Genomic DNA, 72,089 nt, shown 5'->3' with positions numbered 1-72,089 from the left:
CCTTCCTCCTGAAAGGGAGATTGAGTTTAGCATTGATGTGTTGCCTGACACTCAACCGATCTCTATTCCTCCATACAGAATGGCCCCGGCAGAGTTGCGAGAGTTGAAGGTGCAGTTGAAGGACTTGCTAGATAAGGGCTTTATTAGGCCTAGCACTTCACCTTGGGGTGCACCAGTCCTATTCGTGCGGAAGAAAGACGGGTCGTTACGGATGTGTATCGACTATCGACAGTTGAATAAGTCTACTATAAAGAACAAGTATCCACTTCCAAGAATTGATGACCTGTTTGACCAACTCCAGGGTGCCAAGTATTTCTCTAAGATTGATTTACGTTCAGGGTATCATCAGGTGAGGGTTAGGGAGAAGGATATTCCAAAGACGGCCTTCCGGACAAGATATGGGCACTTTGAGTTCTTGGTGATGTCGTTCGGGCTAACAAATGCCCCAGCAGCTTTTATGGATCTCATGAATACTATATTCAGGCCCTATCTTGATGTGTTCGTGATTGTATTCATTGATGACATTCTAGTATATTCTCGTTCGGAGGCGGAACATGCGGGCCACTTGCGGATAGTATTACAGACGCTTCAGGATCGTAAGTTATATGCTAAGCTCTCCAAATGTGAATTCTGGCTGAACTCAGTAGCATTCCTTGGCCATGTGATATCTGATGAGGGTATTAGTGTCGACACTCAGAAGATCGATGCAGTAAAGAATTGGCCGAGACCTACAACACCATCAGAAGTCCGCAGCTTCCTAGGGCTAGCAGGATATTATAGGCGGTTTGTAGAAGGATTTTCCTCTATATCATCACCATTGACTAAGTTAACACAAAAAGCTACCAAATTCCAGTGGTCTGACACTTGTGAACGTAGTTTTCAGGAGTTGAAGAATCGATTGACATCTGCACCAGTGCTCACTCTTCCTGAAGGAACAGAAGGTTATGTGGTATATTGTGATGCCTCAGGTATAGGTTTGGGGTGCGTATTGATGCAGCGTGGGAATGTGATTGCTTATGCATCAAGACAATTGAAGAAGCATGAAAAGAATTATCCAACCCATGATTTGGAATTGGCTGCAGTAATATATGCTTTGAAGATATGGCGGCACTACTTATACGGCGTCCATGTTGACATCTACACAGATCACAAGAGTTTACAATACATCTTCAAGCAGAAAGAGTTGAATTTGAGGCAGCGTAGGTGGCTTGAATTATTGAAAGACTACGACGTCGAGATATTGTATCATCCCGGTAAAGCCAATGTTGTGGCAGACGCTCTCAGCCGTAAATCAATGGGAAGCTTAGTACATATTGAGGCAGGTAGATGGGGGTTGATTAAAGAGCTTCATCAGCTAGCCAATATGAGAATCAGATTGTTAGACTCTGATGACGGAGGTGTTACTGTACAGAATACATCAGAATCATCTTTGGTAGCCGAGGTAAAAGCACGACAATATGAAGATCCTATCTTAGTACGATTAAGAGAAAGCATTCAACAGTGTAAAAGTATGGCTTTTGGGATCGGAAAAGATGGGGCACTGAGATACCAGAGCCGATTGTGTGTGCCTAATGTGGCAGGGTTGCGAGAGAAGATTATGAATGAGATTCATCAATCCCGATATTCCATCCATCCCGGCTCGACAAAGATGTATCATGATGTCAAGGAGCAGTATTGGTGGGATAATATGAAGAAGTCTATTGCAGAATTTGTAGCCCAGTGTCCCAATTGTCAACAAGTAAAGATAGAACATCAGAAACCCGGTGGATTGCTTCAAAATATAGAGATTCCGACCTGGAAGTGGGAGGTGATTAATATGGACTTCATTATTGGATTACCTCGCTCTTATCATAAGTTTGACTCCATCTGGGTGATAATTGATCGACTTACAAAATGTGCCCATTTTCTGCCAGTGAAGACAACTTACACGGCTGAAGATTATGCAAAGTTGTATATCAAGGAGATTGTTAGGCTTCATGGTGTGCCCATATCTATTATATCAGACCGAGGAGCTCAATTTACGGCTAACTTTTGGAGGTCTTTCCAGAAGGGTTTAGGCACACAAGTAAATCTCAGCACTGCATTTCATCCGCAGACTGACGGACAGGCTGAACGTACCATTCAGACACTGGAAGATATGCTACGAGCATGTGTTCTAGATTTTAAGGGGAATTGGGATGATCATCTTCCACTCATAGAATTCGCCTATAACAATAGCTACCATTCCAGTATTAAAATGGCCCCATACGAGGCACTATACGGGAGGAGATGTAGATCACCAGTTGGATGGTTCGAAGTCGGTGAAACAGAATTATATGGGCCAGATTTGATTCACCAAGCTATTGAGAAGGTGAAAGTGATACAGGAGCGATTGAGGACGGCACAAAGCAGGCAAAAATCTTATTCTGATGTCCGACGTCGTGATCTAGAGTTTGAGGTTGGTGATTGGGTTTTCCTGAGGATCTCACCAATGAAGGGTATTATGCGTTTTGGGAAGAAAGGTAAGCTGAGTCCAAGGTATATCGGGCCGTATAAAATTCTTCGACGGATTGGACAGGTTGCTTATGAGTTAGAATTGCCATCCGAATTGGAATTTGTCCACCCGGTATTCCATGTATCTATGTTGAGAAAATGTATTGGAGACCCTTCTCGAGTCGTCCCTATCAAAGATGTACAAGTTACAGAGGACCTATCATATGAAGAAGTGCCAGTGGCGATATTAGATCGGCAAGTCCGCAAGCTGAGAACAAAAGATGTAGCTTCCGTCAAAGTATTATGGAGGAACAAAAATATGGAAGAAATGACATGGGAAGCAGAAGAGGAGATGAAGTCTAAATACCCTTACTTATTCCAGAATGAAGATAACAAGGATGCTGGTGGAAGACAGGATACATTGGAAGGTGAAACGGCTCTATGAGGTAAGCAATAATTTGAGAATACTCCTCCTTAATACAAAATGGTGATATGTAGATAATGTAAATACGCATAATGCTTTGTGTAACCTTGTGAAGCCATATGTTGGGCTTAATTACTTGCAAGTTTTGCTAGTGACCATTTTATAGGGGAAAATTGATCGGAAATTTCCATTGGAATCCACGATGATTTAAACTCCCCATAAACCCTTACATTCGAGGACGAATGTTCCTAAGGGGGGGAGGGTGTTACAACCCATATCCACATGTGTTAGTTCATGCCATATATTAGTTAACATAAATCCAAGAAGGAATTATCTTTTAGATGATAAGAAGTCAATCCTATTGGTCTTAAGTGATACAAGAGTGTATAAGGGTGATTAACCAGTATTAGAAGTTAAACGAATCAAGGATGTTGTAACTCGTATTTTCAGGTAATCTAGCGGTGCTTAATACACTCAAGAGGTAATTTATTAAGGTATTTTAATCATATAATATCCGTATCATAAGTCTTGAAGTCAAACGAGTTATGAAACAAAAGTCGACAAAAGTTGTCGCAACTTAGGTTCATAATTTTACTTAAACATTGGGTCAAATGTTTCTAATCTTTTCTCATAATTTACAAGGAATTACGGGGTGATCTACCAACAAAATTAAAGATCTAGGAGTCTAGTTTCCAACTCATTAAACCGTTCATCGATACGATCTCGGAGTAGAGAGATATTCGCGTTTTCGCGAGACTGCGCCAAGCACCTCTCTATGGGGCCCACTAAGTCGGTTTAAGATATTTGGACCTATATAGGATGACTCCAACCCGTTTTAAGTCATTTATTTTCACTATTTTCAGACCTTAGAACCCTAGGAACATCCTCTCAAGGTTCTCTCAAGATTCAAGACCCAAAAAAGGGCAAACAACACAAATCAAGTGTCGGGAATTCCGTGGCGCTAGTAAGTCTCTTGTTCTTCTTGTTGTTGCTCATTTTTGTGTCGTTCCAGCTCGTGTGGGAGGTTGTTTTAAAGGGTTTATGTTCTGTAAATACTCCCTAATGTTCTTAATATCAATCCTAGGTGATTTCAAGCCTTCTAAAGTGATTCTAGTACCGAAAAACACTAATTGATCGCTAGTTTCGCTTTTTTGTTGTTGTGGCAGCATTGGAGGGATATTTCATGGAAATTTAAGGTCAAATTGGAGTTGTTATTTCTGTATAAAGGTAAGGAACCTCTTACTCTATATGTATTTAAGATTATCCAAGTTGCGGCTAAGCCATTGAAGCTAGAACTTGTGAGATATATATCGAAAGGCTTGGTAGTAATGTTATTGTTTTGTGGACTGTTTTGCGTTGTTGTTGGGCTGCGTATTTTACTACTATCTTGTGGAGTTTTGGAGGAGGAAGGGTGTGGAGAAACACCATATATATGTAGGGTTATGGGCTGATAGTTATTCGTAACATTTCCAGGTTGTTTGACACGACTACGGTGGTCGTCGTATGTATGGAGTGATTAGGCTGTGTGTGGACTATTTTGGGAGGCTCAATATGTTTATTATTGATGTTGTTTGGGCTGTTTGGTGACTGTTTTGAATGGTGTGAGGTCATATATATAGGGGAGGTGCTGTCCGTTTCATCGTAAAATAGGTTGTGGTCGATACATAATAGTTATGACGCTTAAATGATAACGATAGTATCGTTTCTCTTATTGTAGACTAAGGAGTTTTGACAATTGCATAGCTTGAGATTGGGGCAGTATATACAAGGTATGTGAGGCTATCCCTTTCCTTCTTTTTCACGACTCCGATTGCACATAATGTAATGAACGATCTTCCAAGATACTCTACTCTTAGAAGCTAGCAGTACTTACATTGTTTTCCCTCTTATGGAACGATTGATGTTAATGTTGCTTCTCTTAGTCTTATGTTATCAATGTTGTTGGTACTTCCTGATTCTTATAAGGTTCATAGTGAAGAGTTAGTCCTAATAACGTGTACAGAGGATACCGACCTTACGTCACTCCGAAAGGTTTAGAATGTGATTCCATGAGTCGAGCATGCATTATATATATGTATCTATTTTACTCTACCGAGCCACGCTATAGTTGGCCGGGTACGGCACCTATTGTGCAACCACTGATCAGTTGGGTTTTACCGAGCTCCACGTGGCCGGGTACGATTCTACCGAGCCTATTATGGCCGGGTACGATATGATGATGATGATGCCCACAGAGGCAAATGCTTTAAAGGTTTATGTATTTATACATATGTATCATGCATTTCATGTAAGTAGCCCTCAGAGGTACTAAGATGTTACAGGTTGTATATTCTCTATCCTTGCTTACATTACTGATCGTATTTATGGTTCCTTGCCTTACATACTCAGTACTTTATTCGTACTGACGTCCTTTTATTTGTGGACGCTGCATGTCGTGCTGCAGGTCCTGATAGACAGGCAGGTGCAGCTCCCCCACCACAGTAGACTGTCCAGTTCAGCGGTGATTGGCGAGATCCCTTCTCCGGACTTGCCTTGGTCTTGGTATGCAATTTTTGTTATAGACATTATGGGTATGTCGGGGCCCTGTTCCGGCTATGTTGCAACACTTATGTTCTTTTAGAGGCTCATAGACAGGTGTCGGCTCATGTATAGTTTGGTATGCCTTGTCGGCTAGTTTTTGTTGTATAGTCTTTCATAGTAGCGTGGTAGCTCATACCTTATACGTAGTTTCTTGATTGTCTGGTCATCCCCTGCTATGTATGTTCATGCCGTCATATTTTATTGCTGGTTGTCCATGATCTAGGTCTACCATTTATATTGATCTCGTCAGCCTTAAAAGATAATAATGAAGGTTAGATGAAATGTACGTTGGTGCTCGGCAAGTGTGGTCGGGTTCTAGTCATGGCCCTTCAGTTTGGGTCGTGACAGATATGATGCTTGGGTTGTAGGAGCCCCTCCGGAGTCTGTACACCCCTAGTGAGTGTGGTCGACTATACATTATGGATCTGGCTGCATACCGCAACAGTTACTATGATTGTTATGAGATATATATTGAGCCGGAGTGCTGAGTGTAAGTACTGATTGACGAAAGCTGAATCACGAGTGGCTAGAGGCTTGCCCGAGAGGCTATACTTATGAGTGATACCTTGCCCGAGGGGCCTGTTTATGACATTTTCTCTATTTTCACTCTTCTTTTTATACTGAGCCTTTGTTGAAAAACGCTGAATAAATGTTTTCAAAGGATATTTAACTGGAACTGGAGTTTTACAAGATACTGACTATTGAACTGCAGATTTTGACTTGATATTTTTGTTGAGATTTCTTATATGATTTTAAATGATCGTCATTGCACTCAGGCCTTATTTACCTTAGTTACTTACTGAGCTGGCGTACTCACGTTACTCCTTGCACCTTGTGTGCAGATCCAAGTGCCCGAGCATCAGAGTGAGAGCTTCCAGCACTCTCAGAGTTTTATCTGGAGATTGCAAAGTAGTTGCACGGCGTTCGCAACCCTGCTTTCCTCCTTCCTATTTTAGTATTGTGTATTTCAGACTTATTTTGTATTATTCAGACAATGTTTTGGTTGTACTTAGAGGCTCATGACTAGTAACACCAGATTCGAGTTGTGTTAGTATATTTTGTACTGCTTTTCCACGTATTTCTATTGATTTTTATATTACATATTAAAGATTTAAGACTTACTCGGTTTTAGAAAAAATGATTTATTGAAAATAATTCGATGTGGTAAATGTTGGTTCGGCTTGTCTAGTACTGTGATTGGCGCCATCACGACGGGGATGGTTTGGGGTCATGACACTTGAGGCATGCTATAGTTAAGGAGGGAGTAGTGCAGCAGGGTGAATGGGTGCATAAGAAAGCTTTTTGAGTTGGTGAACAAGGTCATGCTTCCTTGCGCTGAGAGGAGGTCCATCACATCCAAGGCTGATCTATATCTGATGGAAGCAATGGATGAGTTCCAAATTGTTAATCTTCTAGTCATAATGATTGAGCATATGCAAAAGGTTTGCAGCATTCAAAGATAGAAATCATGGCCTCCCCAATGGATTTCTCCTCACGTGAGTCTTCAAATTCTTTAATGCTCCTTTGGAATAGCCTAAGATGGGGACCAAGAAGCAGACTATCTCTAAAACTACTCTAGAGGAATGTGAGTGTATCGACAAAATTGGAGGGGTAGTAAGCACTTCAACGATCTCCGAGCTTATAAATGCTTAAAATAGTGCTTCTGAAGAGATCAAAAAGTTGAAAGCAAGGAATGCCATATTAGAGACTCAACTCAGTCACGCTTAAAAGGCACTAGGGTCCTCCAGTTCTTCAAATGCAAAGGTTGCTCGTGTGACTAAGGAAGATGGTGATCTTAGGCAACAAGTTGAGAACCTGAGGGAGAAACTGTTCGCTAAGCAAATGTCCGCCAATGCTCGGATAGATCTCGTTCTCAACACACTTGTTGCCTCTTCCAAGCCCTCTTCCTCTAATATCCCCTAGGCATATCTCTTAGTGACCAGTGTCCAGTTTATCTCTTTTGATAGTGTTTCGATGATGTTGTGGTAGTTGTGTTTGTTTTCTTTTAGTTTGTGGATGGAAATCACTAGTACTACTCCCGTGCAAATACTCCAAATCTGCTTTAATGAGAACTCTTTTTCTTTTGATGTAAATGCTTATGTGTTTTTGCTTCTCTTTTCTATCATATTTGTGCACGCACACAAGTGGCATGAGTTAACTAGGCTAGACTTCTTTATGCTATTTGCTTGTTTGTATGTTTTTGATGATTCCAAAAGAGGGAAAGTAGATAAATTGAATAAATTGAAGTAGTTAAGAAGAAGCAAGGACTGATTAAGGGGGAACCACAAAGTCAGGGGGAACTTGTGAAGTTCCTATTACTTTATCTGGTTTTTGTTGCTCTGAATATGATTGTCAATTTTTAAGTTTGCCATCATCAAAAAGGGGAAAATCGATGGGTTTATAGTACCTTAGCTTCATGTTTTGATGATCTAACAAACTTACTATCAAAGAACCAGATAAGGAACCTGATACAATTGGTACACAACTCAATCAACGGACTCAAGCTAATGTGAGTTGATATGACTTCAGAAGATAAAGAATCAACACAGGGACTTGATCCCATTGGGTTCTCCTAACAGCAGTACAAAATCAACTCTCTATAGCTGGAAAGTGACTGCCTGCACTGTACATGCAAACAGTGCAGCACAGTGCATCAGTCACTTCTCATTGACCAACCAAGTGATTACATCATTCAAGTGATGTCATCCAATTTGCAATAACAATAAAAATTACAACAAAACATCACTTGAATACTTGAGAATTCATTCAAGCATTCTAAGATCTGACAATCAAGCATTCAATTCTCAAGTGCGTCAAGAACAAAGTGCAACACATTACGGACCAGTTCCTACAACAAGTCTCTTGTATGTCCTTAGTTGAGTTGTAACTTTGTAATTGTTCTTCATTGCAATTCCTACTTTGCTTACCTAGAAGCTTTAATTAGGAACCCTTTGTAAACCATAAACCTTTAGTGTTTGTGTCGTGACTAAAGTTAGTCATGAATTGAAGTCTTTGTAATATGTGTATTGCAAAGTGGCTTGTAATAGGTGTATTACAAGTTAGTGAGGGAGTAAGAGTTTAATTCCTAGGTTGCATAGGCTGTAATCTAAAGATTGCTCATAGTGAAGTTGAAATCCTACTAGTGTAGGTCGTGGTTTATTTATCCCCTTGAGTAGGGATTTTTCCATGTAAAAGTTCTCTGTTCCATTTACTTACTGTTGGATTAGCCTTATCTGTGGAAACCTATATAGGACTGGTCTAATATAGTTTTATGGACTCATATATTCTATCAAATTTGTACAAAGTGCATTTTATTCTAATGATAAAAATATTTTTCTTATTAAATGGACTATTATTACCATTGGGTTTATAACCATGTGTTTTAGAAGAATCAAATCATCTTTTATTGGATGCTCTTCTTTGTTTTCGATATGAAGTAATAAGTCACTAAATGCTGGATCTGTTCTTACTTTTATATTTTTATTAGTTAAATCATTTTCATTTGAGGCCATAAGTATAATTTTGGAAAGTTAGCTTTTACAGTAAATGCTTTCATCGATTTTGAGATTACTTGTAGTACTTGACAGAAATCACCTCCCAAACCATTACTTTTTCATCAAACAGTTCACTAATATCCAATATATCTCTAAAACTCCGGGCAATTATTTCGATCATTTTATGCTCAGCCATTAGCACTCCATCCCATATTTTCAATTTTACTTTCCTTATAAATTTAGCATCATTTTTCTGCTTTGATATTTGTGATAGTTATTTCAGTTTTTTGAAGAGATATATCAAATCTAAAATGAGTTGTATGACCTCATAATAAAATTGTTGTTGGTACACCACTTGTTATTATTGCTAACAGTTTCATGCCTCATGATATGATATTTGAAAGTAATGCATGACATAGCAATATTATTTCGATTCTGTCGGAGGCATCTACAAAGGATAATATCGGCCCGCTATACCAGAATGGACTCTTTATAATATAATTTTAAAAGCTTATTCTTGTTCAGGATTTAGCTTTGATTGTGCTTCCTCAAACACTTGAATGACCTTTTGATTCTTAATACTATACTAACTTTTTTGACTTTGTGTTCTAACCTTTTTAATTTCTAACACTCTTTTTATTGGAATAAATTTATGTGCCCTAAGATTTTTTTTAACTCTAAAAATAATTTTACTCATAAAGTATAATTTATTTCATGTTTCAGAGTCTTAATATTAGTTCACCTCTTGTTTTGAATATTTAATCGTAATTATAATTTTATCCACCATAAATTTTATTTTCAAAAAGTAAAAAGATCGATTTGACATTTCACTTTTAGATCTTTATGTTTGTGGAAGCATTAGTGGGATTGACTTTGACCAACCATTTTTCTTTCTTTTTCTCACACATTTATATTCTTAAATATATTCTTAGTTTTTCTTTAATAATTGGGTATATTTTTTAATATTACACAAAAAATTAATAATAAAAAAGATTACTTGGGTGGGAAAGCATTTCAAATATAATATGAAATATATTATCGTGGGGATATTTTTTTCTCAATTTCAACACTTTATGCAATCTATTTAATATTTCTTTTATTTTTTCTTGGTATGAGACACTATGGAATGGTAATGTAATGCCAATATGGAGGATTCTTATGAAAATAATTTTATTAAACCTTAATACATATTTTTAATAAGAATTTAATAGATAATATTATTAATTTTAAACTCTTAAATATTAAAAAATATTAACATAGAAGGTATTGTCATATAAAAAATAGGTTATTACATTTATGTCATTTCCCTTTGAGTTCTTCTATTTGATATTTTAGGGCTATTTGATCTATCAATTTTGTATTTGTACTTTTATAATAAATAGAGGCTCTCTGTCACGACCCTAAAATCGACCCGGTCGTGATGGCGCCTATCGTGAAACTAGGCTAGCCGACAAAATTCTCGAATTAAACCATTATTCTATAAAAGTCATTTTTAAGCCATTAATTAATAAGAAATCTGATAATATAAGTCTAAATAACCAGTGCGGAATAAATACATAAGCCCGACATCGGGGTGTCACCAGTCATGAGCAACTACAAACCCGTCTAACTACAAGAAAGGCTAACATAGTCCGGAAATAATATACTAAGACAGTCTGAGTAAGGTAAGAAGGAGAAGTGCAGGGCTGCAAACGCCAAGCAGCTACCTAGCCAACTCCGGAGACCCGCTGGAAGACTGATCAGCACTCATTGTCGTGTCCCGAGACTCCTGAATCTGCACACAAGGTGCAGGGAGTAACGTGAGTATACCAACCCAGTAAGTAATAAAAGTAAAAGCCGTTGAGCAGTAAGAAAAGAGGTAATTCCACGTCATAACACTGCAGCAAAACAATATATGTCCAAAACAATACAGAAATCAATTAACTCGTAAAAATAACTCAGTTTCAGTAAAACCTTTTTCTTTTAAAAACATCTTTCAGTAGTTTCAAACAAGTGGTGAAACAGTGAGCAGAAATGATAAAAACGTAAACAGCCCCTCGGGCAAAACATGTACCATAAACCGCCCTTCGGGCAAAATATCAACAGAACCAGCCCCTCGGGCTACCTCACAGTCACTCGTAATCAGCCCTTCGGGCTACATCACATCACTCACACTGGGTACCCGCGCTCACTGGGGGTGTTCAGACTCCGGAGGGGATCCTACAGCCTAAGCATTATCACAAGCCATCTCGTGGCATAATAAATCAAGCCCTCAGCCTCTCATATATCACAAACAACATGTTATGGCGCATAACCCGATCCCACGATATCCTCACAACACATGCCCTCGGCCTCACTCAGTCAAAAATCTCTCAAACCACTCAGGCAACAGTAAAATAGAATGCTCGGCCCAAAATATCATTTAATGTATCGAAATAGAGTAAATACGGTTGAGCTGTGAAATCAGTAAAACACAACATAACTGAGTATAGATATTAAGCTAAAACAGTAAGGAATAGTAGTAAAAACCCCTAAGGGTCTAAACGGGGCCCAAATATGGCATTCAGCTCAAAACATAGTAATAGTTTCCAGAACACAATAGTATCAAATAGTTTTCAATCAAATACGTGACTTAATAGTCGTACGGGATGGACCAAGTCACAATCCCCAATGGTACACGTTCCCATGCTTGTCATCTAGCGTGTGCGTCACCTCAAAGTAGCACCACGATGTGAAATTCGGGGTTTCATACCCTCAAAATAACATTTACAATCATTACTTACCTCAAACCAGTCCAAAATCTTGCCTGTGATGCCGTTGCCTCTTGATTCGGCCTCCAATGCTCCGAATCTAACCAAAACCAGATTCATGCCGTCAATATAAGATAAAGGAACAAAGCCCACACAAAAATAATCAAATTACATCAAAAATCCCGAAATTGGCCAAACCCGACCCCCGGGCCCACGTCTTGAAATTCGATAAAAATCATATTACTCGAATTCTTATCTTCCCACGAGTCTATACATACCAAGAACATCAAAATTGGACCTCAAATGGCCCCTCAAATTCCCAATGAAGACTTTCCAATTTCAAGCCCTAATTCTCCAATTTTAAACCCTTAAATCCCATAAATTTCATTTACAATCAATTAGAAATCACCATAGAATCGAGTATTGAGTTAAAAAATATTACCTCCAAGTGTTACCTCTTGAATCCCTCTTCGAATCCTCTCAAAAAGCTCCAATACCGTCTCAAAATGGTGAAACAAGGCTGAAAATCGCGAAGGGAAACTTATATAGTTTTCTGACCCAAGGATCCCGCATCTGCGGTCCCATAAGCGCACTTGCATTGCCGCTTCTGCGGTTTTCACTTAAGAGGCCAACTTCCGCACCTACGCCCCAGGCCTCGCACCTGCGGGCCCGCAGGTGCGGTTATCCATCCGCTTCTTTGACTAAAACCGCTCCTGCGGTTAGCCTTATGCACCTACGATTATCCCAGCTGCGGTCCCCAATCCGTAGGTGCAGAAACAATAGAAGCAGCAAATTCTGCGACACAACTCCAAGTCCAAACTTTCCGACAATCACCCAAATCAATCCCGAGGCCCTCGGGACCTCGACCAAACATGTCAACAAGTCACATATCACCATTCAAACTCATACCAACCCTCGAAACATTCAAAACAACGCCGAAACACCAAATCACCCTCGGATTCAAGCCTAAGGATTCCAAAACTTCCGAATTCCGCCATCTATCAAAAAGTCTACCAAACCTCATCCGAATGACTTGAAATTTTGCACACACGTCTCAAATGACACAACGAACATACTTTAATTTCTGGAATTCCAATCCGACCCCACTATCAAAATTTTCACTACCAACCGGAAAATGCCAAAACTCCAATTTCGCCAATTCAAGCCTAAATCTATCACGGAACTCCAAAATACATTCCGATCATGCTCCTATGTCCCAAATCAGCTCACGAAGCTATCTGAACCATAAAAACCAAGTTCCGAGATCATTTACTCACGAGTCAACTTCCGGTTGACTTTTCCAACTAAAGCTTCCCAAAAAGAGACTAAGTGTCTCATTTCTCTACAAAACCACTCCGAACCCAAACCAACCAATGTGATATGATGAAATGTAGCTGAACAACACATAAAGAAGCAGAAATGGGGAAAACGGAGCAGGAACTCATGAAACGACCGGCCGGGTCGTTACACTATCCTTTTTTTGTAAATGGATTTGGACAATACAATACATTCTCAAATTAAATAAGTAATAAGACAATATAATATGTTTCCAAATTAAATTAGTAATAGAAATTTTTAAGAAGTCTATCGAAAGTGATTATACTAATAGGAATCTTAACATGTTCCTAAAGGTTAAAGTTTACATGCTAACATGTAGTATTATATGTATATGCCCGAAAGTAATTATACTAAAAGAATTCCTAAAGGTAATAATGTAGGATTCCTAACGTGTAATATTATGTCCTAAAAGTAATAGGATTATATGGTTAATGTTTAGAATTCCGGTTATGTCATTTTATTGTGAGTTATTATGCCTAATATTATAAGGTTATTTTTGTAAAGCAACATCATATTCATACTTTTATAATAATACTAGTCTCAATGTACGTGCATTGCACGTAAATGTTTGATCAATTAAAGGGTAGCTCGATGCACAAGGCATCCCGCATTCAGGCAAGGTCTAGAGATGGACCGCACCTCAATGGGTGTGATGTAGACAACATGCTCTAATACAAGCATTATTTTTTATAATAAAAGATGTATATATCGCTTGTTGTAAAGCAATTAATGTAGAAAAAATAAAATAAAAAATTAAATGCAAAATATCATTGTCATTACATGAAGAAAAAAAACCAAACATCGTCTAAACTTGCCTATATAATCAATTTAATTATGTTAGACAGTATTTATATTTATTGATAGTGTAGAAATATGCAATATGCTCATATCTTATTTAATATATTTATTTAATTTAAAAACATGCAATGATCAAGTAATATTAATTTTAGGTAGGACAAAATTATATAAAAAGATAAATTAATCTTGGATATTTAAAGGCAAACTCGCAGAAGATTTTTTTTTTTTTTTAATAAAGTAGTATTTTTCAAGAAGGAATTAAATTGTGTTTAATGTAAGAAAATACATTCCTAAAATTCCTAACCTAAACTGAATAAAAAGGTTTAAAAACATCCCTAAAATTTCTAACACAAATAAAAAAGGAAAATATATTTTTAAAAAGGAATCAAATATATATATTCAATTCCAAGAATTCGTAATGTAAATAAAAGAGGAAATTACCTTCTTAAGAAAGAATCAATTGTGTTCCATTCCTAAGAACATAACAAATAAAGAAAAACAAATATTTGCACCTAAATATAAATAAGAGAACGAAAAATAGTGGCTCTACAGAAAGAGTCCTGTTAAACTGTTGCCCTCTAGAGCTTGATTTTTCCATCCGAAGTAATTTTAAGTTTTTTTTTCTGTCTAGTGCTTTAGAGTTTAGACTATATAATAAAGAGGTCAATGTACTATTTTGACTTTTCATTCCATTTTGTGATTATAGTAATTTTTGATTCCAGTACTCTCTGCGAAAACAGTTTTATTACGTGAATTTATCAAAAATTACTGCTTCTATGAATACACAATTTGGTAATGTAAATATACATATGAATAATAACTTTGGAAGTTTATTTATTTATGAGATTGATTTTTCCGCTGCTATAAGACGTGTTTATTGTTAAAGTTATTTTGGCCGTAAACAATTGAAGAAGTTCTTCAAGTCTCAAACACTGTAACAAAAATTACTTAAATAAAAATAATAATAAAGTGACAAGAGACTATGATTAGCAGCATCAATGGAAAGAAAGTTTTAGATAACAGGACAAAACAAATATGAAGTTTAGTTATAACACTACATAAACTACCTTTTGGTCTCGTACCTCTTGGTCTCGTACAAATTGGCGGAGAGATCGCTACAGCTCACCTTGTAAAACTACAAGAGGAATGTAATTTATATCACTTTATATAGTAATTTAATAGTGTGTGATTTGTGCGTCTTCGCTAATAGGTAGGACACTTGATTGGTATTAGAATCCTATACCAATTAAATTATACTTGCCTTCAAAGACCATAAATATCAGGAATTCAATTAGCGATTGTTACTATTCTCTCCCAGATGCAATGAAGCTTAATTTAGTTTCTTAAGGTTAAAAGAATCGATCAATATTTTAAGGATATTTTTGTCGTTCAACATTTAGTGTGCAACATTCATGCTTTTGTATGGGTCCAATATTGGCAATTACGACAGTCACCGAACAGGACAAGGAGCGAGGTTATCACGACGCAACATCTGATGGTCGTCGTGGCGAAGGACGACGACCAAGAGCGGTCAGTCGAAATAGGATGTCAATGGCAGTGTAAACTTAGTAGGAGACAGTAAGAAGATGCTTTTCAAATATTCTTTATGATTGTACTTTTTAGGGTTTTATGGGGGATTGTCCCTTATAAATAGGAAGAGTTAATAAAGAAGTTGGGGGTGAGGAAAAAGAAAAAAAGAACACTTTGTAAAAGATTCATCCGAGAGAAAATACAAGAGTAGTCTTGTTCATTGATTATACAACCAAAACATGTATCGTTATTCGATATTGATAAGATCCAAGGGTTCCACAGTCATCTCATACTTATTTCCTTTTTGCGTCGGTTGCATCCATTTAGATCGATTGTGCATTTGAGTTGTTGCATTTATGAACATTTAATTGATTTCAACATATTAGCTAACGCCATTCATCTTGCTTATTTCCTTTATCACTTGGTCTAGATTTTATTATTCTTAACTGAGATTCACTCTTCTTCTAACCATAAGATTGGTTTAATCGAAGGTTTAACATCTTTTGGTCAAAACAATTTGGCGTCATCTGTGGGGAGATCTTTAGTTAAGATTTTAGTTTCATCTAGATCATAAAAAGGGATAGTCATCTCTTCCTAGCTTGGCATAAACTAACAATGGCAGGAAAAAGGAGATGCAAGGTTAAAAACGTTAGCAGGTGTCATAACCAATATCCTGAACATCATCAACGAAGACGGCAGGAAAGACAGCGAAAACGTAACACCAAACGTTACATCTAGGAGAGACGCTTCACCTCCCCTGTAGGAAAGTGTAACTGTTTCACGCGAAAAAGAAGCCTTCACGTCTACAACAGGAGAGGCACCACCAGCAGTAAGAAGACTACTGGAAGAGTGGCTAACAAGCACTCTGAACAACATACTTGATAAACCCACTCAAAGGGAGAATAGAGACATTGCACACATAGATGTCACGATGATCGCTGACGAACAAGATGCCGCCCCTCCACAAGTAACACTCATACTACTGTTGACGTAGGTAATGACACGCTCGCAGCCGTTCTAAAGAAAATGGAGGAAATGGAAAATGAGAATAAGGCACTCCGTGACCAGATGAAGGAGCACCAAGAAAGGGTCGACAAAATACCATGCGCCCCAAAGTTGTGCCAAAACGGGACGTTGGTCGATTAATCGAGCAACCATACAATGAGGAAGCAGCCCCCCACGCCATTCCAAAAACCTTCAAAATGCCACCATACCTGAAGATATTTGACGGTACTACAAACCCAGAAGATCATATCATCAACTATGTCACAGCCGTAAAAGGCAACGATCTTTCGAAAGAACAAGTACCATCGGTGCTACTGAAAAAATTTGGTGAAACCCTAACAGGGGGAGCCCTGACCTAGTACACATAACTACCAGCACGATCGATACCAACGTTCAAAGAAATGGCGGACAAATTTGTCACCGCTCATACCGGAGCTAAAAAGGCGGAAGCCAGGGTAAATGACATATTTGTCGTTAGGTAGATGCACGGTGAGGGACTTAGGGACTTCTTAGCCCAATTTAATAAGGTGAGAATGAGCTTTCCAAATGTGTCAGAGGGAATGGCGGTACCAACCTTCCAGAACGGGTTAAGCAGGAATGGGTCGAAAGCGACCAGAAAACTATTAAGCAGGCTTATGAAATACCCTCCCACCACTTGGGAAGAAATCCACAACGCCTACTGCGCCGAGGTGAGGGTCGACGAGGATGACCTCAACGGTCTGATCCAACGGTTGACGTCAGTTCATGGTGAAGCAAGGAAAGATCATCGCAATGACGGTCGAAGAAATCAGTTGGGGCCCCATCTCGGCCAAGAAAGACATCAGCCCTACATATCCCACCTCCTCCGCGGCACACAGATGCCCCTCCTCGACATACAACACCACACCGACATGAAAAAGGTATGCCTCCGCTCTTATCTGCTCACAATTTTTGTGTGTCTCCTTCTGAAATAGTGTACGTACTAGAGAAACTCGGCATAAAGGTACAATGTCCGCAAAAGATGAAGTCCGACCCAAGCACTCAGAAGTCGAACGTTCTTTGCAAATTCCACCAGGAAAGAGTTCATAAAACCGAAGATTGCATAGGACTGCGGCAGGAGGTAGTAAGAATGCTAAATTAGGGACATCTGAAAGAGCTGCTGAGTGACCGAGGATGGGCTAACTTTGCCCGCGGACGCGAACAACCCCAGGGACCTCCAAAACCGCCCTCTCCCGCTAGTACTGAACAGATGATCATCGGCGGAGGTAATAACACAACTATCAACCATGTAAAGTTCACCACAGCACATAAACTCAAATGGTCGATCACTACAAGTTGCTAAGCTTCTTAGATGCCTACTCGGGTTACAACCAGATCCTTATGGAGGAAGAGGACCAGGAGAAAACAACTTTCATCACTTACTAGGGAGCATACTGCTACAGGGTCATGCCATTCAGACTAAAGAATACCGGGGCGACATACCAGAGATTGGTCACCAAGATGTTCAAAGATCAACTGAGCAAAACAATGGAAGTCTACATCGATGACATGTTGGTTAAGTCGAAAAGGAAAGAAGACCACATCGATCACCTGAAAAAAGTCTTCGACATACTAAGGCAGTACAGTATGAAGCTAAACCCCAAAAAATGCGCCTTCGGCATAACCTCGGGCAAATTCCTCAGTTTCCTGGTGTCGCAAAGAGGCATCGAGGTCAAACCAGATCAGATTAATTCCATCAAGGGAATACCGGAAACGTTAACCAGCAAAAAACAGGTGCAAAAGCTGATAGGTCGGATAGCTACCCTGTCAAGGTTCATCTCATGGTCATCGGACAAGTGTCATAAATTTTTCAATGTGCTAAAGAAAGACAACATGCTCTAGTGGAATTCGAAATGTGTCGACTCCCTAAGAAAACTGAAACCTACTTGTCCTCGCCACCGTTACTCGCCAAGGTAGATCCATGCGAATCCCTCCTTGTTTACCTAGTCGTCTCCGAAGCCACGGTAACCGCAGTTTTGGTCTGCGAAAACAAAGGTATAAACTCTCTGATTTACTATATCAGCAAAACCTTAGTTAACACATAAACGAGGTATCCCCACCTCAAAAGATTGGCTCTAGCGTTGGTTATAGCTTCACACAAGCTTAGACCATATTTTCGGTGTCACCCCATAAAGGTGGTGACGACTTTTCCCCTCAGGAGCATCCTGCACAAACCTGAACTGTCGGGTAGATTGGCTAAATGAGCCATAAAATTGAGCGAGCATGACATAACATATCAACCACGAACTGCGATGAAATCGCAAGTACTCGCCGACTTTGTTGCCAACTTCAGTATAGAAATACTGTCCGAGCTCGAGCAAGAAGCACTTCGCACCTCCCCTAGGCAATCCGACCTCTGGGTCCTCTACACTGACGGCACATCCAACGCGTCGGGTTCTGGATTGGGACTCGTACTTGAAGTCCCAACAGGCGAAGTGATTCGCCAGTCCATATAGTGTCCCGAAATGACTAATAATAAGGACGAGTATGAGGTCGTAATTACAGGACTAAAATTGGCCCTCAAGTATGGTGCACGACGAGTCATCCTCAGCTGCGACTCTCAACTCATTGTAAAACAAGTTACTGGGACTTTCCAAATCAAGGAGCAGAGAATACAGAAATACCAGATAGAAATCCATAAGTTGCTACTAGAATTTGACGAATGACAACTCAACCAGATACCCCAAGGGCAAAACATTGAAGCAGACGGTCTCGCCAAACTAGCAACAGCAACTAAAAATATCACCAAGGAAAACGTGGTCACCCTCTTCCACTCATCAATAGACCAAGTCAAGGTACATTCTATAAATTTAACTTGGGACTGGGGCAACCGCATCATAACATATTTGCAAGAGGGAACACTCCCATAAGACAAAAAAGATGACAAACAACTTCGTATACAAGCGGCCAGGTACAGCCTCATAAACCACGACCTTTACAAAGGGACGTTCATCAGCCCTTTGGCCAAATGCCTTGGACCAAATCAAACAAGGTGTGTGCTAGAAGAAGTACATGAGGGCCACTGCGGTGCCCATACGGGCAACCGATCCCTCGTCAGGTGTCTTATTCGTGCAGGATACTACTGGCCCACTATGAAAAAGGAAATCGCGAATTACGTCAAGAAATGTGAGCAATGCCAGAAATACGCCCCTATGATACACCAAGCGGGCAAACTCCTGCACTCCGTCACTTCTCCATGGTCATTTATAAAATGGGGAATGGATATCGTCGGACCCCTCCCAGTAGGGCGAGGTAAGATACGCTTCCTTCTGGTTATAACCGATTACTTTTCCAAATGGGTGGAAGCAGGTGCATTCACCCAAATACGCGAATAGGAAGTTATCACATTCATCTGGAAAAATATTATATGTCGCTTCGGCATCCCCAAAGAAATCAATTGTGACAATTGTAAGCACGTGATTTTTGACCCTCCCCGAGAATTTTTACGTTCTTAGCTTAAAATATTTAATTTAGGACTAGTATAGCCATTTTAACTATTTTTACTTTATTTCGTTGCAAAAAGAAAATTTTAAAAATATATATATAAATTTTAGTTTATGTATCTCTCATAAACTTGAAAAATACAAAATTTGCACTTTATTTTTGTATTTTATATAATTTCGAAAATTACAAAAATATAGTTCTATTAAGGTTTTATAGTCATTTTAACTTTGAAAAAAATACAAAAATATTACCTCATATTTTATCTTAATATTTAAAACGAAAATTACAAAAAATAGTTTTATTAATATTTTGTAGCTATTTTAAACCTTGAAAAATATTTAAAAAGATATAGTTTTGTTTAAATACTAGTCTTATTTTTGGTAGTTATTTTGCTTACATAGGACTAGTTAAGCAACGTGTTCCTATTTCTCGGGTCCGGGCAAAAGAATAATATTCGGGTTTAAACTACCCGGTTTTAGGCCTAATTTTCGGACCTAGCCCATAATAAACCGTGTCCAGGACACATGGGGAACCCCACCACGCGTGGGGGACATATGCCTTGAACCCCACCACGCGTGGGCTCATTTTTCTGGGCAAAACCCAGTACAAAACACGGAAAAGGCAAAAGGAACGGGGGGGACTTTTTGAAAAATTTTGAGAGACACTACTGTTCACGCTTCTTCTTCAAGAAGAAGAAGAAGCAAAAACCCTCGTCGGAACATCACCAAACGCCGGCACCCCCACGTCCAGAACCGCCACCAAACAAGCTCGTCAACCACCCTAACCCCCTAGCCCGCGAGCTCCAACTCTACCCAAAACCACCATCGTCTTCCTCCTTGCCTCAAGACCGAGAAACCCTAGCAAAAAACCAATCCGAACCAGTCGCACTCCCCCACGTCCACCACCCGACCACCAGTCAAGCAGCAGCTACTGCTGCTGCATCGCCCAAACACCACCTGCTCCAACAGACCACCCTCCTCCTCTCACCTTCACCATCATCGCCACCCAGCCCCTCGACCTCCCGTCCGGAACCAACAAACCACCAGCAACAACCCTACCCAAAGAACCAGTCGCGACCAGCTCCCCCATCGATTCCCCCACGTCGAAACACCATCACCCTACTGTCCAAACCACCATAATACAGCCCTCGACCACTACCCCGACGACCACTGTTGTTCGTCGTCCCCATGTCCAGCGACTCCTCCGGCCATTAAACACTGCCCGTTGACCCCACAGTCGTCGACCAAACAGTCCGTCAGTGAGGTCGAGTTCCAGTCCAAAGTCCAAAAGTTGAGTCGAGGTCCGGTTCGGCGAGTTTGTTCCGGGGTTTTCGTTGTTGTTCCTTGTTCAGTGAAGTCCCGCTTGAGTCCCGTCGGGGTCGTGTTTTGTCGTTCTGAGGTTGTCGAAGTTCAAAGGTTATTGTTCTTCATCCTTTGTTTAATTTCGTTCATTTAGTATATTATGGTTCAAGGCGAATGAGAATATTGATGAATGTCAACAATGCAATTTTGTTGTTATGTTAAAAATGTTTATTCTATGTTTAGTTACTGCATGCCCAAAGTAAATATGAGCATATGAACGAGTTTATTCTATTTTTCATTTTTACCATGGATGTTATTACCTGTTAGAATCATTTTTTTTTATTTTTTATTAACCTCGGATGATTTCCTTAGTAGAAAATCGTAGTTGCCTTAAGTCTACCCTCAAATAATAAAAATGAGACGAGCTTCGCCGAATAAAAATGTACAGATTGCGTAGCCCTCTAAATGTATATATTAAATACTTAGATTCCGGGACAGGCCGTTTAGCAAATTTCACGGCCCCGCCCAAAATAATAATGCGCTAGTTGCTTTAGGCGCGCCTTTAATAATGTTATCTCCCTAAACTCGGGTGCACATTTATGTGACCCAAATCCAAATCTCAATGAAATCGAAATGTGTCTCTAATCACGGGTACATTGACTGTGACGTGGTTTGAGATGCATTTCCATGACGTTGCAAATTCCTTTAAATAATAAATGGGACGAGCCTCGCCGAATAAAAATACAAATTGCGGGGCCCTCAGTAAATACTTGTTTAAAATTACTTAGAATTCAGGAGGGTCGTTTAGCGAATTTCACGGCCTCCGCAAAATAATAACGCGATAGTCTCTTTAGGCGCGTGTTTAATAATTTACTTTCTTAAGCTCGGGTGTGCATTTCATGCGACCCAAATCCAAATCTCAAAACATCAAATAAAATGCGTTCCGGATTGTGGGTGCATTTCATGTGACGCAGTCCAAAGACGTGTTTTAAGCGATGTTCACATTCTTGTAAAAACAATAATAATAAAGCGGTTAAAAGTTAAAATTTGCACATAAGTTCATACTTGTATAAAATCAGATAATCAAGCCGAATATAACAATTGAGCGACCGTGCTAGAACCACGGAACTCGGGAATGCCTAACACCTTCTCCCGGGTTAACAGAATTCCTTATCCGGATTTCTGGTACGCAGACTATAATATAGAGTCATTATTTTCCTCGATTCGGGATTAAAATTGGTGACTTGGGACACCCTAAATCTCCCAAGTGGCGACTCTGAAATAATTAAACCAATCCCGTCTTGATTGTCCTTTAATTGGAAAAACCCCCCTGCGCCCCGCGGGTGCGGAAAAAGGAGGTGTGACAGCTCTGGCGACTCTGCTGGGGATTTTATGACCCAGAACCACTGGTTCAGGGTTAAGAATTCGAGCTTAGAATAATTGTTATTATTTGGCTTTATTTATTATTTGATTTTTACGTGTTTGAGCCTAATGTGCTAAGTGCTGCTTTTACTGCTTTGATATTATTTGAACTGTACATATAAACTGTGCCGAAACCCCTCTCTTCTCTCTCTTGAGGAGTGCACGCTGGTCGTGGCTTCTTTCTGTTAGTGTCATATGCCAAAATAGAACGAGGATTCGGAGGAGTTGCAAAATCGGATGGCCTTTTGGTTACCGGTACACAGCTCCCATCCTCGGCTCGAGTTGTCCGCTCGGGTAAGCCAGGTCTAGAACAAATACCCAGGTTATGAACTTAGTATAACAAAGCCACATGCCGGATCCCTAGTAGGAACGTTTATTTGCATCATGTGCATTTGACTTAGGGGACTCAACACAGGGGTTGGGTCCGTCTAGGACAAGCAACCTGAAAATAATAGACCATCTTTGGCATCCTATGTGCTACATGTTATATTTATTCAAGGGTGAATGAGTCATTTGGCGGACCAATGATATTTGCGGACAAATGACACTCCTTATCATGCTGATCACGTTAAATAAGAAAGATGCACTATTTTTGATAAGCATGCTATTATGTTAATTAAGCACATGGGGAACATTGTGGAATTCAAGAAGCCTTGGTATTCCACATGTCCCCCACGCTTCAATTTTGGGAAAGCACATGGGGAACATTTGTGGAATCCAAGAAGTCTTGGAATTCCCATATGTCCCTCACGCTTCATATATTGGGAAAAGTGCATGGGGAGCATTTGCGGAATCCAAGAAGTCTTGGAAATCATTACGTCTCTCATGCCACATTTTTGAAAATAATAATAAATATAAAAAAATAAAAATACATATAAAAACAAGGCATGAAAATTCAAAAGATTTTGTATGTTATCATCATTTTCCGCAAATTAGAAAATCGTGAAAAGATGAGGAAATGGCAGTGCAGAGATATAACTACTTATTTTTAGAAAGAAAAAAAAACCAATGTCCAAGTAGTATCGAAACTCTGCCGAAATTTTGAGAAAAATAAAAAAAATATATATGTCTTATTAGTTTGTTTTGTTAAAGCAAAGCAAAAGTAGAAAAAACAATCATTGTTTTGTCTTATTTTTTTTCTTTTAAAAAAAACATTAATATGAAAAGAAAATAGTTTGTCTTGCCACAAAAAGGAAAAAAAAAAGAGTCTTGTTTTTAAAATTTGTGTTATTTATTTGTTTATGAAAATGACAAAATTAAAATAATCCAAAAATATTTTCTCCATTATTGACTTCTTTAGGAAGTCTTTCTAATTGTTTTCAAAGAATAATATAATATATATAAAAAAAATAAACAGATCCGAAAATATTTTGATTCTTTTTTCAAAATTGAAAAGAAAATTCAAAATTCAAAAAAAAACATTTTGAGAAGCATTTCTTTTATTAAAAGCAAAATTCTGAAAAATATTTTCTTCTTCTTCTTTAGAATAAAGAAAAAAAAGAGCAAATGAAAGTTCAAAATATATCTTAGAAGTGTTTCTTGTAAAAAGAAAATCAATCAAAAAATGCTTCCTTTCTTCTTTTAAAGTAGTTCTTCGCCCGAACTACGCGGGTTTGATTCTCACCGGATGTGAGATACGTAGGCAACCCTCATCGGGTCCAACCCCACCTTCTCAAAAAAAAAAAGAAGGAATGTTTTATGTTTTTCGTTAATTTGTTTGTTTGTTATGAGTGAAAAATAATAGTCTATTTGATTGTTGTGAAGAAAAATAATAATAAAAATAGAAAATGGAAAAGGGTCTTCTCAAAAATAGTTTATTTGCCCGAACTACGCGGGTTTGATTCTCACCGGATGTGAGATACGTAGGCAACCCTCATCGGGTCCAACCCCCCTTTTTGCTAAAAAGCCATAAAAACAAATAAATAATAATAATAATAAAAAAAAACAGGTGACGCTGTTTTATCAAGACATAGCCGAATGTTCCCGAAAGGGACGCCGGAAGGCTGACTTTGCATAAACAACCACTTTTGGGTCATTCTTTGGTCCCGTTGACCCCCACGGCCTAAAAAAAAATCTTCGTCCCCGAGACGTTGAAAGGCCGTGTTTGCAATATTGACTTTTCTAATTTGAAAAATGATGAAAAAAGAGTTATAAATAAGTCAGGTGATGCTATTTTGTCGTAAATAGCCGAATGTTCCCGAAAGGGACGCCGGAAGGCTGACTTGGCATAAACAACCACCTTTGGGTCATTTTGAGATATGGACCCACACAGCCTTATAAATCTTTGTCCCCGAGGCGCTGAAGGGCCGTGTTTACAATGCCAAGTCTTTTATTGTAATTTGAAAAGAAAAAAAATCAAAGAGTCAGCGGTCATGTGAATACCGTCTTTTGTCATAATAAGCCGAGTCAGCTTCGGCCGCGTCTTAAACCGTTCTTGCCAAAATAGCCTTAGAGTATCTTTCAGTTGTCGAAAGGTTATTTTCGTAAAAGAATGGACAAATTTGTAAAGTGTCATCAAATAATCATCCCCGGCCTCAAAATTTATATGAAATTTGGAAGGGGCCACATTTGCAAAGAATAACCGTTTGGTTGCATTTGGCAAACGGGGAAAGGAACTGGCCGTTCGTTTTTGAGTTTGTAATTGTTGATTAGAGTATGCGAATTATTTTGAGTTTCGAGTCCGTTTGTTGTCTCTTGTCAAAAGTCCTGTTAGTTAGTTTTTAAACTTTTGCAATCAAGTTTGTTTTAATTTGAAAGTTGGAAATTCCAAAAAAAATGTGTGTTTATTATTGTTTATCTTTTATTGGTCCGAACTACGCAAGGTCTGATTCATGCGGGGTCATGATACGTAGGCAATCTCCATAAGATTCGACCACAACACAAAAAAAAAATGAAAAAAGAGAATGAAAAAGAAAAAAGAAAAAGAAAAGAAAAGAAAAGAAAAAAAAAGAAATGAAAAAGAGAATGAAAAAGAAGGAAAAAGCGGAAAAAAAAAGAAATGAAAAAAAAACATCAAAAAGAGAAAAGAAAAAAGATGTTGTTAATAATGAGGATCGACTGAGTCCATTCTAACCTGTTTGTTTCGCAAATAAAGTTAAGGTGGTTGGTTTGTGGTAAGCCGGACAATGACACCCAGAATCCTTCACTTGCATCTCATGATACACACTCTGCGGGGATTGGGGCCTGATAGCAGAAGCACTCAAATCCTATCGGGGAACTTATTGACGGAGGTTGATGATATTGAAGCTGGCAATGGTCTTGACAATACTAATGCAAAGCTCAGTGGCTAAGATGCCAAGTTTGATAAAGTGGGAGGACGCTTCGTTCCTTGGTCAGCAAGAGAGAAGCTTGTGGTGGTTTATTTTGTTGTCATTTCTGTTTGTTCAGATTATTAGGATTGTAATTCGGATTTTGTTTTGTGTCAATATCTTTCCGCTTATCTTTCCATTTTGTCATAGCGGTTTGTTTAAGTTTGTCCAGTTGTGTTAGGATATTATTCTGGTTGTTTTGTATTATTATTCAAACCATTTCGCCAGTAGTCTAATACAAAGCCGGTCTTTTGTTAGTTCCAGTCGTCTTTTGTTTAGTCCTTTTATCATTTTTGTTCAATGCCGATTCTAGGGACATGACATGCGCACCCAGTTTGGGCCTAGTCTTAAAAGTTAATCATAAAACCCTGGGAAGGCGATCAGACCATTTAAAGAAAATAAGGACGGTTTGAGATTATTTGGAGCCCGAGTCATGTGGAACTGGGGCAAGTTAAACACAAAGAAAACCGTTAAAGAAAGATTCGCCTAAATTGGCATGAGGGTCGTTCATAATAATGAGAATGAGAGTGTCGCCCAACGGTGCTTTAGAAGTGACAAATGAACAAACATATGTTGAATATAATTGTCAAGTCCAGCACCATCGGAAGAGACTATAAATCTATTGTTTAATTGTGTTGTTTGCACTTGGCATGTTTTGAAGACTGGAATGACGAAGGCATTTTGTTCTGCTACCCAAACACTTTATCCTTCGTTAACCCCTTTTGAGCCTTATTTATTTTCCTTTCATACCCTCGTTCGGAATTAGTAGCAACGAATAAAATACGCAAGCGCGGCAGGTAAACAAAAGAAAAAAAAGAGAATAGCAAAACAACAAAAAAAAAACAAGCAAAAAAAAAAAGCAAAAGAAAAAAAAGAGAAAGATAAGAAATGAGTGAAAAGAAAGTCAAATGAAAAAAAGGAATTGGGAACTATGTTTGACCTGATTCCTCAAAGAGGATACGTAGGCACTTCACGGCTCGGTCATAGTTTTGAAAAATGAAAAAATCAGTTAAAATATCCCCAAGCAAGAAACTGGGGCAAAGGTTGCATTTGTTGTAAATAAATCTAATTCCGAAAGTTGTAATTAATAACCCAAAATTAATGCATTTTTTGAGCATTTAATACCCTTTCTTTCTAGCCCTATCCAAAACCCACACTACGGTCCAAAGAAAGACCTTCCGATCAGTCTTCAAAAGATGCCAAGTCAGACAAATGAAGAGTCTTACCGGCGAACATAACATTCTGTTCCACAGCAGAAAGGACTCTAATCTCCAACAGAGAGAGTCATACCGGCAACACTCCAAATCCCCAGCTGGAAAGTGATACAAATGAGAGAGTCTTATCGGTGAAAACCTTCATAGGCACCATAAGGCGATGAGAGCTGAGAGAAGAACCAAAAATGAGAGAGACTTGCTAGTGAAAACCCTGCGGGCACTACAAGTCGAATAAGATTGAGAATCAGATGGGGAATCGCCAATTGAAGATCTTGAAAGATGATTGACGGTAGAGGATAGGCCCCATATGCATGTCATGGCCATTAGAGTCGGTATCTGCATTTGATATATTTTTTATTTATAGTTTCTTTTGTAAAAGAGTCATCGTTTCCTTTGTCTTTTATTTTGTATATTTTATCTTTCTCCTTTCATAAAATTTTCCCCAATAGAGTCTGTCCGGTCAGAACAAGTATGAAATGACTTCAAAATATGTCATCAGCTTTCCAAGGTGAGATCTGACTAGTATATCCAAATTGTATAGTCAGCGAGGAACAAGCGCGAGGCCAGTGTCAATAAAGATATCCTCAGCAAAAGGAAATTGACAAAAGGATTGACGAGTGTCAAGAGGGATACCCTTGCCAAAACCAAGGTTATAAACCTCAAAGCCAAGGCTCATGAACAAAGCAAGGAAAGCAGTGTGCATGATTTGGGGAAATTCATGCTAGACTAAAAGGTCGGGGAAGTGCCAGTTTCCGAGCTATGTCACAAAAGAAGAAGGATATCCCAGCAGGAAGGGATTATCCCCAGCAAATAATATCATCCCCAACAAGTTGTGGAGCGCAGAGCAAGGAAGGAGAAAGGGAAAGCCCTCCCAGTAGGAGTATCACAACCAACCACCATGTTTTAAACTAACAATTTTGTTTGATTTGAAACAGGTAAAGGAAATGGCATTGATGCCAAAACTGCATGCCACAAGGGATATTATCAAACTGGGGCAGAAGCTTTTTCCTTCTATTTAAAAAATTTTCTGGAAGTCGGGTACCCCCAGCTGATAACATTTTACCCCCCAACAGGTAAGTAAATAACTCCCCAACAGTGTTATCCCTAGCAGTTGCGAGGAGTCCAACACAAGGTTGGAAAGTCGGCATCCTCAGCGGTTCCTTTCGGGGAAGGGCAAAACGACTCTCAAGGGAGGTAGTCTTCGAAGGAAGAAGCTATGCAAAAAAAAAAGAGAATAAAAAATAAAGAAGAATAAAAGATAATAATGAAAAAAAGAAAAAGGATAAAAAGTCATCCCCATCTAAGTAACCCCAACAGTTTCGAGGGAAGACAACACAGGTAAGTAAATAATTCAAAAAAAAAAGAAGAAAAAAAGAAAGTCAAGGTTCCATTAATAGGAGACGCACTTCCTAGTTTGAAATCATTCGAGTTCTACCCATAGGAGATGCATTTTCTCCTAAGTTCGTTTAGTTTCACCTATAGGAGATGCATTTCCTCCTAAGTTTGAGTTTTACCCATAGGAGATGCATTTCCTCCTAATATTGTTTTAGTTTCACCCCATAGGAGATGCATTTCCTCCTAAGGTTGTTTTAGTTTTACTCATAGGAGACGCATTTCCTCCTCGGTTTGTTTTAGTTTCACCCATAGGAGATGCATTTCCTCCTAAGTTTAAGTTTTACCCATAGGAGACGAATTTTCTCCTAGGATCAAAATCTTAGTCCGATGAATTTTTCTCCTAAGATAGAGACCTAGTCTGACGAACCTTCTCCTAGGATCAAAATCTTAGTCTGATGAATCTTTCTCCTAAGATACCAAAAAGAAAAGACCTAGTCTGATGAACCTTCTCCTAGGATCAAAATCTTAGTCTGATGAATCTTTCTCCTAAGATACCAAAAAGAAAAAATGACCTAGTCTGATGAACCTTCTCCTAGGATCAAAATCTTAGTCCGATGAATTTTTCTCCTAAGATAGAGACCTAGTCTGACGAACCTTCTCCAAGGATCAAAATCTTAGTCTGATGAATCTTTCTCCTAAGATACCAAAAACAAAAATGACCTAGTCTGATGAACCTTCTCCTAGGATCAAAATCTTAGTCCGATGAAATTTTCTCCTAAGATAGAGACCTAGTCTGACGAACCTTCTCCTAGGATCAAAATCTTAGTCTGATGAATCTTTCTCCTAAGATACCAAAAACAAAAATGACCTAGTCTGATGAACCTTCTCCTAGGATCAAAATCTTAGTCCGATGAATTTTTCTCCTAAGATAGAGACCTAGTCTGACGAACCTTCTCCTAGGATCAAAATCTTAGTCTGATGAATCTTTCTCCTAAGATACCAAAAAAAACACAAAAATGACCTAGTCTGACGAACTTTCTCCTAGGATCAAAATCTTAGTCCGATGAATTTTTCTCCTAAGATAGAGACCTAGTCTGATGAACCTTCTCCTAGGATCAAAATCTTAGTCTGATGAATCTTTCTCCTAAGATACCAAAAAGAAAAGACCTAGTCTGATGAACCTTCTCCTAGGATCAAAATCTTAGTCCGATGAATTTTTCTCCTAAGATAGAGACCTAGTCTGACGAACCTTCTCCTAGGATCAAAATCTTAGTCTGATGAATCTTTCTCCTAAGATACCAAAAAGAAAAGACCTAGTCTGATGAACCTTCTCCTAGGATCAAAATCTTAGTCTGACGAATTTTTCTCCTAAGATAGAGACCTAGTCTGAAAAAAAAGAGTCATTTTCTAACCAGGCGCCCACCTGTATAACGAGAGGAATACATTTTGGTTTTACTTTCAAGTGTTGAAATTGGGAGCCCGCCCATAATAACAGAGGCATACATTCAGTTCTTACTTTCAAGTGTTGAAGTTGGGAGCCCGCCCAGATAACAGAGGAATACATTTCAGTCCTTACATTTCAAGCATTGAAGTTAGGCGCCCACCTGTATAACAAGGGAATACATCCTAATCTAGTGTTTAGTTCACTCTCAGCACTGCATCAGTAGTATCAGTGGGCTACGATTTTGCTAACGACTCACAAACCTTCCCAGTGCAAACTGGGTTAGGAAATTTTGTTTGTTTTGTTTGTTTTGATTGTCAGGGGCCTGCCTGTAGAGCAGAAGATTGTTATATGTCAAAGATTGAAGAAGTTAGGGGTCCGCCTGTAGAACAGCGGGATCGTTCAAAGTCAAGCCGTAACCCATTGGAAGGCAGAAGAGAAGCTGGTCACCAAAAAACAAGAAAACAAGAAAAAAAAGGGAGAAAAACACGGAAGTGGAGAACAGATGTGACCTGTTCAAGAACTAGCGCCTACAACTAGCAAGTATGAAGATTCAAATCCAAAGTCTGTATGAAGCACCATTCAAGACTCAAGACCAAGTTTCAGAAGACTTAGGAGATAGGGATCCTTGTAACTAGTAGCTGATAGGCTTAGTTAGTTTTTTTCAGTTTTCATTTTTGTTGTAATGACAGGACCGCGGACCGGAACCTCAACGGAACGGCACCTCGATCGGCTCTCCACCTCGGTACAACTTCACTATCTCTCTCATATCCCGAACTACACGTGGCCTGATTCCTGTATAACCAAGGATATGTAGGCAGCTCATATACCAGGGTTCGGTCACATTCCCTCCATTTCCTTAAGTGTAGTCCGTCCAAATAATGGTCGGGTCAAAAACACGTCTAGTCGTTCTTTGTCGGAAAACTCTTCGTGTTTCCAGTCAAAGAGGGGTAGCTGTAAGCACGTGATTTTTGACCCTCCCGGGAATTTTTACGTTCTTAGCTTAAAATATTTAATTTAGGACTAGTATAGCCATTTTAACTATTTTTACTTTATTTCGTTGCAAAAAGAAAATTTCAAAAATATATATATAAATTTTAGTTTATGTATCTCTCATAAACATGAAAAATACAAAAATTGTACTTTATTTTTGTATTTTATATAATTTCGAAAATTACAAAAATATAGTTCTATTAAGGTTTTATAGTCATTTTAACTTTGAAAAAAATACAAAAATATTACCTCATATTTTATCTTAATATTTAAAACGAAAATTACAAAAAATAGTTTTATTAATATTTTGTAGCTATTTTAAACCTTGAAAAATATTTAAAAAGATATAGTTTTGTTTAAATACTAGTCTTGTTTTTGGTAGTTATTTTGCTTACATAGGACTAGTTAAGCAACGTGTTCCTATTTCTCGGGTCCGGGCAAAAGAATAATATTCGGGTTTAAACTACCCGGTTTTAGGCCTAATTTTCGGACCTAGCCCATAATAAACCGTGTCCAGGACACATGGGGAACCCCACCACGCGTGGGGGACATATGCCTTGAACCCCACCACGCGTGGGCTCATTTTTCTGGGCAAAACCCAGTACAAAACACGGAAAAGGCAAAAGGAACGGGGGGGGGGGGACTTTTTGAAAAATTTTGAGAGACACTACTGTTCACGCTTCTTCTTCAAGAAGAAGAAGAAGCAAAAACCCTCGCCGGAACATCACCAAACGCCGGCACCCCCACGTCCAGAACCGCCACCAAACAAGCTCGTCAACCACCCTAACCCCCTAGCCCGCGAGCTCCAACTCTACCCAAAACCACCATCGTCTTCCTCCTTGCCTCAAGACCGAGAAACCCTAGCAAAAAACCAATTCGAACCAGTCGCACTCCCCCACGTCCACCACCCGACCACCAGTCAAGCAGCAGCTACTGCTGCTGCATCGTCCAAACACCACCTGCTCCAACAGACCACCCTCCTCCTCTCACCTTCACCATCGTCGCCACCCAGCCCCTCGACCTCCCGTCCGGAACCAACAAACCACCAGCAACAACCCTACCCAAAGAACCAGTCGCGACCAGCTCCCCCATCGATTCCCTCACGTCGAAACACCATCACCCTACTGTCCAAACCACCATAATCCAGCCCTCGACCACTGCCCTGACGACCACTGTTGTTCGTCGTCCCCATGTCCAGCGACGCCTCCGGCCATTAAACACTGCCCGTTGACCCCACAGTCGTCGACCAAACAGTCCGTCAGTGAGGTCGAGTTGAAGTCGAGTTCCAGTCCAAAGTCCAAAAGTTGAGTCGAGGTCCAGTTCGGCGAGTTTGTTCCGGGGTTTTCGTTGTTGTTCCTTGTTCAGTGAAGTCCCGCTTGAGTCCCGTCGGGGTCGTGCTTTGTCGTTCTGAGGTTGTCGAAGTTCAAAGGTTATTGTTCTTCATCCTTTGTTTAATTTCGTTCATTTCGTATATTATGGTTCAAGGCGAATGAGAATATTGATGAATGTCAACAATGCAATTTTGTTGTTTTGTTAAAAATGTTTATTCTATGTTTAGTTACTGCATGCCCAAAGTAAATGTGAGCATATGAACGAGTTTATTCTATTTTTCATTTTTACCATGGATGTTATTACCTGTTAGAATCGTTTTTTTTTTATTTTTTATTAACCTCGGATGATTTCCTTAGTAGAAAATCGTAGTTGCCTTAAGTCTACCTTCAAATAATAAAAATGAGACGAGCTTCGCCGAATAAAAATGTACAGATTGCGTAGCCCTCTAAATGTATATATTAAATACTTAGATTCCGGGACGGGCCGTTTAGCAAATTTCACGGCCCCACCCAAAATAATAATGCGCTAGTTGCTTTAGGCGCGCCTTTAATAATGTTATCTCCCTAAACTCGGGTGCACATTTATGTGACCCAAATCCAAATCTCAATGAAATCGAAACGTGTCTCTAATCACGGGTACATTGACTGTGACGTGGTTTGAGATGCATTTCCATGACGTTGCAAATTCCTTTAAAATAAGAATGAGATGAGCCTCGCCGAATAAAAACACAAATTGCGGGGCCCTCAGTAAATACTTGTTTAAAATTACTTAGAATTCAGGAGGGTCGTTTAGCGAATTTCACGGCCTCCGCAAAATAATAACGCGATAGTCTCTTTAGGCGCGTGTTTAATAATTTACTTTCTTAAGCTCGGGTGTGCATTTCATGCGACCCAAATCCAAATCTCAAAACATCAAATAAAATGCGTTCCGGATTGTGGGTGCATTTCATGTGACGCAGTCCAAAGACGTGTTTTAAGCGATGTTCACATTCTTGTAAAAACAATAATAATAAAGCGGTTAAAAGTTAAAATTTGCACATAAGTTCATACTTGTATAAAATCAGATAATCAAGCCGAATATAACAATTGAGCGACCGTGCTAGAACCACGGAACTCGGGAATGCCTAACACCTTCTCCCGGGTTAACAGAATTCCTTATCCGGATTTCTGGTACGCAGACTATAATATAGAGTCATTATTTTCCTCGATTCGGGATTAAAATTGGTGACTTGGTACACCCTAAATCTCCCAAGTGGCGACTCTGAAATAATTAAACCAATCCCGTCTCGATTGTCCTTTAATTGGAAAAACCCCCCTGCGCCCCGCGGGTGCAGAAAAAGGAGGTGTGACAACAATGGACCTCAGTTCATCAGGAAAAAGACGGCCGAGTTCTTCGAAAAATGGCGCATCAAGCAGATACACTCCATGCCATATCACCCCGCCAGCAACGGTCAAGCGGAATCCTCCAACAAAACAATATTGAATATACTAAAGAAAAAGCTCAAGGACACCAAAGGGCTATGGGCGAAACTGCTACCAGAGGTATTATGGGCCTACTGCACCACGCCAAAAACTAGCACAAGTAAGATGCCATATTCATTAGTCTATGGGACCGACGCCGTTATACCCGTCGAGGTCGGAGAACCCAGCCTGAGGTACTCTAATGAGAGTGGACTGAACAACAACGAAAATAGAATACAGGACCTGGACGAAGTGGAAGAACGGAGGGATATGGCTCATGTAAGGATGATAGCCCAAAAACAACAAGCAGAAAGGTACTACAACAAGAAGGCCAAAGTACGACCACTCAGAGTCGGATACTACGTCCTCAAGGCCAAAATACAAGCAACCAAAGGCCCAAATGGAGGAAAATTAGGAACCAACTGGGACGGGCCATACAAAATCATAGTAGCAGCAAATAAAGGAGCATTCCAACTAGAAACAATGGAAGGAAAACTACTACAAAACAACTAGAGCGTCGCCCATCTCAAATACTTCCACTTTTGAAAAACAACGCCACCCAAGTTGTACTCTTTTTTCCTCACCCGGGTTTTGCCCCAACCGGGTTTTCTCGGGGAGGTTTCTAACAAGGTGATGAGGGTGACGTCTCAAAGTTTGAAGCATGGTTAATTGCCCGGCTTGCCGATGGCTTCCCCAGGCTGAGCAATGAAGGGACTAGATACAAGGAAACTTCAATGTATGGACAGAATCGACATGTATCTCCAATGTCTAAGGAACTTTTAATATATGAACAAAATCGACATGTATCTCAAATGTACGAACAAAATCAACACATATCTCCAATGTATGAATGAAATCGACACGAATCTCCAACACACAAATCAAATTGACATGTACGATACTCCAGCAAATGAAATAAAACCTCTCCATCGATCTTTCGCAATAAAGATTTCAACACCCATGTGGCTAAGGTCGCTACCAAAGAGAAGAGTTCGATACCATTCAAACTACGACGAGTTAACATTTCGACTTTAAGTCAAAATAACACCCCTACGGCTAAGGCCATCGCCATAGAAAAGAGTTCGATATCATTCGAACTACGACGAGTTAACATTTTGACTTTAAGTCGAAATAACACCCTTACGGTTAAGGACATCGCCATAGAAAAGAGTTTGATAACATTCGAACTACGACGAGTTAACATTTCGACTTTAAGTCAAAATAACACCCCTACGGCTAAGGCCATCACCATAGAAAAGAGTTCGATACCATTCAAATCGCGACGGGTTAACATTTCGACGCCAAGTCGAAATAACACCCGTATGGCTAACGCTATCGCCATAGAAAAGAGTTCGACACCATTCGAACCACGACGGGTTAACATTTTGACGTCAAGTCAAAATAACACCCCTACGGCTAAGGCCGTCGCCAAAGGCAAGAGCTCAACCTTGCTCAAATCATTCAATAGTCGACGACACATAGATTACTTGACACCCGATGTCGTCCGGACTACGATAGTATACCATGTAAGGTTGGGTAGCCTAGGGCACCCCCCCAACAAAAAAACAACACAAACACAAAACATACAACAAGAATAAAATTCAGAGGTACACAATAAACAGTAACAGCTCCATTACAGCTGTTATATTACAAAAGTTTTTTACAAAGGGCTCAAGGATGCCCCCACAAAAATAGCAAAACAAAAATAAATACAACCAAGTCCTACACCATATCACCCCCCAGTGGCATACTCCTCATTGTACCAAGAATTGGAGGCGAGTTTGTACACATCGTCATAATTGACATTGTCTCCGCCAGGCGTGATGGGGTCGTAACCACACGCCTCTCGTGCATCGGGCAATGGCCTTCATCAGGTCCTTGTCCTGCTCCCTCAGCTCTTCAATTTTCTGTGCTAACTGTTTCTCCTTTTGCTTGAGCCCGTCACGGAACAACTGAAAGTCACTGTCCTGAGTGAAGAGATCGGCCAACGCACGATGTTTGGTGCGGTACTCCTTATATTTGGAGGACACCTTCCCAAAAATGACCGTCCTCCGCCTATCCCTACGTTCATGCTCGATCTCTATGAGGAGGGTCTAGTATCCAAAGCAAGTTCAAAACGAAGAATGGGTTAAGAAAATAAAACAAATCCAAAATCGATAATAAAAGAGAGAAACATTTACTCGCAGAGCCATGCCAGAGACGCTCCGTGACAACTCTATATCGCTCAATGTTTTAAGTGTCGCACTCTCGGAAGCAGCGCATAGAGGAGAAAATGACGATGCTGCTTGCTCGCAGTTCGCCAACAAATCATAGTCTACATGGATGACTATGTGTCGATCAGGGCCTTTCGTCCTCACCTCTACATGAGTATGACGCTCCAAATAGGCTCGCACATCTTCTAGGTCGACATCCAAACCTGAACCGTCGTCCCCGACATGCTCAACTCTGCCTCCCCCGACGGCAGATAATGCACCACCCTCGATGGATCGTACAAATCCTCCCTTGATATATTCCTTCGGTCAGGGGAGACCTCCCTGCCAAAATAGCATCCGCCATAAGAACAGCACCTATGCCTGACCTAGGCAAGGACGCTACCCCCGCAACATTAGTTTTGCTCTTTCCAGTACCAGAGGCAACGGCCTTCCCAAGCTCTACCCTCCTCATCTTCCTCGACGGAGATTCATCCCCGTTAGAAGGCTCATCCATGAGGTGACAGATGGGTCGAGAGGAGATCTTTTCCCGTACAACGATGTCACGAGAAGAGTCTCTAGCCGGTACGGATTAAACACGACCTCCTCGAACAGACTCGGCTAGGGGGAACTGCATCCTTGCTGACGCTATCGCCTGGCAAAATATCGAGATTGGAGCCTTCTTCTTAGAAGCCTTGCGACCTATCATCACCAATATGTCGCATCAACAAACGACCGCAAATAGCCAAAGATCAAACTAAAGGGAACACTTACCGGATGGAACCTTCGGCCTGAAGCATTTGAGGAAAGCGGGCCAGTCTTGAGTCTCCGCCACGTAAGGTAGTACACGGGTTACCCAGTCCTCGATACCGGCAATGGGATGAGGAGTACGCCTCACAGCTACACAAGAAAGTCACGAATAAGTATAAAATTGGAAAGAATGAAAGTAAACTACAAGTACCAACATGTACGGTTATGATTCTATCGCTTTGGGAATCCAACGGGGTCCGACACTAGGTGCTCAGTTCTAATGAAGAAGTATTTGTTCCAAAATTTGCGGCTTGCCCGATCGTCCGTCCCGACTACTAGCCCTGGTCCTACGATGCATCAAGTGTATCATAGTACTCCTGTGAAAACTCGGGGAAAGCAAATGTAAAAGGTAATGAAGGCCAACTTCACACCCCGCCAACTCCGCATACTTCGTCAGTACTAGAAAAATGTTATACATATACGGGGATAGCTGTGTCGGGCAGACCTTATAGAACCGACAGAACTCCTCCGCCAACGGAAGAAGAGGGAGGGTGTGGCCAATCACAAAGGGATATACGTAAAATGCACAATATCCCGATCTGTGGACCTCCACGAGGTCCCTCCCAGCCGGAACCATTTCAACATGGGGAGGAATATTGTACAAAGATCGAAAGTCATCTATATGAGCATACTTAGTCTCAGAAACCACCGGAGCGACGGTAGAAGGAGTTTCTTTGTGAAAATCATTCCGGGACATAGGGTTTCTCGGGAGTATCTCCTCCACGGTGGAAAAGTTATCCCCATCCTCCGCTGTCATTTCCTCACCACCAGAAAGAGGTGCCATGGATAACAGGGTGGCGTCAGAAATCTCTTTATGTGACCGATGTGTTCTGGGCATCTTGATGGCAGAAGGTATTTTGATGAGGTTTAAAGCAAAGAACAATGAACAGAAAAGATGAGAGGAGAAACCACGAAAGCAAAGCTGAAGACCCAAGAAGAGATGATCGAAGGAGACATTACATACACAAGAGAAGAAATGGCTAAAAGTTCTTGAGAAAACAAAACATTACCTATTTATAGGGTTGTGTGGCGCTAGAATCGAAACAGAAGGCTTCCCATGGCACCAAAACCAAAGCGACAAGCAATCAGTCTATGTCTCGGGAAGAAGAGCAATGATGACGCACGTGGGAGTGACGTCACTTCCCGATAAGCTACACCATCCAGGATACCGTGGAACGCTCTGCTCTTTCTTTACTGATCAAAACGGTCTAATTCAAACGGCCAAATTCCTCCACATGTATAGGTGATGTCCGCTTATCGAGGACGTACATATCCACGACCTCAACAAGTGAAGGGAATAACTGTAATTTGGCAACTACGACAGTTACCGAATAGGACAAGGAGCAAGGTTATCACGACGCAACGTCTGATGGTCGTCGTGGCGAAGGATGACGACCAAGAACGGTCAGTCGAAATAGGATGTCAATGGCAGTGTAAACTTAGTAGGAGACAGTTTGAAGATATTTTTCGAATATTCTTTATGATTGTACTTTTTAGGGTTTTATGGGGATTGTCCCTTATAAATAGGAAGAGTTGGTAAAAAAGTAGGGGTGAGGAAAAAGAAAAAAAAAACACTTTGTAAAAGATTCATCTGAGAGAAAATACAAGAGAAGCCTTGTTAATTGATTATACAACTAAAACATATATCGTTATTCGATATTGATAAGATCCATAGGTTACACAATCATCTCATACTTGTTTTCTTTCCACACCGGTTGCATACATTTAGATCAATTGTGCATTTGAGTTGTTGCATTGATGAACATTTAATTGATTTCAACATATTAGCTAACGCCATTCATTGACTTATTTCCTTTATCACTTGGTCTAGATTTTATTATTCTTAATTGAGATTCACCCTTCTTCTAACCATAAGATTAGTTTAATCGAAGGGTTTAATATCTTTTGGTCAAACACTTTTATAATAATGTAGATAGATATAGATATAGATATAGATAATACCTCATTTTAAACAAAATATCATGCAAGTAACATATGTTTTCTTCTTCTTCATATTTGAGCGGAGTAATTAACAATTTTGGTGTTTATTAATTATTGATTAGTACTCTCCATCCTAATTTATATTATATGATGACCTAAACAGATACCAGTACTCTGCTAAGAAAGTAAGAATTCGTATTATACAGAGAAAGATATTGAAATGTGATTGCTTTTCCATATGTAAGGACAACAAGACTAATATTCAAGATTACCTTGAAGATTCAGAAATCAATACAAGAAAGGCGCAAAACATTGAACTCAGATTAAAAGTTGCATGTCTTTTTTTTCTTACTTATTATTGGAGTACTACAATTCTTTTTCCTATTTCATCACGTGCACAGTGTTTCAGCCGTCCAAAAGTGACTGGGAACTTAACAAAAATCCAAATTTGTTCACTTTCCGAAACTTAATTAAAGGATGAATTACGTTACCTGTGACATTATAAGGATGTAGTTTTGGATCAAACTTAAAGGGATGAATTGTGATAAAAACACTAGATAGGGAAAAAATGTAAGGTTACATACTACTTTTTTAAATAAAAAAATTAAAATTGTCTTCTAGTTGTACTAGCTGTCGGAGCAGTACACCCTATGAAAGAAAAATTTCAGTTTTGGTTCTCCAATAGGAAAAAAAAAAAGCATTCAAAATGATGTCTACAGCTTACAAGAGGAACATAAAATTAAAGATATAGAAGGAGATGGGAAGGAGCAAATTCGCACCTCCGAATTTATTCAAAATTTAGATTTTTCGATTACATACTATACTTACTACTAAATTATAAGCAGAATGCAGCGAGAAATTAAAATATTACTAGGGAGCTACAAGGAGTCGGTGGTCTTCTAGAGATTAGGGTAACGTTAACCAGACTATTTACTAATTACCGTTCAAACCAAAGTAAAGCTCAGATCCAGTATAGGGAACTGTGAATAATCAAATGCTCCATTTTGTATTGTGCTCCCAAAAATGGCACGCACTTCCCAATGTACATGTACCTACTCAGTTGCTATTAGCTGATATTTTATGCTAAAAGTTTATCCTCTTCTCATTTATTCATTAATAACGTGACAATCTGTCCGTTATTTTCATATAAAACTGATGGTAATAGGGTATCACGGATACACGCCCGATTGTATAATATTATTTTAAGCAATCAGTAATCTGAAAAATAAGATTAAATAATTAACCTTTTACAACAATTAAACTGGTTAGGTCATTACACTATCAATGAATATAAAATAAATCTATATTTTAAATGATTACAGTATACCCTTTGTGTTTCTCTATAAGAACCAGAAATAATCTTCTCGCGCACAAGGGCTAACCCATTGACTGTATAATCTTCTCACTTGTTACCTCTTCAGCTTTTGAGAGAGAGAAAATGACAACACTTAGCAGAGGGTTGGTTATTTTTATGGTAATAGTGGCTGCAATTCAATTTTGCAGCCACCGGCAGGTGACGGCGGACGCGGCCGCTGTTACTGCCACAGGCACTATCTCGCGGGAAGAACCTTGCAGCACAGAAGCAAAAGCCCAAATAGAAGAATGCTTGAACTATGAGACTGGTGACATGGACAAATGCTGTCCTATATTACACAAAGTAATTGATAATAGCTGCCCTTGTTGGGTTCACGCTAAGATAGCTGACAGACAACTTGCCATTCTCTATTTTACTTACTGCGACATTGTTCATCCGTTATGCTCGAGTGCTCATGAAGTAAGCTCTCCTAATTATCTCCTCTCTTCTTTTTCTCTTAATTATCATTATCCGTATTCTCTTTATAGGAGTAGAAGCCGATCCTTAACATCTTTTTGTTTTTCATTTGGATATTGACATATCGATCTATACGTGACAGTCTTACTGTGCGTTGTTGGTTTCAGGCGATATGACAACATATGAGATGGAGGAAGACAAAGGGATAGTACCTGTTCTTTTTTCCAAATTAAAGCTGTGTCTTTGTCGACGTTAAATCTTTAGTTCTCTGTTATGTAAGTTTTTCCATTGTGTTGTCGTGGTACATCGGCGTTGCGTCTATTTCCGTTTCCGTATACAACAGTTTCTAAAATGATAAATTTTCACAAATCAATATTGTTTAGTGGTTATTAGCTAGTCTTAGCTACCATTTATTATATTACTTCTTATAGCAATGTTTTCGGGTTTTTTTAGAGTGTATTGGATGTATTTAAGCTACTGTATTCATGAATACAGTAGCATTTCTCCGCGTGAAACAAAGGATTACAGCTAGATAGATTATTGTGTTCGACTGTATTTACGGCGTGAAACAAATGATTACAGCGAGACAAATTATTGTATTCGACTGTATTCACGATATATATTTGTGAATACAATTACGTAAATAGCGTAATTCATGGTCTATTCAACTGTTTTCAGACGGAAAGTGAATCAATTAATATAATAGATTCCTAATATAACTCAACAAACTCAATTATAACACACAAAATTTGTATTTCCAGTTATAAAAAAAATTCTCAACCGAAAAACACCCCAAAAATATAGCAATCTTCAGAGAAATTATATAATTACATTGTGTAAGCACGTGATTTTTGCCCTATGAAAGAATTACTCCCAAAAAATTCAAAATAAAATGATTTTTTCTTGGTGTGCAATTTTGAGAATTCTGTGACATTTTTGGATAATTATTTGTATTTGTTTGTGCATGTTTATTTGTTAAATTAATAAAAAATTCAAAAAAAATATGTCGCATTTTTGCATTTAGTATTTAATCCTACAATTGTTAGTAATTAAGTTTATTTTACAAAAATTAAAAATTACAAAAATAGGCATCTTGTGCATTTTTAGCATTTAATGTTCAAATATACAATTTTATGCTTAATTATGCGTTAATTGTTATTGGGAGTTAATTTGCGCTTTTATAACTTAATTTAGTCTTAATAATAATTTAAGGAGTTTTAGAATTTAGTTTTAGAAAAATAAAAGAAGAAAAAAGAGCAAAAATATAAAGAAAGTCGGAATTGGACCTCTTCTTCAATTTCAAGCCACGAGCCCAAAGAATGCCCAATCTTCCCAAACGACCCAGTCCATTTCAAACTGGGTCGACCCAGTCCATAACCCAAAGAGACCCAAACCCCCTTTTCTTTCATTTTTCATAAAACAAAACAAAACACACAAAAAAAAAAAACCCCAAGAAAACCCTAAAACTAAACTATCCGCCCCCCCCCCCCCCTCATTTCCTTTCTTCTTCTCTAAGCTCCAAAGCTCCCCCAACAATGGCTGCCCTTCCATGGTTGTTGCGTTGCTTCTTCTTCTTTGTCTAGCAGCCATGAACGACCTCGACAAACAACCACCCATCGCTGCGTCTTCTTCTTCCTCGACCCACCTCAAACGACCTCCGAACTCCCCAAACCAGCAGCCCCATAACCAACAGCCCTCGTCGTCGTCGTCAACTGCATCTCCTCCTCCCGACGCAGCTGCTCCTTCTGCTACGTCTAGCCATGGATGAGCTTCATCAAGCTCGAATTCGAGTTCCCATGGCTGCCCGCATCGCCACTGCTGCTGCTGCCTACTGCTGCGCCGCTGCTGCTGCTGCTGTTCCACCGCTGCTGCTACTGCCTACTGCTGCGCCGCTGCTGCTGCTCGACGATCTTCGTTGCTGCTGCTCGACGTTGTTGCTGCTCCATCAAGTTTAATCCGTCGAGGTCGTTGTGTGATGTTTTGAGTTCGTCAAGTTTAAAAGGAAGGTGAGTTTATCGTTGAAGGCAAGATCCGTTAGGGCGTTGGTAGTCTTGGTACGATAATCGTTTTCGGACAGATTTGTTTTCATTCAAGATCATCGTCGTTTCGATCCGGTTAGTGGATTTGAGTCTCATTTATTGTCCGTAATTTGTTTGATATTTTTCAGATCTAAAATCATTAAATGTTTGATTCTTGTTCTTGATTTTTATTTAGTTGTTTTATTTTTCTTGTTTATTTTTAGGTAGAAATTGTTAGTAATTATAATGTTTTTAGTTTTAAGTTGAAGTTCAATGAATTTTGTCTTTAGTTTGTTTTATTAATTTAAAAGAATTTAATGTTAATATAAAAGAATGTTAGTTTAAATCGTTTGAATCCGTTGTTTGTTGTAGATTAAATTCGTGTTCATTTTGTTTAAAGTTCGTTTTAATTCAGTAATTTAATGTGAAGTTATGTTTTGGTTTTTAATTTTTTTTTAATCATGTATCTTTGTTATAATTTTGTTGGATTTAATTTAAAAAGATTAATTGATTATTTGAAGATTAGTGATTTGAATATGTTTATTTGTTTTGTTTAAGTTTAATTCGAAGTTTGAATAAAGCTTGTTTGTTATTGTTGTTGAATCTTTTCATTTATGTTCATACTTTGTTTGATTGATCTTGAATCCGAAATTAGTATAGTTTGATCTTCTTGTTTGTTGATTATCATTTTTGATTATTTCTTCAGTTTGCTTCATGATTTTGTTTAGTTTTAATATAGGAATTGTTGGTTGTAAAGTTGTTAGATTTTAAGTTCAAATGATTATTGAATTTAGAAATCTGAATATATTTGTTTGTTGTTGTTGTTGTTGAATCTGAAAGTAGGTTTGTTTGTTGTTAAAGATGTTGTTCAATCAAGATAATTTTAGTTGTTTCTTTGTTGTTCATCATTTAGTTTGAACTTGTTGTTGAACATTGTTAGAAATTGATCATATTGGCTATATTTTGTTTAAGATTGATTAGGTGAATTGGTTATAGCTGATGGGGGTAGTTTGGTAATTTGCAGTACGTTCAGGGTTAAAATGGTAATTGCAATAAGGTCGGAGGGGTAGTTTGGGAATTGAACATTTTGAATAATTCTTTATGTTAAGCATGGGGGACAAAATGTAATGGGGTGTGGGTGATATAATTGTTTAATATAAATGGGGGACAAGACATAATGTAGTGGAGGGGAATATGGTAATTGTTTATGTTAGGCATGAGGGACAAAATGTAATGGGTTGGATTGATATATTTGTTTAATGTAGTGGGGGATGAGTGGGAAGATAGTGGGCTTGGTAGGAGAAAGTGATGGTTTTATTAATGGATTAAAGGGTTTGGGATGAGATATAAATGGGGAACTTGGTCAGATTTTGAAGGAGAGAAGAAAATTTTAAGAGAGAGGAAATTCCGAAAAATACTAAGACTTTAGAAAATAAAAAGAAAAACATTCTGGAAATTCAAAAGAAGAATAGTATACACATGATATACAATCCAAATATTCTGATATACGGATTCAGAAATTAAGGGTTAAACACTAACTAGTCTTTCAAAATCTGAAAAGATTCCCTTTGCTTCTGTCCGTTGATTGTTGTTGGTGTTTCTGGATTTTTGTCTTGATTTTAAAATCTGCCACTAAGTTTCTCGTTGCTGGTTGTTACTGGTTGTTGGGGTTGCTGTTGTTGTATGCTACTGAGTTTTTGATGATCTCACTTTTCTTTTGCTTCCAATATCAGGTACACAACTGACACGCTGATTATTGTAAACTGAAACAGGAAGCATGAATACGAAAAATGAAGAATTGAAGTTCTAAATTTATTTTAAATTATATTCTGAATTTTATTTGTATATATAAATTATTTAGCTTACAAAAATCAGAATCATGTAGCTATTTAATATATATATATATATATATATATATATATATATAGTGGAACATCTGACGATAGCTTAACGGATGAACTATCTATATATATTGCCTAAAAATAAATAAATGGTGTAGTAACTCCGTCTAAGTTAAAAATCAAACGAATAGACCATTTCGGAACTTGTAAGAATATTGTTTAGTTAAATAATATTGGTTAATTCCAGCATGTAATTGGTTTAGGATTAAAATTAGATTGCTAAGTTTTTTTTTATTTGACAAACTGAGAACATGCCTAGTATAATGTAACTAGTTAGTAATACGTGAATAAGACGGCCCAGGTTTAGTTTTATGCCATACACGTTGGGCATGGGCCCGCATTGGCAACGGACCGCCCTGCTTACATCATTTTCAGAATTTATGAATCATATCCGAAACTCAACTATAACAACTCAAGCATGTAAATAAATTAAGACCTTTTCTCTTTCATTTTGTAGAGACAATTTTAATAGAAAAATTTAGGCACTTTAGGATTATCCTGTTAAAATAAATGAGATGAGCCTCGCCCAATAAAATGCACAAATTGTGGGACCCTCGATAAATGTTTAATTAAAATTACTTAGACTTCGGGATGAGCCGTTTTGCAAAATTCCACGGCCTTACCCAGAAATAATAATACGATAATTGCTTCAGGTGCGCATTTTAATAATCTTACCTTCTTAAATTCGGGTGCGCATTTATGTGACCCAAATCCAAATCTCAACGGAGTCGGAATGTATTAACAACCACGGGCGCATTGATTGTGACGTGGTTCGAAATGCATTTTCACGACGTTGTAATTCCATAAAAAATAAATAATAATAAAAGCGATTTAAATCTAATAAAAGCACACAAGTTATAACATGTATTTAAAATCAGATATTTAGCCATTATAACAATTTAAGCGACCGTGCTAGAACCACGGGATCCGGGGGTGCCTAACACCTTCCCTCGGGTCAACAGAATTCCTTACTTAGAATTTCTGGTTCGCAGACTTCATTTGGAAAGTCGAACATTTTCCTCGAATTGGATTCAAGATAAACCGGTGACTTGGGACACCAAAAGCCAAACCTTTCCCAAGTGGCGACTCTGAATTAAATAAATAATCACATTTCGAATATTGTCACTTAAATTGAAAAAAACTCTCTCACGCATTCAACCCTTCGGGGCGGGCACGCAAAAAGGAGGTGTGACAGCTCGGGCGACTCTACTGGAGAACGAACCCAGAACCACTGGTTCTGGGTTCAAGAATTCGAGCTTAGAATAATTGTTATATTTGGCTTTATTAGCTGATCTTTATTACATGTTTTGGCATAACGTGCTAAATATTGTCTTTTACCGCTTTGATATTATCTGAACTGTATATAAACTGTGCCGAAACCCTTCTCTTCTTACCTCCGGGGAGAAGCTCGCTGGTCGAGACTCCCATTCTGTTAGTGTCAATACCTGAAATAAGAAAGAGGCCGGACAAGTTACAAAGCCGGAAGATCTCGCGGGTCCCCGGTACGTAGCCCCCTCCTCGACTCGAGTTGTCCGCTCGGGTACACAGTCTAGAACATATACCCAGGTTATAACCTAGTATAACGAAAACTCATGCCGGATCCCTAGTAGGAACGCTTATTTGCATCATGTTGCATTTGACGTAGGGGACTCAACACAGGGGTTGGGTCCGTCTAGGACAGGCAACCTGAAATGAAAAGACCATCCTGCTGCATCCCGTTTGTTGGCGCATTTATTTGCTTCAGATCTGCGTGCTGACCGGTTTCTAAAAAAAATTCAAAAAAGGAAAAGAGAAAAATAGCAGCGTAGGGAGATAATTACTTATTTTGGAAAAGATAAAACCAATGTCCAAGTAGTGTCAAAACCTCACCGGAATTTTCTAAAAAAAAAAAGAAAACAAAATGAAAACGAAATTTGTCTTTTAGTTTGATTTATATATAAAAAAAACATATAAAAAAAATTCCTTTTAATCACTTTCAAAATCCAAAAACGGGTATCTATTTAAAAGTAAAAAAAGGGGAAAAAAATTCAAAACTCAAAAAAAAAATATATTGTTCCATTTATAGTATCTCTTTAAAAGATTTTCGAAATTTCAAAAAAAAAGGTGAAAAGAAGTTTAAAATTCATAAATATTTCCTTTAAAAAAAAAATATAAAAAAAAATCCAGAAAAATACTTTTTCTCCTTTCCTTTGAAAGATTGTAGTCAGAAGGGGTTTAATTTATTTTTACTCTACGCCTGATCGGCCCGAACTACGCCGGTTTGATTTTCGCAGGGTGCGAGATACGTAGGCAACCCTCATCGGGTCCAACCTCCTCTTTTCAAAATAGCCAAAATGTTAGAATTTTAATTTCGTCATGAATGAGTCGGGTGATGCCGTTTCCTCAAGGATAGCCGAATGTTCCCCAAAGGGACGCCGGAAGGCTGACTTTGCACAAACGGCCATTATTGGTCATTTTTTTTGACCAAATTGCCCAACGGCCTTAGAATCCTCGTCCCTGAGGCTCTGTGAGGCCATGTTCCCCATGTTGTTCTCATTACTACTAAAGAGTCATAAATAAATCAAGTGATTGTTTTGTCAAAAATAGCCAAATGTTCCCGCAAGGGACGGCGGAAGGTTGATTTTGCATAAAACGGCCACTTTCGGTCGTCTTTTAGAGTTTTTGATCGGTTGACCCTCACAGCCTTAAGATCTTCATCCCCAAAGTGCTGAAAGGGCGTGTTCGAAAATCTGATCTTCTTTTTTAGAAAGAATATAGTCAAAATATTTTTGAGTCAAGTCATTTTTGCTTAAAGTCACCTTAATAAATGTGCAGGATGAGCACAATGCAAAATGAGCACTTTTCGATAATGACTAAAATCCCTGTCAAGTTACGGCTATGGTGGAATGATGTAGGTGCTGAAGGACAAGATGAGGTCAAGAAATATCTGAAAGGTCTCACGGGTTTACTGGAAATCCAGCCTCGGGGAGATATCATAAGAGCTTTGGTCACTTACTGGGACCCAGCGCACAATGTTTTCCACTTCTCCGATTTTGAACTCACCCCAACTCTGGAGGAAATGGCTGGGTACATCGGAAATGCTGAACTTCCATTAAGGCAAAGATACCTGGTCACCCCAAGAGCTGTCACGGTGCATCGATTTCTAAACTTACTAAAAATACCCAGGACGGTCCACAACCCAGATTTGGCCGCAGGTTTTTGTAATCCATGCTTCATATACGACAGGTATGGTAATGTAGGAGGATTCAACAATTCGACTAACAAGCTATGCAGCAAAGGTAGTCGTCAGAAGTGGGATAAGCACAAACGGGTGGCTTTCATGATAACATTTTTGGTCCTTCTAGTATTTCCGAGGAAAGATGGGAATATTGATCTGAAAATATCCGGGGTCGTCAGTACTTTACTCACTCAAAATGACAGTACTCTCGCATCTATGGTGGTATCCGATATCTTTCGAGCTCTCACAGCCTGCAAAGCCTGGGGGAATTTCTTCGAAGGTTATAACTTGCTGCTACAAATATGGATGACTGAACATCTCTGCCATCGTTCCGAACTTTTGAGCCATGGTTCCTCGGAGAAGACTTGCATAGAAGAGTTTTACACGAGAACCAAAGAGATCAGTCTACCCAAAGGAGTTATGGCATGGACTTCATTCTTTCAAGCTCTTACTACCAGCCAAATACAGTGGACACTGGGATGGTTGCCTGTTGATGAGGTCATGTATATGCCAGCAACTAGAACTCATTTCCTACTGATGGGACTTAAGAGCATTCAACCTTACGCGCCCTGCCGAGTCTTGAGATAACTCGGAAGATACCAGATAGTACCACACGAGGAAGATCTTAGTGCTCAAACAATTGAGATAAGCCCCGACGGACAATTTCCTGAAGCAAAAATCCGCCAGATCTGGAATGAATGTCAATATTTGAAAGCAGATACTTGTGTGCAGGATCGGGCCAAAAGTGAAATGGTGCCAGGTTACCTTGCATGGTACAGAAGAGAACTCGAACACGAAAGGCCGGCTAAAAGACCCCACATCCTGAATTTCGCTGAGTCATCGCAAAAGCAGTAGGATTGGTTGGCAAAAGAAAGAGGCTATCGTACCGAAATCAGCAAGTTGAAGCAATAAGTGGAAGGTCTGAAATATGAGCACAACGTACAAGTTGCTACCGATCTGGGAGAAAAGAACAGGTTGGCTCAGGAAAACGAGATACTCAGGGCCCGGATCAAACAGATAAGGATAGATGCTGATAACCAACAAAGGAGCCGGTCGGATGAACGATTGATAAAAGCTTTAAGGACGGAAATTGGGGAGTGCCGGAGTGAGTTAGAAAATACCGTAGCAGGGCTCGAGGCACACTGGGCAAGAAGGACAGAAAAACATAATCGGCACCTACAACAGTTGGAAAGGGATTACGAGCGAACCATTGCCAATCTGAAGGAAAAGGTAGACAGAGCGTTTTAGCAAACCCAAACCCTAGGAGTTGAAAATAGACATTGCCGCAAGCTTTTAGCCCAGATGGAAGTAGAAATTCAGCAGTGGCAAAATCAATGCCTCCAGGATTCTCGGGTTATGACAGCCCGTAATGATCAAATAGAGCACTTACTCAAAGAAAAGAGGCAAACCAGGGATAAGATTAGGACCATTGCCCATGCCATCATCAGAAGATGTCTACGGTGTGAAAATATGACCACCATTACCGTTCTCTCGGCAGTGATGGTTTATGTCAAGCAAACCATGCATGTGCTAGAACAACTTGAAAGGGACCTCACACCAAAGACCGCGGCAAGGCCGAACGATGCCCCGCGGGCGCTAATTCGCGAAACCTTAATGTATTCATAGGTCGAGTCTGTCCGTCTTTTGCATCGAGGTGTATTAGTCTATTGAGTCTGTACCTTTTTCAAGGCTTGTTATTTTCCTTTTTCAAGAATGTTAGTTTGTAAAAGATTGTTCAGTAATAAAATGTGTGTTTCTTTTACACTCCTTTGTTTTCGAACTACGTAATGATCTGATTCACGCAGCATCGTGATACGTAGGCAATCCTCATCGGATCTGGTCACATTTTTAACTGCAAATAATAATAATAATAATAATAATAATAATAAACCAAGAAAGAAAAATGGTGATAAATAAAAGAAAAGCCTAAAGAGAAGCCGGAATGACGCATGTCTTTGTTGCAAGCATGTAGAAACTCACCTAACTGTATAGGTGCATCACACCCCAATGTGAGATTACCTGTCTGTTATTTGTTTCAAACTAACCGTTTGTTTGCTGATAAGTTCAGGTTCCTAGAAAAGTGGTTTGGTTTTTTGGTAATCTGGCTTCACATTCATACTTCACGAGATCAAAAGGAAGCGTTCAGCCACCCGTCGCTAAATCAAGAGGAAGTGTTCATACATACTTCACAAGGTCGAAAGGAAGTGTTGAAATGTCTTCAGAAGTTCCTCTGCCAACGATTCCTATTTCGAAAGAAAGTTCAATCTCAGCCATCCCAACTTCTGAGTCAGCAACGGACGTAGAAAATAGAATTTTACGTCTTCGCATGATGGAAATGTGGGACGCCTGGGCCAATGGAAAAGAGCCACCAAGTGTGATCCCTGGATTCCCTGAGCTTTTTCCTAGGGCAAGTGGGACCTCCAACATCCCCATAAGTTATCCAAATACCCCACTGGGATTTCCTACCATCTCAACCTACTTTACTGGAACACCTTCTGAGTCTCGCCCCCAGGTGTTAGCTTCCGGTGAGGCTTCAAACATATTCGCTGCTCCGCCTTGTTCAGCCATGGCACAACCTGTTTTACCCAGGCCTAACTTTGATTCATCATCCTTCACATTTCAAGTGCCCCCTCTTCCATTGGAACCTAGCCAGTTCACTACCAACGCTTACCCTCAGCCGTCACGTTACAAGTTTATCGCAGGGCAGGAGAAAGCCGAAAAAACACCTGAACAAGAGGAAATGACCAGAAAAATGCGAAGCATGGAGCAAACTCTCAAAAATATACAGGGTCTGAGCGGGCAAAAGAGCGTATCTTATGCTGACCTGTGCATGTTCCCGCACGTACATCTGCCCTTGGGTTTCAAAACCCCAAAGTTTGAGAATTATGACGGGCATGGGGACCCCATAGCCCACCTCAAAAGGTACTACAACCAGTTGCGGGGAGCGGGCGGAAAAGAAGAACTTCTTATGGCTTACTTTGGAGAAACTTTGATCGACATTGCTTCTGAATGGTATACGGATCAGGAAGTATCTCGTTGGCACATTTGGGACAACTTGGCTAGGGATTTTGTCAGGCAGTTTCAATATAACATCGACATTGCCCCCGACAGGAATTCATTATCGAATCTAAAGAAGAAGCCTTCGGAGAGCTTCCGAGAATATGCTGTCAAATGGCGCGAACAAGCGGCCAGAGTCAAACCTCTGATGGATGAAACAGAAATGGTCAGTGTTTTCCTTCAAGCCCAAGAGGCTGATTATTATCAAAACATGATGTCTGTATTGGGAAAGCCGTTTGCTGAAGCCATTAAAATCGGTGAAATGGTGGAGAATGGGTTAAAAACAGGGCGAATCTTGAGCCAGTCTGCTATAAGAGCCACCTCCCAAGCAATCCAAGGCAGGTCTGGAGGAGGAGCAAACCGAAAGAAGAAGGAAGAAGCAACAATGGCAACTTAGAGTGTAAGAAAACCCCATCCATCCAGATTTTATTTCTCTGAAAGAGCCCCGCAACACTACTACCCCCATCAAGATGCGGCCTATGCTATGAACCTTCAGCCCTACACAGTAATGAATGCACAACCATATATTAGGCCACAACAACAATTTCACCAAAAGCGAGCTCAATTTCCAAGAAATCAACCTCCCCACCAAGCTCAGTATAATCCCCGACCTCCATAAAATAATCTCCCCTACAACGCCCGCACTCGAGAGCCGCCCAGGAAAACGGACTTCACACCTATTGGTGAGTCATATTCCAACCTTTTCCCTAAATTGGTCCAAATGGGTTTGTTATAACCCGTACCCCCAAATAGGCAAAACCCAGAGTCACCCTCTTACCAACCTGGTGCCCGATGTGCCTATCATTCTGGAGTGGAAAGGCATGGCACTGAGAGCTGTTGGACTTTGAAAAGGGTTGTTGAAAACCTCATAGAACAAAAGCGGATAGTGTTAAAGGACGAAGACATTCCTAATGTGACCAACAACCCGTTACCGGCTCACAACAATGGACCGATTATTGGGATGATCTGCGAAGATAAAGAGTTTGATCCTGTCTTGAAAGCCATCATTGCAATCGCCGACATTGAGAAAAAGCCCAAGATGTATGCAAAGCAAGAAAAGCGGGACAAGAAGAGTAAAACCCCCTCTCAAAACACAGAAAACAGTGGAAACTAAACAAAGGATGCCGTCCTTTATGTCCCCCGAGGTTCGAAGAAAGGACAAGTGACATTGAGCCCTCCAAGAAGGTTTGAACTGAACAAAGGATCTAAAATGTATGTGCCCAAAGGGACTTATGCGGAACGGGGGCCAATAATTTCACCAAGGCTGAATGAGCCCTTGATTATTGGACGCGCGCCGCAGAGGCCCATGACAGATCCTACTACCGTCCCGTGGAATTATAACAAGGCGGTAGTAACCTACAAAGGAAAAGAAATCCTGGGAGAAGTAAATGAAACTAACCCAAATGAGAAATACCTCAACCTGGAGAAGTTGAATGATTCTACAAAGAAGCGTTTCCCACTCAAGAAACCAGTTAGCACCGAGGAAGCGGAAGGGTTTTTCAAGAAAATGAAAACTGCGGACTACGAGATAATTGACCAACTCCGAAAGTCTCCCGCTCAGGTCTCGTTGTTGTCTCTATTAATAAATTCAACTGAGCATCAGAAAGTGTTGATCAAGACCCTCAACGAAGCTTACGTCCCAATTGAAACTACCGTGGAACAGCTAGAGAGGATGGCAGAAACATTCTTCATGATCAATCAGATTTCCTTCAGCAAAAATGATCTGCCCCTGGAAGGGGCCGCTCACAACAAGGCCCTCTACCTAACAGTTAAATGTGAAGGGTACTATGTGAAGAGGGTCATGCTGGATGGCGTGTCCGGAGTAGATATCTGTCCCCTTTCGACTCTACAAAGAATGGAGATCGAGACAGGGAGAATCAGGCCTAACAGCGTATGTGTTCGTGCCTTTGACGACATCAAAAGGGACACCCTAGGTGAGATCGATTTGATTTTGACTGTTGGACCTGTGGATTTTGAGGTGACCTTTCAGGTCCTAGATATGGATACTTCTTACAATTTCCTTCTAGGAAGGCCTTGGATTCATGCGACGGAAGCCATACCTTCTACTCTCCACCAGATGGTAAAATTTGTATATGAAAATCAAGAGATTATAGTCCACGGAGAGGATGAGCATTCAATTTATCGAGACCCGTCGGTTCCATGCCTCGAAGCTAAGGAGGGTAGTGAACACATAGTCTATCAAGTTTTTGAGGTTGTGGTCGCAGACCAATGCGAAGAAGGAAGCCCTTACCCTCAACCTTTTCTCTCAAAAGCGTCAGTTATGGTTACCAAGGAAATGATCAGGCATGGTTATAAATCGGAGAAGGGACTCGGGGCATCATTGCAAGGTATCACCGAACCTATCACCTTACCTGCCGCCGAAAAGTTCTTCGGTGTTGGTTTTTATGCCGAAGAAGCTGACGTAATGTGGGCAAACCAACGGAAGAGCAATGGTTGGGTTTTATCTCAGTCAATTTTGCATCTTTACAGAACATTCGTCAGACCCAAGTACATTGAAGAAAGAGAGGATGAGACCTTCACGACCGAGGAAATTGAAGAAATCTGTGGGGTTATGAGGCAAATGTTGTATGAAACTCATATGGTTCAGCCGGGAGAAGGCTCGAGCACCGCTGAGGTGCTTTACATGGGGCCTGGTGCCAAATTGCAAAACTGGAAGGCTACTCCGTTTCTGATCAAGCGGGAATCCTGGTAGACCAGTTTTGCCACCTTTTCTGCATCACGAGTTATTTTGGGGTGTAACTCGAATGATTTCCTTTTAGTTTCCTGTCCTTAAATTCTGATGTAAACCCTATTATCTTCAAAATTCAATGAAATGAAATTAATATTTCATCTTTCATCTTATTTATTCTCTCTGATTTTTTTATTTTTTTTGTTTTATTTCTTTCAGTTCTAATAATGCGGTTTTAAATAACATGACATGCTTGCGGACTTCATGCCCGGATCCAAACATGCAGTCTAGCTGCGAAATAATGAACCAAGAAATGGAATACGATGAAGAAGAGGCTTTTAAGGAAATAAATCGAGAATTGGAACACTTTGAGAACAAACCTAAGCCGAATCTGAATGACACCGAACCGGTTAATTTGGGAACTCCTGAGGAAGTCCGAGAGACCAAAATAAGCATTCACACGGACGAGAGAATGCGAGACGCGATAGTTCAACTCCTTTTTGAATTTAAATATGTGTTTGCTTGGTCATACGATGACATGCCAGGATTAGGCGTTGATCTAGTGGTGCATAAATTGCCAATTCACCCTGATTATCCTCCAGTTCAACAAAAGCAAAGAAAGTTCAAAACTGATGTCAGTGACAAGATTAAAGAAGAAATCACCAAGCAGCTGAAAACGAGAGTAATTCGGGTAGTCCAGTACACCACGTGGTTGGTGAATGTAGTTCCAGTGCCGAAAAAAGATGGGAAGACTCGGGTATGTGTGGATTATCGAGATTTGAACAGAGCGAGTCCCAAAGACAATTTCCCATTGCCCCACATCCACATCCTTGTTGATAATTGTGCCAAACATGAGATCCAGTCTTTCATAGATTGTTACGCTGGATATCATCAGGTGTTGATGGATGAAGAAGACGCCGAGAAGACTGCCTTCACTACACCATGGGGCACTTACTATTACCGGGTTATGCCATTCGGTCTGAAGAATGCTGGGGCAACTTACATGAGAGCCATGACTGCCATTTTTCATGACATGATGCATCAAAAAATAGAGGTGTATGTGGACGACGTGATAGTCAAGTCCAGGACTCGGGACAATCATATCCAAGACTTGAGGAAATTCTTCGAGAGACTGAGAAAGTACGACTTGAAGCTGAAACCGGCCAAATGCGCCTTCGGAGTCACATCAGGCAATCTTTTGGGTTTCATAGTAAGCAAGAGAGGTATAGAGTTAGATCCAACAAAGATAAAATCTATCAGAGATCTACCTCCCCCAAGAACGAAGAAAGACGTATGAGTCTATTGGGCAGGTTAAACTATATCAGTCGATTCATTGCCAAGCTAACTAGCACGTGTGAACCCATATTTAAGCTATTAAAGAAGGATGCAGCGCTCAAATGGACGTCTGAGTGTCAAGAAGCCTTTGACAAGATCAAAGAATATCTTTTAAATCCCCCAGTTTTGGTCCCGCCAGAGCCAGAGAGACCCCTGTTCTTGTCTCTGACAGTCTTGGAAAATTCTTTCGGTTGCGTCCTCGGGCAACATGACATAACCGGAAAGAAGGAGCAGGCGATCTACTACTTGAGCAAGAAATTCACCGGCTGCGAGGCCAAGTACACTCTGCTGGAAAGAACGTGTTGTGCTTTGACGTGGGTTGCTCAAAAATTGAGACATTATCTCCAAGCTCACACTACTTACCTCATAAGCAGGCTGGATCCTTTGAAGTATATATTTCAGAAACCAATGCCTACTGGAAGACTGGCCAAGTGGCAAATCTTGCTTACTGAATTTGACATAGTCTATGTCACCCGCACGGCAATGAAAGCCCAGGCATTAGCAGATCATTTGGCCGAAAATTCGGTTGACGAGGAATACCAGCCATTGAGTACTTATTTTCCAGATGAAGAAATAAATACCATAGAAGTGGTCTCGGAAAACACTCACATTTGGAAGATGTTCTTTGATGGGGTCGTAAACGCCAAAGGTGTGGGAATAGGGGCAATCTTAATCTCACCTACTGGTCAACATTATCCGGCTACAACTAGACTTCGTTTCTTTTGCACGAACAATACAGATGAATATGAAGCCTGCATCATGGGCATGAATATGGCTATCGATCAAGATGTTGGGGATTTGTTGATTATGGGGGATTCTGATTTGATTATCCGGCAAGCCCAGGGTGAATGGGAAACTCGAGATGTCAAGCTTATTCCTTACCGGCAGCACGTAAAGGATCTCAGTAAGCGGTTCAGATCAGTAGAGTTCAGGTATATCCCGCGATGTCACAATGAATTAGCCGATGCACTTGCCACTTTAGCTTCAATGTTACCTTATCCAGGCAACGCCCACATCGATCCCTTGGAAATCCAAATCAGGGAAAGGCATGGTTACTGCAATGCCATCGAAGAAGGACCAAGTATCCAGCCATGGTACCAGGATGTTAAGAGGTTCTTGAAAACACAAGAATACCCCGAACATGCTACTGGAGATCAGAAGAGAACTATTAGGCGGCAGGAAAGTGGATTCTTTTTGAGCGGTGAGATATTGTATAAAAGAACCCCTGATCTCAACTTATTAAGATGTGTTGACACCGAGGAAGCAGGCAGAATCATGCATGAAGTACACGGAGGAGTGTGTGGACCTCATATGAACGGGTATGTTTTGGCAAAGAAAATCCTTCGGGCCGGGTATTACTGGATGACCATGGAAAAGGACTGTTTCAGCTTCGTTCGAAAGTGTCATCAGTGTCAGGTGCATGGAGATCAAATTCACGCACCTCCCACAGAACTGCATCCCATGTCTGCACCTTGGCCATTTGTTGCCTGGGGTATGGATGTCATTGGTCCGATTGATCCCAAAGCTTCAAATGGGCACAGATTCATATTGGTCGCTATCGACTACTTCACAAAATGGGTCGAGGCTGTCACTCTCAAATCAGTCATTAAGAAAGCCGTGGTGGATTTCATACATTCAAATCTTATCTGTCGTTTCGGTATTCCTACAACTATAATCACAGATAATGCAGCAAACCTGAATAGTCATTTGATGGAGGATGTGTGCGAACAATTCAAAATAATGCATAGGAATTCCACTCCTTATCGGCCCAAGGCCAACAGCGCTAATAAAGCGGCGAACAAAAACATCAAGAAGATTTTGAGGAAGACAACCCCAGAGTTCCAGACAATGGCATGAGCAGTTACCTTTCGCCCTGCTGGGATATCGTACTACAGTACGCACATCAGTAGGGGCAACCCCATACTTGTTAGTTTACGGGACCGAGGCTGTAATACCGGCAGAGGTAGAAATCCCTTCTCTCCGGATCATTGTTGAAGCTGAAATTGAAGACAGTGAGTGGGTCAAAACCCGTTTGGAACAGTTAACTCTGATCGATGAAAAGCGAATGGCTGCGGTACGTCACGGGCAGTTGTACCAACAAAGAATGGCCCGTGCTTACAACAAGAAAGTGCGACCCAGGAATTTTGAAGTAGGTCAACTGGTGTTAAGGCGCATTCTTCCACATCACCAGGAAGCGAAAGGAAAATTTGCTCCTAATTGGAAAGGTCCATACATCATCAGGAAGATATTGCCCCGGGGAGCATTATATCTAGGTGATATTGAAGGAAAAGATCTCGAGACAGCCGTGAATGCGGATGCAGTAAAAAGATATTATGTCTGAACTTGCTCTGACGATGTTTTTTGCGCAATTGAGAGGACGAAGGCTTTCATTCCCGCTACCCAAATACTCAAATCCTTTGCTAACCCTTTGAGCCGTTTACCTTTCTTTCATTACCCTCTTTGGAACCCGGAAGTGCTACTAAAAAAAAATTAAAATAAAAAAATAAAAAAAATAAAGTTTCCTGAACTACGTTTGACTTGATTCCGAAAGGATACGTAGGCAGCCTCTCTATGGGGTTCAGTCACACCAAAACAAAAATCCAGTTTTCCCCAAAAGTTAAACTGGGGCAGACGTTATAATAATTCGACAATAATCCCGCCTGGACGGTTCCAAAGTTGTAATTCGATCTAAGTTCTTTTGACCCCAAACCTGTAGCAAGTCCTTCCGATCAATCGGCAAAAGTTTCTTCAAAATCAAAGGACGCAGTTGCTCGGATCCGACGCAGTCAGGATGAGAGAAATAAAATGAGAGAGTCTTATTGGTGAAAACCTACAGGCACCATAAGGCGATGGCGAGCAGAGAAATCAAAATGAGAGAGTCTTGTTAGTGAAAACTCATGACGAGCACTATAAGGCGACGGTAAGAAGAGAAATGAGAGAGGTCGGCTAGCGAAAACTCGCAAAGGGCGCTGTCGGCCGAAAAGAGGATTTCACCACAGAAGGTTCTGGAAAGGTTCTCTGGTTTGGAAACATAGATCCATTTGGTTCGTGAGAAAATGTAGGTTCGTGAGAGTCAGGCATCCAGTCCAAAAAGCAGGTTATGTCAATTTAAAGCCAGCATGCACCTCAGATAAGTCTTTCTTTTCCTCGAAAAGGACGCTTCTCTTTTTAAATTCATTTCCTCGCTCTTTGTTTACCTTTCTTTAGATTCCTTTTCGGTTTAACCCTAAGCCCCAAAACATGCTAGAAAGAAAAGGGGCAGGACCGGTTTCACTGGGCTCTGTCTGGCAAGAGGTGGAGAACATACCCGGCCTCAGTGATGCGTCAGTCCAATCCCAACTAATCGTGACGTTTGATTACCTCAAAATCCCCAAGCAGAGTGAGACGGAAGAAACAGAGCCGTACACGCGCAAATCATCGTGAAATCCTGAAATATTGAGTTTTATCAGTTTGAAAGGAGGTCGCCTTGGAAGCCAATCAATGGCGAATTTTCTCAACATAAATGAGGCTTGGGACCAAGAAAAACAATGAAGGCCACAAAACCGACCACAATTTCAAACTAACAATTTTCCTTTGTTTGAAGTTGAAGCAGTTGCGATACAAAACGAACTAAGCAGGAAGCAGGTACAACCCTGCGAGAGGCAGGTGTAGCCAAAAGGAAATGTTCAAGGATTAGAAATGGCTATGCTGCAGTAATCAACCCAAAAGGGAAGTCTCCTCCCGATTCTTTCCTACATTTTTTTCCTAACCCGATGACTTCCCCGGCATAACCCGAGGACTCTCTCCCTTTTCCGGCATAACCCGATGACTTCCCCGGCATAACCCGAGGACTCTCTCCCTTTTCCGGCATAACCCGATGACTTCCCCGGCATAACCCGAGGACTCTCTCCCTTTTCCGGCATAACCCGATGATTTCCCCGGCATAACCCGATGACTCTCTCCCTTTTCCGGCATAACCCGATAACTTCCCCGGCATAACCCGAGGACTCTCTCCCTTTTCCGGCACAACCCGATGACCTCCCTGGCATAACCCAGGGACCTCTTTCCCTTTTCCGGCATAACCCGATAACTTCCCTGGCATAACCCGAGGACTTTTTCCCTTTTTCGGCATAACCCGATAACTTCCCCGACATAACCCGATGACTCTCTCCCTTTTCCGGCATAACCCGATGACATCCCCGGCATAACCCGAGGACTCTTTCCCTATTCTGGCATAACCCGATGACTTCCCCGGTATAACCCGAGGACTCTTTCCCCTTTCCGGAATAACCCGATGACTTCCCCGGCATAACCCGAGGACTTTTTCCCTTTTTCGGCATAACCGATGACTTCCCCGGCATAACCCGAGGACTTTTTCCCTTTTCCGGCATAACCCGAGGACTTCCCCGGCATAACCCGAGGACTTTTTCCCTTTTCCGGCATAACCCGATAACTTCCCCGGCATAACCCGAGGACTCTCTCCCTTTTCCGGCATAACTCGATGATTTCCCCGACATAACCCGATGACTTCCCCGGCATAACCCGAGGACTCTATCCCTTTTCCGGCATAACCCGATGACCTCCCTGGCATAACCTAGGGACCTCTTTCCCTTTTCCGGCATAACCCGATGACTTCCCCGGCATAACCCGAGGACCTCTTTCCCTCCCTGGCATAACCCAGGGACCTCTTTCCCTGGCATAACCCAGGGACCTTTTTCCCTTTTCCGGCATAACCCGATGACTTCTCCGGCATAACCCGATGAATCTTCCCGGCATAACCCGATGACTTCCCCGGCATAACCCGAGGACTCTTTCCCTTTCCCGGCATAACCCGTGGACCTCCCTGGCATAACCTAGGGACCTCTTTCCCTTTTCCGGCATAACCCGATGACTTCCCCGGCATAACCCGGTGAATTTTCTGGCATAACCCGATGACTTCCCCGGTATAACCCGTGGACCCTTTCCAGCATAACCTGGCAATCCTCCCAATTTAGGGCTCCGATCCCTAAGTTGAGCAAGTTTCCATTTAGCCAGCATTAGAGCTCCACTCCCTGAACTGAGCGTTCTTCTGTTTAGCCAGCCTTAGGGCTCCAATCCCTGAACTGAGCATTTTTCTGTTAAGCCGACATTAGGGCTCCAATCCCTAAGTGGTGCATTTTTACCTTTTGCGACATTAGGGCTCCAATCCCTGAGTTGCGCTTCGTAGACTAGGGTTTTTTCCAATCCCCGCATCAGTGCTGTAGATTATTATGACAATTAACTCACGAAATTTTCCTAGTGAAACTGGGGCAAAAAAATTTCGTTCGTTTATTTTGTTTGTCTCAGCAGGTTTGACCTCGAGGCGCATTGATCAAGATGACCTGCGGGATGAGTCTCAATCTTGAATAAAGAAAAGAAGAAAAGGACAAAAGGAGAAGATGTCCCCAAATACTGGAACAAACAGACGGCGGGTCGCTCCAAAATTTGATCAAAGTCCCGAGTTCCGCCAATACCGTCTCACTCAATACCACAGAAATAAACAGGCGCCTATAACTTGCAAGCATCAAGATTCGGATCGAAGTCTACAAGCAGAATCAACTAAGACCCAAGATCAAGTTGCAAAGGAATTATAGATAGGGATCTTGTAACTAGCAATTGACACGCATAAGAAGTTAGTTCAATTTCAATTTTCCTTTGGTTGTAATAAGGCGATCAGTAAAGCAACAGTGGCAACAACGACAACAGTAATAACAAGCATCGCAATCCCAGGATAGTCCCAGCTACCAAAGATTCCCGAACTACATTGACCTGATTCCTGTTTAGCCCAGGATATGTAGGAAACCTCTGAAGCAAAGGTTCGGTCAAATCTTTTTCAAAAAAAATGCTTCATACGGAGTACTCGGATGGGCAAAAATCGCTCACTTTATCTTTGCACGAAAACCCTTCGTGTCTTCGGGCAAAGAGGGGCAGCTGTAAGCACGTGATTTTTGCCCTATGAAAGAATTACTCCCAAAAAATTCAAAATAAAATGATTTTTTCTTGGTGTGCAATTTTGAGAATTCTGTGACATTTTTGGATAATTATTTGTATTTGTTTGTGCATGTTTATTTGTTAAATTAAGAAAAAATACAAAACAAATATGTCGCATTTTTGCATTTAGGATTTAATCCTACAATTGTTAGTAATTAAATTTGTTTTACAAAAATTAAAAATTACAAAAATAGGTATCTTGTGCATTTTTAGCATTTAATGTCCAAATATACAATTTTATGCTTAATTATTACTTAATTATGCGTTAATTGTTATTGGGAGTTAATTAGCGCTTTTATAACTTAATTTAGTCTTAATAATAATTTAAGGAGTTTTAGAATTTAGTTTTAGAAAAATAAAAGAAGAAAAGAGAGCAAAAATATAAAGAAAGTCGGAATTGGGCCTCTTCTTCAATTTCAAGCCACGAGCCCAAAGAATGCCCAATCTTCCCAAACGACCTAGTCCATTTCGAACTGGGTCGACCCATTCCATAACCCAAAGAGACCCAAACCCCCTTTTCTTTCATTTTTCATAAAACAAAACAAAACACAAAAAAAAAACCCAAGAAAACCCTAAAACTAAACTATCCGCCCCCCCCCCCCCCTCATTTCCTTTCTTCTTCTCTAAGCTCCAAAGCTCCCCCAACAATGGTTGCCCTCCTATGGTTGTTGCGCTGCTTCTTCTTCTTTGTCTAGCAGCAATGAACGACCTCGACAAACAACCACCCATCGCTTCGTCTTCTTCTTCCTCGACCCACCTCAAACGACCTCCGAACTCCCCAAACCAGCAGCCCCATAACCAACAGCCCTCGTCGTCGTCGTCAACTGCATCTCCTCCTCTCGACGCAGCTGCTCCTTCTGCTACGTCTAGCCATGGATGAGCTTCATCGAGCTCGAATTCGAGCTCCCATGGCTGCCCGCGTCGCCACTGCTGCTGCTGCTGCCTACTGCTGCTGCCAGCTGCTGCCTGCGCCACTGCTGCTCGTTGCTGCTGCTCGACGATCTTCGTTGCTGCTGCTCGACATTGCTGCTGCTCCATCAAGTTTAATCCGTCGAGGTCGTTGTGTGATGATTTGAGTTCGTCAAGTTTAAAAGGAAGGTGAGTTTATCGTTGAAGGCAAGATCCGTTAGGGCGTTGGTAGTCTTGGTACGATAATCGTTTTCAGACAGATTTGTTTTCATTCAAGATCATCGTCGTTTCGATCCGGTTAGTGGATTTGAGTCTCATTTATTGTCCGTAATTTGTTTGATATTTTTCGGATCTAAAATCATTAAATGTTTGATTCTTGTTCTTGATTTTTATTTAGTTGTTTTATTTTTCTTGTTTATTTTTAGGTAGAAATTGTTAGTAATTATAATGTTTTTAGTTTTAAGTTGAAGTTCAATGAATTTTGTCTTTAGTTTGTTTTATTAATTTAAAAGAATTTAATGTTAATATAAAAGAATGTTAGTTTAAATCGTTTGAATCCGTTGTTTGTTGTAGATTAAATTCGTGTTCATTTTGTTTAAAGTTCGTTTTAATTCAGTAATTTAATGTGAAGTTATGTTTTGGTTTTTAATTTTTTTTTAATCATGTATCTTTGTTATAATTTTGTTGGATTTAATTTAAAAAGATTAATTGATTATTTGAAGATTAGTGATTTGAATATGTTTATTTGTTTTGTTTAAGTTTAATTCGAAGTTTGAATAAAGCTTGTTTGTTATTGTTGTTGAATCTTTTCATTTATGTTCATACTTTGTTTGATTGATCTTGAATCCGAAATTAGTATAGTTTGATCTTCTTGTTTGTTGATTATCATTTTTGATTATTTCTTCAGTTTGCTTCATGATTTTGTTTAGTTTTAATATAGGAATTGTTGGTTGTAAAGTTGTTAGATTTTAAGTTCAAATGATTATTGAATTTAGAAATCTGAATATATTTGTTTGTTGTTGTTGTTGTTGAATCTGAAAGTAGGTTTGTTTGTTGTTAAAGATGTTGTTCAATCAAGATAATTTTAGTTGTTTCTTTGTTGTTCATCATTTAGTTTGAACTTGTTGTTGAACATTGTTAGAAATTGATCATATTGGCTATATTTTGTTTAAGATTGATTAGGTGAATTGGTTATAGCTGATGGGGGTAGTTTGGTAATTTGCAGTACGTTCAGGGTTAAAATGGTAATTGCAATAAGGTCGGAGGGGTAGTTTGGGAATTGAACATTTTGAATAATTCTTTATGTTAAGCATGGGGGACAAAATGTAATGGGGTGTGGGTGATATAATTGTTTAATATAAATGGGGGACAAGACATAATGTAGTGGAGGGGAATATGGTAATTGTTTATGTTAGGCATGAGGGACAAAATGTAATGGGTTGGATTGATATATTTGTTTAATGTAGTGGGGGATGAGTGGAAGATAGTGGGTTTGGTAGGAGAAAGTGATGGTTTTATTAATGGATTAAAGGGTTTGGGATGAGATATAAATGGGGAACTTGATCAGATTTTGAAGGAGAGAAGAAAATTTTAAGAGAGAGAAAATTCCGAAAAATACTAAGACTTTAGAAAATAAAAAGAAAAACATTCTGGAAATTCAAAAGAAGAATAGTATACACCTGATATACAATCCAAATATTCTGATATACAGATTCAGAAATTAAGGGTTAAACACTAACTAGTCTTTCAAAATCTGAAAAGATTCCCTTTGCTTCTGTCCGTTGATTGTTGTTGGTGTTTCTGGATTTTTGTCTTGATTTTAAAATCTGCCACTAAGTTTCTCGTTGCTGGTTGTTACTGGTTGTTGGGGTTGCTGTTGTTGTATGCTACTGAGTTTTTGATGATCTCACTTTTCTTTTGCTTCCAATATCAGGTACACAACTGACACGCTGATTATTGTAAACTGAAACAGGAAGCATGAATACGAAAAATGAAGAATTGAAGTTCTAAATTTATTTTAAATTATATTCTGAATTTTATTTGTATATATAAATTATTTAGCTTACAAAAATCAGAATCATGTAGCTATTTAATATATATATATATATATATATATATATATATATAGTGGAACATCTGACGATAGCTTAACGGATGAACTATCTATATATATATTGCCTAAAAATAAATAAATAGTGTAGTAACTCCGTCTAAGTTAAAAATCAAACGAATAGACCATTTCGAAACTTGTAAGAATATTGTTTAGTTAAATAATATTGGTTAATTCCAGCATGTAATTGGTTTAGGATTAAAATTAGATTGCTAAGTCTTTTTTTTTTAATTTGACAAACTGAGAACATGCCTAGTATAATGTAACTAGTTAGTAATACGTGAATAAGACGACCCAGGTTTAGTTTTATGCCATACACGTTGGGCCTGGGCCCGCATTGGCAACGGACCGCCCTGCTTACATCATTTTCAGAATTTATGAATCATATCCGAAACTCAACTATAACAACTCAAGCATGTAAATAAATTAAGACATTTTCTCTTTCATTTTGTAGAGACAATTTTAATAGAAAAATTTAGGCACTTTAGGATTATCCTGTTAAAATAAATGAGATGAGCCTCGCCCAATAAAATGCACAAATTGTGGGGCCCTCGATAAATGTTTAATTAAAATTACTTAGACTTCGGGATGAGCCGTTTAGCAAAATTCCACGGCCTTACCCAGAAATAATAATACGATAATTGCTTCAGGTGCGCATTTTAATAATCTTACCTTCTTAAATTCGGGTGCGCATTTATGTGACCCAAATCCAAATCTCAACGGAGTCGGAATGTATTAACAACCACGGGCGCATTGATTGTGACGTGGTTCGAAATGCATTTTCACGACGTTGTAATTCCATAAAAAATAAATAATAATAAAAGCGGTTTAAATCTAATAAAAGCACACAAGTTATAACATGTATTTAAAATCAGATATTTAGCCATTATAACAATTTAAGCGACCGTGCTAGAACCACGGGATCCGGGGGTGCCTAACACCTTCCCTCGGGTCAACAGAATTCCTTACTTAGAATTTCTGGTTCGCAGACTTCATTTGGAAAGTCGAACATTTTCCTCGAATTGGGATTCAAGATAAACCGGTGACTTGGGACACCAAAAGCCAAACCTTTCCCAAGTGGCGACTCTGAATTAAATAAATAATCCCATTTCGAATATTGTCACTTAAATTGGAAAAAACTCTCTCACGCATTCAACCCTTCTGGGCGGGCACGCAAAAAGGAGGTGTGACACATTGAATATAGTTAAATATATAAAAATACATTGAATACATGAAGTATAGCAGGTCATCTATAGTGCAAAAACATATGAATACATACTGCAGATACATATGAATACATATATACATCTGAATACATAAATTATATTAATTAAAAAAACATATGAATACATTCATGAAATATAGCGAGACAGTGAATACAATGACATACATGAAATACAATGAGATACACTGAAATACAATGAAAAAAAAGACAATGAAATACATGGAAACATAGCGAGATACATTGAAATATACTTAAAAAAAGATAACGGAATTTTTAAGTTGCTCAACCCCAAACTCCGTCGTCTTTGTTCAAGAACAACTCTAATGTCGTCTCGTCGAGAGGGCCGTGATTCTGACTCGAAACGTCATTGTTCCCGTTACTATGATATTATTTCGGCCTCTCCAGCATCTTATAGCGACAGTTGATGCATCCACTTGAGGTTCTGACAAGATCTTATTGTCTGAAAGAAATAGAAAGCAAAGTTATGCGAGAACAAACCAATCGCATCTCCCAAAATGAAGATACCAGATCACATCTAACCTTTATTCAAAATGACCACACAACAATCAAATTGCAGCTTTGCAGCATTTTCTCGAAATTCAGTGTCTTCAAAATCGCCAAATTTAACGCTCGTGTGCTGCAAAAGATGTTTGAAATCTGCCGGAGATGCATACATTATTTGTTTGGTTATATGTGGCAACACCAATGGCAACCTTTTGGCTTGGCTTGAGAAGAAAAAGCGGAGATTCGCCGCTGATGGTGGTGGTGGCGGAGAAGCTTTCCAGGAGGAACGAACGACGGAGGAACTGATGAGAGAGAATCCATGAGTTTGTATTCATGGAGAAAACTGGCACTGAGAGAGAGGGTAGAGAAAAGTCTGAAAGAATGGGAGAGAGAAATAATACAAAGTGTATTTTATGGCTTAAGGGTAGGAGGTGACCATAAATAGATATTTGACTATAAAAATCAAAAGGTTGCTATGGAATATAATTTTTTAAAATAATATTTATTTAAAATAAATAAGGTATCGACCTTAGCTATAAGAGATAAAAATTCCTTCTAAAATTTCAATGCATCATAACCTATTAGTGGGCTTCAAATCGGGCTGTAGATCTACTATGTGCTTCAATTAAACTCTAAGCTAAGGACATAACTGGAGGTTGCCCGGGATACAAGGTGACCCATTTTTATATTTTAGAAAAAGATTTTTTTCATTCGTATACACTATTGGAAATTTTATTACCTTAAATGTTCATGTTTAGTAAATTACCCTACCTACACAAGTTTATTTATAAAATATATATATTTCACCTTAAAAGACTCTCAATCCATTATTAGTACCTTCAATTAAGGGATTTAGTTACGCCATTTACTTTTTTTTTTTTTTTCTGTTCTTCTCTTTCCTTATTTTTCTTATTTTCCAGGAAATTGCCAATTCACACAGTGTGACAGCGTTTCCGCAATAAAAGTCCACATTCTAATTCGTGATCAACTGATTACCCACCAAATACCATACCGCTACTTACTGTGTGCCAACGACTCCTCTTTTACTCCATTATTTTATCGTCTCGTCTTGTCTCTATGATAACGCAAATGGTTAAATGATATTTTTCCTTATTGAAGCTTTTCAATTTATTTTTCAAATTTATCCTCAAATACCCTGCTTGACAAGCTTCTCCTTTGGTGTTTTTCAGTTCCAATCTCATGTAATACCACCCCCTTATTTATCCTCTTGCCACTGAGGCTCAATATTTCAAAATTAACCTGCGGAGAGCTTGAAAGTCTTAAAAGTCCTCAACAATGAGCTCTACTTCAGACATCAAAAAGGTTGACAAGTGATATAAAATATGGAATAAGATCCAAACCTATTCCACTTAAACATGATCACTACATCAGAACCCACAAAACATTGCTATCAAAATTCATCGGGAATAAATCCTTCTCCTAATTATACTTTTCTAGGACAGTTAGTGTAAGATAGTTTGTTATGGCAAATTGGAAGTTGGATTCTTCCCACATCGGAAGAAAGAAGTTCCGTGCCTGTCATGTGAAACACTCCCGGGACCGACCTTACTCGTACCGTGTCTGTTAGCCCCGGAACTGATCATTATGAAATATCACATAACAGGTACGAGTTTGTTTCAACAGGCACGAGATTGTCTCAACAGGCATGAGACTGACTCAACAGGCACGAGATTGTCTCAACAGGCACGAGACTGACTCAACAGGCACGAGATTGTCTCAATAGGCACGAGACTGACTCAACAGACACGAGATTAACTCAACAGGCACGAGATCCTAGAGTTAATTATTTATTTGAATTTTAAATTCAAAATTCGAATAAATAGTCGTGTCTGTTTGTGAAACAAGACATCTTTTCTGAAAGGGTCTATTGGTTGCCTATAAATACACAAGAATTCCAACGAAGTGGATATAGAAAATCACAAGTGTTACTGCAGGCTTTGTTGTATCCTGAAGAGAATCGTTTTGTATTTTCCCTAAATTAGTATACAGGCGATAACTCTTTAAGGACAGTCGATTTTCACGCCTCAAAGCCAGTTTTGATTATTATTTTTCTAACAATCTTAGAGAGTTATACTGCGATGGAGAAATTGATGTCTGTTGTTGAGAATCCGAAGGAGTTCATCAAACTTGATCGCTTTGATGGAACGAACTTTACCCGTTGGAGAGACAAGATGATATTCTTGCTGTCCGCTCTCAATATCTACTATGTTCTTGATTCTGTCTTGCCTCTGATGCCTGAGCCCACAGCAGAAGATTCTGACGTAGTCAAGGAAGAAAGGAAGAAACGAGAACATGATGAACTGTTGTGTCGCGGCCATATTCTGAATACTTTGACAGATCGACTCTATGATCTTTACTGCAATCTGAAGTCGCCAAGAGAGATTTGGACTGCTCTACAAACTGCATACCAGAATGAAAAACGAGGTATTGACAAATTCCTGGCTCTGCAGTACTTTGAATTTAAAATATTTGATACTAGGCCTATAATGGATCAGATTCATGAACTGCAAATCTTAGTATCAAAACTAAGTGATCTTGAAGTTAAAATTCCTGATGCACTTCAAATAGGTGCTATTCTTTCGAAATTGCCTTCCTCTTGGAATGACTATAGAAAGAAAATCCTACATTCTATGGATAAAATGACTGTGGAACAATTTCATACTCACATTCAAATTGAAAGTGAGACTCGTACTCGTGATGTTATTAGTCAGCCTTCGAGTTTCGCAGTCAATTTTGTCAGTCAGAATGGTTCAGGAAGTGGGAACAAACATCTGAAAGTTTCCAAAAAGTCTTCTTTTAAAAAGAGAAAGAACTTTAGTTGTCATCATTGTGGAAAGAAAGGCCATATGATTCGGGACTGCAGATATAGAAAGGCAGGAATAAATTTCAATGCAGGCAATACCGAAAAGTCTAGAAAGATTGAAAAATCTGGAAATTCTGAAAAGGCAAACATAGTGGAAAATTCTGCCCAAGGACTGGTTGCCATGGTTTCCGCAATGCAAATTGGTATGGTCACAGAGTTGAATGTGGCTACCGCTGCTACAAATACTCAAGACTGGTGGCTAGATTCGGGTGCTACTATTCATGTCTGTTATGACAAGAAGATGTTCAAGACATATGCAGAAGTGCAGGATTCTGAACAAGTCTTGATGGGAAACCATGTTGCGGCAGATGTTGCTGGAAAAGGAAGTATTGAGATTAACTTCACATCTGGCCAGAAGTTGACGTTACTGAATGTGTATCATGTTCCTGATATGAAGAAAAACTTAATGTCCGCTGCTTTGCTGTCAAAGAAAGGCTTCAAGATAGTTATTGAGTCTGATCATGTAATAGTGTCTAAGAATGGTGTTTTTGTTGGAAAAGGCTATAACTGTAACGGCATGTTCAAATTGAGTATTAATGAAATAAATTATGTTTCTGCTTACATCGTTGAGTCTGATTCTTGTTTATGGCATGCTAGACTAGGACATTTAAATTTTGGCTCCTTGAATTATATGTCCAAAAATGGTTATATCTCATGTAAAACTCAACATATAAAATGTGAAATTTGCATACAAGCAAAGATGACAAAGAAACCATTTCGTAAAGTTGAAAGATCCACAGAACTATTAGATTTAATACATTCAGACTTGTGTGAATTAAATGGAGAATTAACTAGAGGAGGCAAAAGATATTTTATTACTTTTATAGACGACTTCTCTAGATTTACATATGTTTACCTACTTAGAACTAAGGACGAAGCTTTTCAAAAGTTTAAAGAATACAAGTCTGTTGTGGAAAATCAAAGGAGTAGGAAAATTAAAATTATTCGAAGTGATAGAGGCGGAGAATATTTTCCTAACGAATTTAATAAGTTCTGTGAAGAGCATGGCCTAATACATCAAATGAGTGCCCCTTATACTCCTCAACAAAATGGGTTAGCGGAAAGAAAAAATAGAACTTTGGTGGATATGGTTAATGCTATGTTACTTAATGCACATTTGCCACATAATTTATGGGGTGAAGCACTACTAACTGCATGTTATATTTTAAATAGAGTGCCTTCAAAGAGTATGCATATTTCGCCTTATGAGCTTTGGAATGGTAGAAAACCAAATTTAAATTATTTTAAAGTGTGGGGGTGTATATCCTATTATAGAGTACCTGACCATCAAAGAACAAAATTGGGTCCTAGAGGAATTAAAAGTGTTTTTGTAGGATATGCACAACACTCCAAAGCTTATAGACTGCTAGATCTAGAATCTAATGTCATTATAGAATCTATACATGTTGAATTTATTGAAAATAGATTTATAAATGACAATGTTGATGAAATGACTGAAATAAATGGAAAACGTATTGATGCTAATAAATTGTCGCTTTCTGAAATTATTAAAACTAAGGAAAGAAGTGATGATATGCAGATAGAACCAAGGAAAAGCCAAAGAATAAGAAAGGAAAAATATCTTGGTTCTGATTTTATTTCTTCACAATCTATAGTATTTCTTGTTGAAGGAGATAGGACAAATGTTTGTAATCAAATTCCAATTGTATTAAATGTTGAAGAAGACCCAAAGACGTTTCAAGAAGCAATGTCTTCTAGAGACGCTGCTTTTTGGAAAGAGGCCATTAATGATGAAATGGACTCAATTATATCCAACAACACTTGGGTTTTGGTTGATCTTCCTCTTGGATCAAAACCTATAGGTTGTAAGTGGGTCTTTAGGAGAAAGTACAATACAGATGGTTCTGTCCAAACCTTCAAAGCAAGATTAGTTGCAAAAGGTTTCACTCAAAAGGAAGGCATAGACTATTTTGATACATATGCTCCTGTTGCAAGAATAACATCGATTAGAGTCCTTTTATCCTTGGCCTCTATCTATGATCTTTACGTACATCAAATGGATGTTAAAACAGCCTTTTTAAATGGGAACCTTAGTGAAGAAATATATATGCAACAACCTGAAGGATTTGTTCTTCCGGGAAACGAGAAGAAAGTTTGTAAATTGATAAAGTCTCTTTATGGTCTTAAACAAGCGCCTAAACAGTGGCATGAAAGATTTGATAGTGTAATACTATCAACCGGATTCGTACATAATAATGCAGACAAGTGCATTTACTCTAAATTTACAAAAGAATATGGAGTAATAATTTGTTTATATGTCGATGACATGCTGATTTTTGGTACGAATCTACAAGGAATTACCGAGACCAAGAAGTATCTAACCTCAGTTTTTAAAATGAAGGATTTAAATGAAGTTGATACTATTTTGGGAATCAAGGTCAAAAGAGATAACAAGCAAGTGACTTTGTCACAAGCACATTATATAGATAAAATCCTTACTAAATTCAGTCATTTAGGAATAAAGGGGTATAATACTCCTTATGATTCTAGTGTTAAGCTAACTGCAAATACTGGAAGAGCAGTAACACAGTTGGAGTATGCAAGTGCGATAGGTAGTATGATGTATGCAATGCATTGCACTAGACCCGACATTGCATTTGTTGTTTGTAAACTTTCAAGGTTTACCAGTAATCCAGGTAATGATCATTGGAAAGCAATAAGTAGAGTACTTGGATATTTAAAATATACAAAGCACTTAGGCATTTGCTATAATGGTTTTCCTAATGTATTAGAGGGATATTCTGATGCAAGTTGGATTACAAGTGTTAATGATAATAAATCCACATCAGGATGGATATTTACTCTAGGCGGTGGAGCCATTAGTTGGGCATCCAAGAAACAAACATGTATTTCCCATTCTACTATGGAATCTGAATTTATTGCATTAGCAGCTGCTGGAAAAGAAGCAGAATGGCTGAGGAATATGTTACTTGATATAAAGTTGTGGCCACAACCTATGCCAGCCATTTCCATATTCTGTGATAGTGAGACTACAATGTGTGTTGCTCACAATAAAATATATAATGGGAAATCGAGACATATAAGCTTGAGACATGCTTATATAAGAGAATTAATTACAAATGGAGCTATAGCTATAATATATGTGAGATCAAATAAGAATTTGGCTGATCCACTTACGAAGCCATTAGGTAGAGATGTAGTACAACAAACTTGTGGAGGGATGGGGCTGAGACCCTTAAATTAAATACAAGGAATAGGAACCCCACTTTGAGTTAGTATACACTCTAACAATATAAGTTCAATGGGTAATAACAAGTTACTTGTATTGTTTAAGCACTGATCTCCTCTTTAGGAGCCCTAATTCTATTGTACTACTTACTGTTATATGAGGAGTTAAGGAGTTGTTAAATGCTTGTTATAACAGGGGCATAAAGACAAACTCCAAAGTGCATACTGTTACATGAAGAGGTTGATTAATCTTAATGGAATTATTAATGTCTGGAGTAACAGGGACATAGTAACTAATTCCACCTATATGAATATTGAAGTGGTGCCGCTTCTAGCAAGATTTAAAGGGTTGATCTTGTAAATATTCATGAATTCAGGATGAGCACATGGCCGTAAACGTGCTAAAGCGAATACTGGATTTTCTAAGCTACTAGATAACGCTGTGTGTGTGGTATTTTCGGTTTTGGCACAAGGATTTGTGGTTCAAATCTTAAGATACCATTAACTTCGTCAAAACTTTAATATACTTACACTAAAGGAAAGTTCAAATCTGTAAAAGATACTTTCAATTATTCACAAGTGTTATGAAGTGAAATAACAAACTAGTGGGGGATTGTAAGATAGTTTGTTATTGGCAAATTAGAAGTTGGATTCTTCCCACATCGAAAGAAAGAAGTTACGTGCTTGTCATGT

The 72,089-nt window shown here is 39.4% G+C and overlaps 1 long non-coding RNA gene across 1 annotated transcript; it reads left to right on the top strand.

Annotated features, from left to right (window-relative positions):
- The first annotated feature begins 39,926 nt into the window (after window positions 1-39,926).
- LOC104222643 (uncharacterized) lies at window positions 39,927-40,801 on the top strand. Its single transcript, XR_011402740.1, has 2 exons — window positions 39,927-40,352; window positions 40,517-40,801. It is a non-coding gene; the product is annotated as an uncharacterized lncRNA (long non-coding RNA).
- The last annotated feature ends 31,288 nt before the right edge of the window (window positions 40,802-72,089 follow it).

The sequence above is a fragment of the Nicotiana sylvestris genome, chromosome 1 (genome assembly GCF_000393655.2).
Source record: "Nicotiana sylvestris chromosome 1, ASM39365v2, whole genome shotgun sequence".
NCBI lineage: Eukaryota > Viridiplantae > Streptophyta > Magnoliopsida > Solanales > Solanaceae > Nicotiana > Nicotiana sylvestris.
This window is presented reverse-complemented; position numbering and strand designations above follow the sequence as displayed.